Below are 72089 nucleotides of genomic sequence, written 5' to 3' on the forward strand. Positions count from 1 at the left end.
TTGAGATTTTTTTTAATCACAATCTCTTCTTTGTACACCTACAATTTTTGTTATTTATAAAAAGAAGTGATTTGATAAAATGAATCATGTCTTTTGTAATTCAAGAGGTCTTATCTTTCATGACATGATGCCATTGGATTTATGGCTTGTATGCCTTGAAATAATTGAAATATTATGCACTATTTTGTTCTTTCCTTATTCTTTCTTGTTTATAATGATAAAATGGGAAAAAGTTATGATCATGCATGACAAGATGCAATTTGATAGATTAATACCATGATGATTTGAAATGTTTATGATTTGCAATGATGCATACAATACTTGTGCTTTCTAATTATGATGTGATGTATTACATATGATGTAAATCATGATTTAAAATACTATGAGTTGTTGCTAAAATGATGTATTATAAATATTGATTTAATGTTTTGTATCATGAATACTCTAAATGATGAATGTTTGGTATCATGATCAAAATATTGATAAATAGTTAAAAATTTTAGTATCATGTATCATATCCTCATAATGTTGATCGATTTATTCAATATTGTGCATGATGAGTTATAGTGATGATTGAAACAATGATTGAAATGATATGAATGATGATTTGGAATCATGTATATAATGATGAGTTTATATGTTTTGAAAATATATATGATGATTTGGTATTATGCATGCAATAATGATGCACACAATGATGAAATATTCATGATAAAATTATTATTTTGATATTCATGACTTGAATCTTCCTTTCTTTTTGCCAATGACAAAGAGAGAGAAAGAGTTGCTAATGTGCTATCTTGAATTGATGTAAAGGGTAATCTCAAAGATAAATTAGCTACCTTGCACAAGTCAAGAAAATGCAAAAATTTGCTTACTTTCTTGCACATCTAAAGAAAAGATACAAATGTAACACTTGCCAAATTGTTTGCTTGCCTCATGTAAAACATGGTCCCTTGCTAGTTTGGTATTTTGCTAAGGAAGCAAAAATGACACTTCTCAAAAGAGAAGAAAGAGCTTACTTTCTTGAACATCTTTAATATGCTAGCTAGCATGATGTACAATTTGCTATCTTGAACATTACAAAGAAATACTATCATGCACATTGTAAAGAAAAGCAAATATGCCAACTTGCACATCTTTAAATTTGCTAGCTTGTATGTAGTAAAACTTGCATATCGTAAAAGTTGCTAGCTTATAGAGAAGCAAAGAATTGCTATCTCGAAAGAAGCAAAAAATGCAAAACTTAGAAAAGTTGCAATATAATTGCTCTTGCCATGCTTTGTATCAAAAATAGGTTGATATCCTTAAAAGCATTGCATTAAATTTTTTAGTATTGCAATGTATCACATGTATTGCAAATTAAAATTTTTGAGACTATTATCATATCATGTTTAACAATTGATGTCTTTTATGACATGATTTCTTTGCATTTTTGTCTTGTATGTATTATTTGATGATTGAAATATTGATTGATGCAAATTCATAATTTATGTAAAAGTCTAAATCATTGGTTCCTCTCCTTTTCGGCAATGACATAGGAGGAGAAAGATTGCTAGCTCAAGGCAAATGTTGGCTAGCTTGTACTCTTCCCTTCTTTTCGACAAAAACAAAGGGGAGAAAGCTTTTGCTAGTGAGAACATGCAAAGAAAAACAAAGTGCAATCTTGCACAAGAAGCAAGTGTTGAATTGCCATGATTGAACTTAAGAATCTTGCTATGCTTTTGTGCTTATATATTGTGATGAAAATCTAGTTTTATGTTGCAAAAACTTGCATATCTTTTAAAATAGCTAGAGCTACTTCTCCTTTTTGTTGATAACATAGGGGGAGAAGTATATTGATGACTTTATGCATTGAATTGAATATTTTATATATATTTGCATGATGGTTTAAATATTTTTCATAACATGTGATGAATGTTACTTGGATTTGGGATAATCCAAGTGTTCTATCAATAGCATATTGATAGGGGGAGTTTAGTTAAACTCCGGGGAGTTAAGGTTAACTCTGTTAGTCATCAATTAGTTGTCATCATCAAAAAGGGGGAGATTGTTGAATCTCGGATTTTGATTATGAAACTAATTGATTGTGTTTAGATGTTTAAAAGCATTTTGAGTGATGCAGGTCTACTCGATCAGGATTAGACAGTTGACGCAGGAGGAATTGACATTGCGCCGGAGGAGATCACATTAGGATATTGGATGGCAGAAGACTTCGGACGTCGGGCATCAGGCCAAGAGCGAAATTATGCCAAGGATATCGGGGTTGTGGAGGTCAACTGCCAATTGGGCAACAAGCCGCAAGAGAGGACGATGCGTTGAAGAATCGGACGAAGCGCTAACCAATAATGTGCCGGGCAACAGAATGTCAATTTGCGTTGTAATAATTGTCTAGATCAGAGTAGAGTTTTGGCTTATGTGTGTAGGATTAACTACGATAACGACGAAGACATAAAGCGAAACAAAGTGTCGGAGTCAAGCGCAAAGGATTTATTGCGAGTTCGAGAGTTCGACGGAAGTCCGAAGGTTCGTCGGGAATGCTGCCGGAACTAGCCGAGAATGAGTAGGGAGCTTGCCGAAGGGTTTTTTGGAAGCTCACCAGAAGGTTCGTTGGAAGTTCGCGGAGCTCATCGAGAAAGATCGGAGCTTGCCGAAGAAGCTCATTGGAACTTGCCAAGATCAAATCGTGAAGTCTAGGAGCTTGCCGGGAGTCCGTAGAATGATTTCCGAGAGTTTATCGAAAGACTGTCGGAAGTTCGTCGGAAGATCGCCGGAAGAAGTCTTGACTTATGGACTTTGTAATAGCTTAGAAAATGTCTTTAAATTCATAGTTAGCATGTTAATTAGGGTTAGGATTAGGTGTTAATCCTATAACCCAAGTAGGGGCCAATTGGGCCCGAGTTCGGACTGGTTTGGGCCAAGTTTGGAGCCTAACTAGTGAGCTGAATTGACCTAGGCGGTGGCACCGCCTAGCACCCGAGAGCTGGGCGGTGGCACCGCTTGACTGGGTGGTGGCACCGCCAGTCCACTGTCAGTGTTAGACACTGACAGGTGGCACCGCCACTAACAAGCGACGGCACCGCCGGCCTCGGAAATGTTGGGAAATCATTGTGGGGCGACATCATATGCGCAGCGGAAGAACAAGAAAAACAAAATCCCCGATTCCCAAAAAGATGTTCGTCGTCGTGCGAAGATTGGTGCGCAAAAATCCGCAAAACACAAAACTGCGTATAGAGATTGTGTTACCTAGGGAGATCGTATATCCCTGTTTCCTTGCAGATCCTTAGGAGAGGGTGAAGGAGGTCAAGCGTCCTCCTCTCTAGCGGTGATCCACACAGCAGGGTTGCGACGACGCTCCTCAAAACTCCAGGCCTACTCTGAGGTGGAGAGGGAGAGGAGAATAGGAAAGGCAAGCAAAGACTCTAGCCTATGAGGCTGTGAATCCCTCCTATTTATAGAGATCCCGTGTCAAACCCTAATGGGTCCTTCCCTAGTGGGTATTGGATCTGCATCCAATAAGACAAGGGCTCCGTCGGATATCTCATATCCGAACCTCTACTCATCGTAATGCCTACCATATGTGTGTGACCCTCTAGGCCCAATATCGAGCTGGCCGTGAGTCATACCTGTCAAAACTCCTTCTGACCGAGTGAATTATTATCTCTGTAATAATTCACTTGACTCATCGACTATGGACGTACTAGGCCACTACGCCGTAGTCCCCAGATGATACAGGGGAATCCAATCCATTGGACTTGTCTGTCCTCAGTTACCATATACCTATATTCCCTCATCCATCTAATATCCCAGAGACCGTATATTGAGCATGGTGTTGTCAGACCCATACGGTTTCTACTCGAGTCTCGCTCTAATCGGATTCTCCCGGAGAACTCTTTCTCTCTCAACCTGAATGACCCTGGCCAGGGATTTGTCTGAGCAAGAACACATGGGATATTCCTCTCATGACGCCGAGAGTGGATGATCCTCTGTCGACACTCAATAGCCCTCGTAAGGTCGACTACCACTCCCAATGACCAGCTGTACTAGATCTGGGGACAGCCAAACCTATAAGTCTGTTATCAAAGAGTGGAGCACTCATATAGGACATCCTTGGTGTCTCAAGTCTAAGGACCAGATACACCACTAGGACTACGGAATCGCTGTCTGACAATAAGGCATCATCAACTATCCAGCATTCCGTAAGCGGATCAATCAGTGAACTCATTCTCCAATGAGCACCTGTACTGTATCCCTAGTGTCCCTACACGAGCAGCTATGAGACCAGTTGCATCCATCATATGGACGGGTATACAACACACCAGTCTATCCGATTATCACGATGTCCCTCTCGAGTAACCTATGACCGGGATTATTTAGGATATGTGTTTAAAGGTGAATCGATCTCATTATCGTGATCTCATCACGATCTGATTCCCATTGCACAAATCCAAGGACATCACAATATATATATGCATTTATGCAATAGTTATAAAGTGATATACGCCAAAATATAATAAGCAAAAAGATTCTGTATCAAGTCACACGTGCCATCACTCACGTGATTGGCTTGCTGGGCACCTTTGACTAGCAATCTCCCACTTGACCTAAAGCCAATCAACTATGTGTCTGATCCCCATCAGACTCCTGTGACGCTCAAAGACAATCTGAGACAACGGCTTTGTCAGTGGATCTGCAATGTTATCTTCGGATGGAACTCTTTCCACTATTACATCTCCTCGGGTTACGATCTCTCTTATAAGCTGGAACCTCCTTAGAACACTTCTGATGAGACCCGGGTTCCCTTATTTGAGTAATCACCCCATAGTTGTCGCAATATAAGGAAGTCGACTTGTCGCTATCTGTATCGACTCCCAAATCTGTGATGAACTTCTTCATCCAGACTCCCTCCTTTGCTGCATCTAATGCAGCAATGTACTCCACCTCTGTGGTCAAGTCAGCAGTGGTATTTTGTTTGGAACTCTTCCAGCACACTGCTCCTCCATTCAAGGTGTACACATACCCTGAATTCGACTTGCTATCATCGATATCAGACTTAAAACTTGAGTCAGTGAAGCCTTTAACCTTAAGGCTATTACCTCCATATACTAGCAAAAGATCCTTAGTCCTTCTCAAGTACATAAGGATACACTTTACTGCTTTCCAGTGCTCCAAGCCTGGATCCGCTTGATACCTGCTCGTGACACTCAGAGCATGCGCTATATCAGGCCTAGTACATAGCATGGCATACATGATAGACCCTATTGCTGAGGCATAAGGTATTATATCCATGTTCGCCCTTTCTTGGAATTTTCAATGCCAAACATTTTGACAATGGTTTCTATGTACCTGGACTGGGACAAGCCAAGCATCCTCTTAGATCTATCTCTATAGATTCTAATCCCCAAGATATAGGATGCTTCCCCTAAGTCCTTCATGGAGAAATGTCTAGATAACTAAGCCTTTACTGTGGATAGCATTCCTACGTCATTCCCAATGATCAGGATGTCATCCTCATATAACACCAAAAAGGTGATAGCACTCCCACTTACCTTTTTGTATACACAAGGCTCATCTTCGTTCTTAACGAAGTCATAAGATCTGATTGCCTCATCAAATCTTATGTTCCAACTTTAGGAAGCTTACTTTAGTCCATAAATGGATCTAAGCAACCTACACACCTTATCTGGGCAGTTCTTGGACACGAATCCCTCAGGTTGCATCATATACACTTCCTCCTCGAGGTTCCCATTGAGGAATGCGGTTTTCACATCCATCTGCCAGATCTCATAATCATAGTGTGCTGCAATAGCCAATAGAATTCTGATGGATTTTAGCATTGCTACGGGTGAGAAGGTTTCGTCGTAGTCAACACCTTGCCTTTGACGATACCCCTTAGCCACTAGCCTTGCTTTATAGGTCTCTACCTTTCCATCTACTCTGATCTTTTTCTTAAAGATCCACTTGCAACCGATGAGTACAATACCTTCGGGCGCATCAACTAGGTTCCAAACCTTATTGGAGTATATAGAATCCATCTCAGAATTCATGGCTTCTTGCCACTTCTCGGAGTCTATACTCATAATAGCCTCCTCGTAGGTCTGAGGATCAATATCCTTTACATCCTCTCCTCTAATATGTTCCACATATCTCTCAGGAGGATGTGATATCAGACCTGCGTAAAGTTGAAACTTGTGTATTAGGTACCTGAACAGACTCGAACTGTAGAGTGGTGCTTGAGCTTGGTTCTCTAACCTCGCTCAACTCTATCATTCTCCCACTGTCTCCGCCAAGAATGTGTTCCTTCTCAAGAAACACTGCTCTCTTAGCTACAAAGACCTTTTGGTCCTCGAGATGATAGAAGTAATACCCACAAGTTTCCTTGGGGTATCCCACAAATATGCATCGCTCTGTCCTTGATTCTAACTTATCGGGGTTGTGTCTTTTAACGTGGGCTAGGCAGCCCCAAATCTTAACAACCTTAAGATCAGGCTTCTTCCCTTTCCATATCTCATATGGTGTAGACACTACCGACTTAGTTGGAACTCTGTTCAGAAGGTAAGCTGCTGTTTCTAGGGCATATCCCTAGAATAAGATGGGTAGGTCAGCGAAACTCATCATGGACCGTACCATATCTAATAGCGTACGATTCCTCCTTCCAAAGACACCATTGAGCTGAGGTGTATAAGGAGGTGTCCATTGGGATAATATCCCATGGTCCTTGAGGAACTGAGTAAACTCTGTACTTAAGTACTCACATCCTCGATCTGATCGAAGAGTTTTGATACTCTTTCCAGTCTGGTTCTCCACCTCATTCTTATACTTTCTGAATTTCTCAAAGGTCTCGGACTTGTACTTCATTAAGTACATATATCCATACCTTGAGAAATCATCAGTAAATGTAATGAAGTAGGAGTAACCTCCAATGGCATGAGTTGACATGGGTCCACATACATCACTATGTATGAGTTCCAATAACTCAGTGGCTCTCTCTCCAGTTCTACTAAATGGAGATTTGGTCAGTTTTCCACGAAGGCAAGACTCGCAAGTTGCATATGACACAGTCGAATGGATCTAGATATCCATCATTTAGCAACTTTTGAATCATTCCCTTATGGATATGACCTAGCCTACAATGCCACAGGTATGCATTGTTTACTTCATCTTGTTTCCTCTTAGACACATTTACATTCATGATATGTGGAATAGTGTCTAACATAAATAAACCATTATGCAATGTTCCTTTCGTCAATCTCCCCTTAGCTTTGCTAGAATTTACAATAAATTGTAGATGTGATAAGCAATATTGGTATCCAATACCAATGCACTATCACAAAAATCTAACAATTGGAGATTGATCATGAATGTATCTGAAGCTTCATCAAGCTTTTGTTTCGCCTTTTCTGCAAGGTACTCTTTGCAGTTTCTCTTCCAGTGCCCATCTTTACCACAGTGGAAGCACTGGCCTTTGTCCTTTGTTGGGTATTTCTTAGCAACCTTTGCTTTACCTGGTTTGCCCTTGCCCTTTCCCTTCTTAAGGGACCTTTCTGCTTTCCTTTTCTTTTTGGTCTCACTAGTGTAGAGAACTGGCTTCTCTTTCTTAATAGTACTCTCTGCCTCCCTCAACATATTGAGGAGCTCTGGGAGAGTCACCTCAAGCTTGTTCATATTAAAATTCATTATGAACTATGAAAAGGAATCTGGTAGGGACTGAAGCACAATGTTCACACACAAGTTATCCTCTAGGACCATTCCTAGACCTGTGAGTTTCTCTATCCACTCAATCATCTTTAGGACATGGTTCTGAACCGGTGTCCCCTCAGTCATCCTAGCGCGGAAAAGGCTCTTGGATATCTCATATCGTTGAGTCCTTCCCTGTTCCTCAAACAATTTGCGGACATGTAGGAGAATGGATCTGGCATCCATCTTTTCATGTTGTCTCTATAACTCTGGAGTCATAGAGCCCAACATATAGCACTGAGCAAGAGTGGAGTCATCAATGTACTTCATGTAGCGAGCGATCTCATCCTCGCTTGCCCCTTCTTCGGGCGTAGGCATCACTGTATCAAGGACGTACACGATTTTCTCCGCTGTGAGAACAATTCTCAAGTTACGGAGCCAATCCGTATAATTTGGACCAGTGAGGCGGTTGACATCAAGTATGCCACGTAAGGGATTTGAAAGCGACATTTTCTGAAAATAAAGATGTAGCAGAAATGAATAACATGCAGATTTTGCAAGAAATAAACTATCAAGATATGGACTTCTATCTTAATATGCTCCCACTATTTTACTATCGAGTCACGCGACACCCTTAGCACGTAAAACGGAAGTCTCCGGCAGACTTCTAGTGGGGATCAGGATCCAATCAGCGTCTTAGTGTAACCTCGAGGGACTCGACCAATCACACTAAGCCGTGGGTTGCCCTGCGGCGCCTCTGCCCGTGGGTTGCCAGCCCCGTCGGCAGCAAGCCTCCTACAAGCAGGCCGCCGGCCGGCTGCTGCAGACGCAGCCCCTGCGCTGCCCGCCTTCGACTGCGTTGCACGCACGCAGATCGAGGGCAGCAACTGTTGCTGCCCTTTCTCGCTTTTGCGTCAACGATTTTGACGTCAATATTCTTCCTAAACACAACACACGCAGTTCAAAACCAATCATTCGCACGAACAACCTGGCTCTGATACCACTGTTGGGAAATCATTGTGGGGCGACATCATATGCGCAGCGGAAGAACAAGAAAAACAAAATCCTCGATTCCCAAAAAGATGTTCGTCGTCGTACGAAGATTGGTGCGCAAAAATCCGCAAAACACAAAACTGCGTATAGAGATTGTGTTACCTAGGGAGATCGTATATCCCTATTTCCTTGCAGATCCTTAGGAGAGGGTGAAGGAGGTCAAGCGTCCTCCTCTCTAGCGGTGATCCACACAGTAGGGTTGCGACGACGCTCCTCAAAACTCCAGGCCTACTCTGAGGTGGAGAGGGAGAGGAGAATAGGAAAGGCAAGCAAAGACTCTAGCCTATGAGGCTGTGAATCCCTCCTATTTATAGAGATCCCGTGTCAAACCCTAATGGGTCCTTCCTTAGTGGGTATTGGATCTGCATCCAATAAGACAAGGGCTCCGTCGGATATCTCATATCCGAACCTCTACTCATCGCAATGCCTACCATATGTGTGTGACCCTCTAGGCCCAATATCGAGCTGGCCGTGAGTCATACCTGTCAAAACTCCTTCTGACTGAGTGAATTATTATCTCTGTAATAATTCACTTGACTCATCGACTACGGACGTACTAGGCCACTACGCCGTAGTCCCCAGACGATACAGGGGAATCCAATCCATTGGACCTGTCTGTCCTCAGTTACCATGTACCTATAATCCCTCATCCATCTAATATCCCAGAGACCGTATATCAAGCATGGTGTTGTCAGACCCATGCGGTTTCTACTCGAGTCTCGCTCTAATCGGATTCTCCCGGAGAACTCTTTCTCTCTCAACCCGAATGACCCTGGCCAGGGATTTGTCTGAGCAAGAACACATGGGATATTCCTCTCATGACGCCGAGAGTGGATGATCCTCTGTCGACACTCAATAGCCCTCGTAAGGTTGACTACCACTCCCAATGACCAGCTGTACTAGATCTGGGGACAGCCAAACCTATAAGTCTGGTATCAAAGAGTGGAGCACTCATACAGGACATCCTTGGTGTCTCAAGTCTAAGGACCAGATACACCACTAGGACTACGGAATCGCTGTTTGACAATAAGGCATCATCAACCATCCAGCATTCCGTAAGCGGATCAATCAGTGAACTCATTCTCCAATGAGCACCTGTACTGTATCCCTAGTGTCCCTACACGAGCAGCTATGAGACCAACTGCATCCATCATATGGACGGGTATACAGCACACCAGTCTATCCAGTTATCACGATGTCCCTCTCGAGTAACCTATGACCGGGATTATTTAGGATATGTGTTTAAAGGTGAATCGATCTCATTATCGTGATCTCATCACGATCCGATTCCCATTGCACAAATCCAAGGACATCACAATATATATATGCATTTATGCAATAGTTATAAAGTGATATACGCCAAAATATAATAAGCAAAAAGATTCTGTATCAAGTCACACGTGCCATCACTCACGTGATTGGCTTGCTGGGCACCTTTGACTAGCAGGAAACCCAAGAGAATTCAAAATTTGGAGCCCAAATTTGAATCCTCTCGAGGCCTATAAATACCCCTCATTTCTCAGCAGAGAACACAACCTTTTGAAAAGCAATAGTTTGAGTTAAGAGCCTTAGAATAGTCTTTGCAAGCTTTGTTTTTCATATTGCCTAAGTGTTCACCTCCTTCCATCTTGTTGAAAAGAATTGTAAGAGTGTGAACCACTTGTAAAGGTTGTAAGAGGGGTATTAGTCCTTCCCCTACAAGAAATTTGCTAGTGGAAGTTGGAAGCCTCTTCGAAGAATGCTTCGCAAGTGGATGTAGGTCATTTTGACAGAACCACTTTAAAAGCTACTGTGTTATCTGGTTTGCATCCTACTCTTGCCATTTACATACTGCAAACTTCTGTACTTAGTTACTACGTTTCCATACGTTTCTAAGTTATCAAGCTTCTAAAATCGGTTTCCATTGATATTGCTTTTCATCGTACGAAAGATTTCTCCAAAATCGAAGTTTTAATCCGCTGCACTAATTCACCCCCCCCTCTTAGTGCCACTCCGATCCTAACAAGACGAAGGCTATGTCACCTTCGGAGACAACAACAAGGGTAAAATCATTGGCAAAGGAACCATAGGTAACAAATCCAACTTCTTTATCAAAGATGTTTTGTTAGTTGATGGTTTAAAACATAACCTCTTGAGCATTAGTCAATTATGTGATAAAGGATATATTGTCAGATTCGAATCTAATGCTTGCATCATTGAAAAACCACACAAAAACACGTCTATGATTGCATTAAAACAAAATAACGTATACACTATTGACATCAATGATTTGTGTAATGAAATGTGTTTTTCGGTTTTGAATGAGGATGCTTGGCTATGGCATAAAAGATTAGGTAATGCTAGCATGAAACTAATCACTCAAATATCATCTAAAGAACTTGTAAGAGGAATTCCTCATATCAAGTTCATCAAAGATAATGTATGTGATGCTTGCCAATTAGATAAACAAATTAAGGGTAGTTTCAAATCTAAGAATTAAATAAGCACCTCTAGGCCCGTACAATTGATCCATATGGACTTGTTCGGACCAATCTCTATATCAAGCCTAGGAGGTAGCAAATACGCCTTCGTCATTGTGGATGACTATAGCAGATACACATGGACTTATTTCTTAAAACAGAAAAATGAATGTTTTAGATATTTTACCAAGTTTTGTAAACTTGTTCAGAATGAGAAGGGTTCTATGATTTCGTCAATTAGAAGTGATCACGGTGGTGAATTTCAAAACTATGATTTCCAAGAATTTTGTGAACTCAATGGATACAACCATAATTTCTCTACTCCTAGAAATCCTCAACAAAATGGAGTAGTAGAAAGAAAAAATCAAAATTTACAAGAAATGGCAAGAACCATATTGAATGAACATAGCCTACCCAAATATTTTTGGGCCGAAGCCGTAAATACTGCATGCTATATTTTGAATAGAGTTCTAGTAAGACCCTTACTCATCAAAACTCCCTATGAGTTATGGAACAACAAAAAACCTAATGTTTCATATTTTAAAGTCTTTAGGTGTAAGTGTTTTATCTTGAATGAAAAGGATAACTTAGGAAAATTTGATGCTAAATCCGATGAAGGAATCTTTCTTGGTTATTCTTCGGTTTCTAAAGTCTTTCATATCTTCAATAAAATAACTTTAATTATTGAAGAATCCATTTATGTTGTTTTCAATGAGATTTCCGAAATCAGGAAAAATGATTTTGATGATGATGTTAATTTTGATTCCTTGAATTTAAATGAAACCCCGTCTCCAACTAGCAACTTGGATGCATCCACTTCCGAAACATCCTTACCTAAGGATTGGAAGTATGTAGATGCTCATCCTAAGGAGCTAATCTTAGGAGACACATCAAAGGGGGTTCAAACACGTTCTTCTCTTAAAAATTTTTGTTCCAACGCCGCTTTTCTTTCCCAAATTGAACCTAAATGTATTGACGAAGCCATGAAAGATGATTCATGGATTATCGCAATGCAAGATGAATTAAATCAATTTGAGAGAAATGAGGTGTGGAAGCTTGTTCCTAGGCCAAATGACCATTTAGTTATTGGTACTAAATGAGTTTTTAGAAACAAGCAAGATGAATATGGTATCGTGGTTAGAAACAAGGCTAGATTAGTGGCCAAAGGTTTCAACCAAGAAGAAGGTATCGATTACGAAGAAACCTTCGCTCCTGTGGCTCGATTAGAAGCTATAAGGATGCTCCTTGCCTACGCTAGTAGTAATAATTTTAAGTTGTTTCAAATGTATGTTAAAAGCGCTTTTCTTAATGGCTTTATTTTCGAAGAAGTCTATGTTGAACAACCTCCTGGATTTGAAAATAATAGCCACCCTAATCATGTGTTTAGATTAACTAAAGCTCTCTATGGTTTAAAACAAGCTCTGAGGGCTTGGTATGAGAGACTTAGTTCTTTTCTTATCGAAAATAATTTTTCAAAAGGCAAGGTTGATTCGACATTGTTCATCAAGAATTTTGAAAATGATTTTCTTATTGTTCAGATTTATGTTGATGATATTATCTTTGGTTCTACGAATGAATCTCTTTGTGAATCTTTTGCTAAAACTATGAGTCTTGAATTCAAAATGAGTTTAATGGGAGAATTAACATTCTTCTTAGGCTTACAAATCAAACAACTAAGCAATGACATCTTTATTAGTCAAACTAAATATGCTATGAATTTATGAAAAAAGTTTAATATGAATAACTCAAAAGCTATTAACACTCCTATGAGCACCTCCACTAAGTTAGAAATCGATAAAAGTGGAGAAAGCTTCGATCAAAAAACTTATAGGGGCATGATAGGAAGTTTACTTTACCTCACTGCAACTAGACCAGATATCATGTTCAGTGTAGGACTTTATGCAAGATTTCAATCAAACCCTAAGATATCTCATCTCAAAGCAGTTAAAAGAATACTTAGATATCTTAATGGTACCACAAATCTAGGATTATGGTACCCAAAATCAAAGAATCTTGAGTTAATTGCTTGTGCTGATGCGGACTTTGCTGGCTGTAAACTAGATAGAAAAAGCAAATCAGGAACATGTCAATTTTTAGGACATGCCCTTGTTTCCTGGTCATCTAAGAAACAAAACTCGGTTGCACTATCAACAACCGAAGCTGAATATATTGTAGCAAGTTCATGCTGTGCACAAGTTGTATGGATGAAAAACACCTTAGAAGATTATAAAATTCATCTTAAAAATATTCCCATTAAATGTGATAACACTGTTAGGATCGGAGCGGCACTAAGAGGGGGGGGGGTGAATTAGTGCAGCGGATTAAAACGTCGGTTTTGATAAATCTTTCGTACGATAAAAATCAGAATTGGAAGTGCTTAACTTGAAAGCATATTCGCAAAGTTGTGCAGCAAAGGTAATGAGGAAATAAAGCAAGTAAGAAAGTTTACAGTAATGTAAATAGCAGTAATGAAATGCAAACCAGAGATTGCGCCGATTTTAAAGTGGTTCGGTCAAGTGACCTACATCCACTTGCGAGGCCCCTCTTCGATGAGTCTCCCACCTTCCACTAGCTAATCTCTTGAAAGGGAAGGGTGAATACCCCTCTTACAATTTTTTACAAGCGGTTCACTCTCTTACAGATTTTCAGCAAGAAAGAAGGAGGTGAACACTAGCAAATTGAAAACAAGACTAGCTAAGACTTTTCTAAGGCCTTTCTCTCAAACAATTGCTGCTCAAAAAGTTGTAATCTCAGTTGAGATTTGAGGGGTATTTATAGGTCTCAAGAGGATTCAATTTTGGGCTCCAAAATTTGAATTCTCTTTGGGTTCCCGATGCTGGCGGTGCCATCGCCTGTCAGTGTCAGACACTGACAGTGCTGGGCGGTGCCACTGCCCAGCCCTGGTGGTGCCACCGCCAGACCCTTCGGTTCACTTGTTGGGCTTCAAATTTAGCCCAAACCAAGTCTAATTTTCGGCCTAGTTGGCCCCTAACCAAGATATAGGATTATATCTTAATCCTAATCCTAATTACAAGTGAACTACATAACAAAACACATCCTAAGCAAGTTTTCAACCATGAACGTCGAGTCTTGTTCCGATGAGCTTTCCGACGAACTTCTTCCGACGGACTCCCAGCAAGCTCCCGAACTTGTGATGACTTTAACGAGTAGTCGAGCCTTCTCGGTGATCTCCGTGAACCTCCGACGATCTCTTCGACGAACTTCCAAAAATTCCGACAGGTTCCCGATTTCTTCTCGGTTGGTTCCGGCAACATCTCCGACGATTCTTCGGACTCTTAAACATCCATCGAACTTGACTCCGGTATTCTTGCTTTGTGTTTTCTAGTTATCATAGTTACTCCTGCACACTTAACTCAATAATATGGATTAGATCAATTAACCCATCAATTGATTTTATCATCAAAATCCGAGATTCAACAATCTCCCCCTTTTTGATGATGACAATCAATTGATGACGGAGTTAAACATAACTCCCCCTATCTATATGTCATATTATGAGAAGATGAAAATACTTGAATTTTATCCATTGAATTCAAGCATAAACTGATAAGTTCTAACCGTAGAACTTATCGTTATTCTCATTAAGCAATAGTAAATACAAAACTTCGATGAAAATCATTTTCAAGTCGAATGATAAGAGACAATTTTTACTACGACAGGAGATAAAGATTTTCAACATGAATTTCATGATATAAATGTAAGGCATGCTTTCAATATGATAATCAATCTTGTGATATTCTCAAAGATAAAACATGCTTTTGCAAGGCATATAAGACATTCATATCACACAAGCTTTTGCAATTCATATAAGTCATGCTATTAAAATGGTACAAGTCATCACTTTTCTCCCCCTTTGTCATCAACAAAAAGGGAATGAGACTTGAAGCACATAATTTGTGATTATAACTTCAGGAATTCTGCATTGATCATAAAAATTTTATCATTCAAAATTAAGTATGCTAAAATATTTATGCAGAGTTCATCTTAAAGGAAAATTCAGCATTCATCCATTTTATCAAATCTCTTCTTTCTATAAATAAAAAATTGTAGATGTACAAGGAAGAGATAGTGATAAAAATTCCAAGTAGTAACTCCAATAAGTCATGATCATAATTCGAATACAAATCCATTCAAATTCAATTTGTCAACTTGAAACTCATAATCAAGTCATCAAAATCAATTTCGAGATTCACAGAATATCATAAAATCATTAATCTTGATCAGATGGGAGCGGAGTTTGACTCAAGATAGGATGAGATAATTTAACATATCATTTAGAATTGAAAGAGAATGATCAGATTCATCGAGGAACGAAGAGAGGATGAAAAACTTTACGAAAAATCCATTCAAACAAGTTTATTCTTAGGGACAATTTAACATACCTAATTCCCTTCTAATGAATTCAAATTGGTCTTCATTCAAAGCTTTTGTAAATATATCTGCTAATTGATGCTTTGTGTCAATGAATTCTAGAACAACATCATTGTTAAGGACATGATCGCATATGAAATGATGCCTAACGTCGATGTGCTTAGTTCTAGAGTGCTGAATTGGATTTTTAGTAAGACATATGACACTAGTATTATCACATTTTATGGGAATGTTTTTAAAGTGAATTCCATAGTTTTCTAATGTATTTTTCATCTAAACAACTTGTGCACAGCATGCACTTGCAGCAATGTACTCGGCTTCCGCCGTAGATAGTGCAACTGAATTTTGTTTCTTGGAAGTCCAAGAAACAAGTGCATGTCCTAAAAATTGGCATGTTCCGGATGTACTTTTTCTATCTATCCTGCATCCGCCAAAATCGGCATCTGCATAAGCTATTAAATCAAAATTTTCAGATTTTGGATACCATAGTCCTAGATTCGGAGTTCCTTTAAGATACCTAAATATTCTTTTAACGCTTTTAAGATGAGATAATTTAGGATTTGATTGAAACCTAGCGCAAAGTCCTATACTAAACATAATATCCGGTCTAGTCGCGGTGAGGTAGAGTAGACTGCCTATCATTCCCCTATATGTTTTTTGATCGAAATTTTCACTATTTTCATCCATATCTAACTTAGTCGAAGTACTCATAAGGGTGTTTATTGCTTTTGAATTATCCATGTTAAATCGTTTTAACAATTCTAATGTATATTTAGATTGGTTAAGAAATATACCATCACTAAGTTGTTTGATTTGTAATCCTAAAAAGAAAGTTAATTCACCCATTAAACTCATTTCAAATTCATGACTCATACATTTGGCAAATGATTCACATAGTGATTCATCCGAAGAGCCAAAAATAATATCGTCAACATAAATTTATACAATAAGAAAATTATTTTCAAAATGTTTAATAAACAATGTAGTATCAACCTTGCCTTTAGTAAAATTATTTAAAATAAGAAAGGAACTAAGCCTTTCATACCAAACTCTAGGAGCTTGTTTCAAGCCATAGAGAGCCTTAGTCAATTTGAATACATGATTAGGAAGAAGAGAATTTTCAAATCCGGGAGGTTGTTCGACATATACTTCTTCGGAAATAAAACCATTCAAGAAGGCACTTTTGACATCCATTTGAAATAGTTTAAAATTATTACTACTAGCATAGGTAAGGAGCATCCTTATGGCTTCTAATCGAGCCACGGGAGCGAAGGTTTCTTCATAATCGATACATTCTTCTTGGTTGAAACCTTTGGCCACTAATCTAGCCTTGTTTCTAACCACGATACCATTTTCGTCTTGCTTGTTTCTAAAGACCCATTTAGTACCAATGACTAAATGGTCACTAGGTCTAGGAACAAGCTTCCATACCTTATTCCTCTCAAATTGATTCAATTCCTCTTGCATTGCGATAACCCAAAAATCATCTTTTATGGCCTCATCAATGCATTTAGGTTCGATTTGAGAAAGGAAGGCGACATTAGCACAAAAATTCTTGAAAGAGGAACGAGTTTGAACCCCTTTTGATGTATCTCCTATAATTAGCTCCTTTGGATGAGCATCTATATACTTCCATTCCTTAGGTAAGGAAATTTCTGAAGAAGGTGCATCCAAGTTGCTATTTTGAGGAGGGGGTTCATTTAAATTCAAATTATCAAAACCAAGATCATCATCAAAATCATTTTTCTTTAAATTAGAAATTTCATTAAAAACTACATGAATAGACTCTTCTATTACTAAGGTTCTTTTGTTAAAAACCCGAAAAGCCTTAGAAACGGAAGAGTAACCAAGAAAGATGCCTTCATCGGATTTAGCATCAAATTTTCCTAAGGCATCCCTTTCATTCAAAATAAAGCATTTACAACCGAAAACTTTAAAATAGGAAATATTTGGTTTTTTGTTATTCCATAATTCATAGGGAGTTTTTGATAAAGATGGTCTTATTAGGACTCTATTCATGATGTAGCAAGCCATATTTACGACTTTGGCCCAAAAATACTTAGGTAAACTATGTTCATTTAACATAGTTCTTGCCATTTCTTGTAGGTTTCTATTTTTTCTTTCAACTACTCCATTTTGTTAGGGATTCCTCGGAGTGGAGAAGTTGTGATTGTATCCATTAACTTCACAAAAATTTTGAACGTCACGGTTTTGAAATTCGCCACCGTGATCACTCCGAATTGATGAAATCATGAAACCTTTTTTGTTTTGAGTAAGTTTACAAAATTTAGAGAAACATTTGAAGCAATCACTTTTGTGAGCTAAGAAATAGGTCCAAGTGTATCTAGTATAGTCATCCACAATTACAAATGCATATTTGCTTCCCCCTAGACTTGTCGTGTCAATTGGTCCAAATAAGTCCAAATGAATCAATTGTAATGGTCTAGTGGTGCTAATTTGAGTTTTTGGTTTGAAACTAGTTTTTATTTATTTACCTAGTTGACATGCATCGCATACTTTGTCCTTAATAAACTTTATATTTGGAATTCCTTGTACTAATTCTCTAGATGAGATCTTAGATATTAGTTTCATGCTTGCATGGCCTAGTCTCCTATGCCAAAGCCAAGCATCATCATTTAAAGCGGAGAAGCACATTTCATTACTTAGTTCATCAAGGTTGATGGTGTAGATATTATTTTGTTTTAATGCAATCATAGTTATGTTATGGTTTGGTTTTTCAATAATACACACATTTGATTCAAATCTAACCATATAACCTTTATCGCATAATTGACTAACACTCAAGAGATTATGTTTCAATCCATCAACTAGTAAGACATCATCAATAGAAAATTTTAATTTGTTACCTATGGTTCCCTTGCCAATGATTTTGCCTTGGTTGTTGTCTCCGAAGGTGACGTACCCTTCTTCTTTGCTAGTGAGCATAGAGAAATGAGATGGATCTCCAGTCATATGTCTTGAGCATCTACTATCTAGATACCATCTCTTGCTCCTAGCTTGTGATGGTGTATGTTTCTACAAGAAGGGATTATTTTTAGGTACCCATTTTCTTTTAGTGCCTTAAAAACTTGTTCATCATATTGCATAGAATTGATCATGGTTCCTTTAGGAACCCAAATTAGTTTGTTCGGACTAATTTTCTTGAATGGACATTTATAAGTTTTATGTCTATATTTGCAATAAAAGTTGCAATTGCTTTGGTGTCGAACATGTAGGACGGGGCCTTTAATGAAGGTGGTTGGATTTTGGTGATGACTTCTCACAAATCCGATTTCACTTCTTTTAGGAACGTGACCCTTATTTGTAAGGATCATATTCAAAGATTTGCTACCAACCTCGAATTTCTTCAAGGTGTCCTTAAGTAGCAAGTTCTCCTTTTGGAGAGATTCTAGATCATGGCATTTTATACATGGAGCTAAACTATCATGATATTCAATTTTTAATTTATCGATATCATAAGTGAGACTATCATGCTCCTTTTTTAGCAATTTATATTTTCTACTAATTGTCTTACATTCATCAAATAACTCATGGAAAGCATTTAATAATTCATGATAAGGTAAATCTGCATCAATTAAATCCGTTACCTCTTCTCCGATGGCCATTAGGGCGTAATGAGCAACTTGCTCAGTGTTGGACTCCTCTTCTTCGGACACGCTTGAATCATCCCACATTGCTTTGAGCGCCTTTTTCTTTGATGTTCTCTTTTTGGCTTGAGGACAATTGTTCTTGTAGTGTCCTAGTTTTTTGTATTCATAGCAAATCACTTGGTCCTTCTTTTGTTCGAATTTATTTTTTATATTATTTTTAAATTTGTTTTTTCTTAAATATTTTTTAAATTTTTGAGTCAAAAGTGCAATGTCATTGTCACTGTCCTCATCACTTAATGTTCTTTTCAAGTGGTCTTCTTGTGATTTGAGTGCCATATCCTTCCTGTTCTTTGGAAGGGGGTTCTCGAGCTCGTCATGAGCTTGACATGTCATTTCATAGGTCATTAGAGACCCAATGAGTTCTTCAAGAGGGAATGTTTTAAGGTCTTTGGCATCTTGAATGGCCGTAACTTTTGGATCCCAACTTTTAGGGAGGGATCTTAAGATTTTAGTTACTAGTTCAAAGTTAGTAAAATCTTTACCAAGAGCTTTGAGTCCATTGATGACATCCGTAAACCGGGTGTACATGTCTCCAATGGACTCACTTGGTTTCATTCGGAAAAGTTCATAAGAGTGCACAAGGATGTTGATTTTGGACTCTTTCACTCGGCTAGTGCCTTCATGAGTGACCTCAAGAGTTCTCCAAATATCAAAAGCCGAATCACAAATTGAAACACGATTAAATTCATTTTTGTCTAGTGCACAAAACAAGGCATTCATAGCCTTTGCATTTAAAGCAAAAACCTTCTTCTCCGATTCATTCCATTCGCTCATCGGAAGAGAAGAGTTTTGAAATCCGTTTTCAATAATAGTCCAAAGCTCGAAATCCATAGAAATGAGGAAGATCCTCATACGAGTCTTCCAATAAGTATAATCCGACCCATTAAACAAGGGTGGACGTGTGATAGAATGACCCTCATGTATGCCGGAGTAAGCCATCTCTCTTGGGTATCAAACTAAATATGAGAGTGAGCCTAGCTCTGATACCAATTGTTAGGATCGGAGCGGCACTAAAAGGGGGGGGTGAATTAGTGCAGTGGATTAAAACGTCAGTTTTGATAAATCTTTCGTACGATAAAAATCGGAATTGGAAGTGCTTAACTTGAAAGTGTATTCGCAAAGTTGTGCAGCAAAGGTAATGAGGAAATAAAGCAAGTAAGAAAGTTTGCAGTAATGTAAATAGCAGTAATGAAATGCAAACCAGAGATTGCACCGATTTTAAAGTGGTTCGGTCAAGTGACCTACATCCACTTGCGAGGCCCCTCTTCGATGAGGCTCCCACCTTCCACTAGCAAATCTCTTGAAAGGGAAGGGTGAATACCCCCCTTACAACTTTTTACAAGTGGTTCACTCTCTTACAGATTTTCAGCAAGAAAGAAGGAGGTGAACACTAGCAAATTGAAAACAAAACTAGCTAAGACTTTTCTAAGGCCTTTCTCTCAAACAATTGCTGCTCAAAAAGTTGTAATCTCAGTCGAGATTTGAGGGGTATTTATAGGCCTAAGAGGATTCAAATTTGGGCTCCAAAATTTGAATTCTCTTTGGGTTCCTGATGCTGGAGGTGCCACCGCCTGTCAGTGTCAGACACTGACAGTGCTGGGCGGTGCAACCGCCCGGTCTAGCGGTGTCACCGCCAGACCCTTCGGTTCACTTGTTGGACTTCAAATTTAGCCCAAACCAAGTCTAATTTTGGGCCCAGTTGGCCCCTAACCAGGATATAGGATTATCTCTTAATCCTAATCCTAATTACAAGTGAACTACATAACAAAACACATCCTAAGCAAGTTTTCATCCGTGAACGTCGAGTCTTGTTCCGGCGAGCTTTCCGACGAACTTCTTCCGACGGAGTCCCAACAAGCTCCCGAACTTGTGATGACTTTAACGAGTAGCCGAGCCTTCTCGGTGATCTCCGTGAACCTCCGACGATCTCTTCGGCGAACTTCCGAAAATTCTGACAGGTTCCCGATTTCTTCTCGGTTGGTTCCGGCAACATCTCCGACGATTCTTCGGACTCTTAAACATCCATCAAACTTGACTCCGGTATTCTTGCTTTGTGTTTTCTGGTTATCGTAGTTACTCCTGCACACTTAACTCAATAATATGGATTAGATCAATTAACCCATCAATTGATTTTATCATCAAAATCCGAGATTCAACAAACACAAATGCAATATGCTTAACGAAGAATCCTATACAACACTCAAGAACAAAACATATTGATATTAGACATCACTTTATACGAGATCATAGTACTAATCATAATGTAATCATAGAGTTCATTGATATTAAACATTAACTAGCTGATATTTTTACAAAACCTCTAAATGAAGAACAATTTGATTTCATAAGAAGAGAATTAGGAATGTTGATGTGTCCGAATATATAAACTAGTTAAAATTATCTTTCAGACTTTATTGAATGATTAAATCACTTGATTGCCATTACATACCTAAATAACATGTTGGAAATTATGTGCATGTTTTGTCTTCATGATTGTATTTGAAAATCAATAGCATAGTCTTGTCCGAATGCATGAAAGTATTAATTTCATTTTCGGATTCGCTTAACAATTGGTATCCTAACAATCGGATTTTCTCATACACTTATAAAAAATATTTTTTTGAAATGGATTTGATGAAATGATTCCTGCTTATAAATTCCATCTTGAAATATGGATGATAGTGTTTTTACTTGCAAAGACTTGTTCCTTGTAAAAATGAAGCATGATTTAATCTCTCATCGATTTTAACTTCACTCAAAGTAAAATCACAAATAGCCTTCCTCCTTCATGCAAAAAGATTATAAAAAATAAAAAGGAAGAAGTATTCAAAGCAATCTATGTATCATGCTTTCCTTTATATGCTTGGAAAATAACATGTAAAGGCATGAACAACTATAACACTTATGCTCAAAATTCGCTTATTGTTCTCCTGCTATCACAATTACCATGCTTTTTGTTGATGACAAAGGGGGAGAAATATATGTGTATTAATGCCATGCTTGCATCACCGAGAAATATATGAGTATTAATGCCATGCTTGCATCACCAAGAGATATATGAATTGATGCTATGATCGCTATAATTTGCATTATGCCTTGTTTGTATCATGTAATGATATCAAAATCTTACTTCGCAATTTTACATGTTGATATCTTACAATATGATGAATTACTACTATTACCATCATTCAAACCTGTTATGTAAAATTTGAAAATGAATGTCAAGCCTTGACATCATCTTCAGAGAGAAACATCATGATGGGAATCATGATGGGAGTATTGATAAGTTTAAATGATTTTAACTTATCAATATGTCTCTTGAATTCAAAGGTTTTGAATTCAAGAATGACTTATCTCAAGTATGGCATATAGACAGGGGGAGTTAAGGTTAACTCCATTATCAATTGATTGTTATGATCAAAAAGAGGGAGATTGTTGAATCTCGGATTTTGATGATGAAGTCAATTGTCATTTGTTATCTAATCTATATGTTGAGATAAGTGTGCAGGATTAACTACGATGAAAATAAGATATGCAACAGGAGTTGCGCCGGAGTCAAGACAATGATCACGTTGGGAGTTCGAGAGTTCGACGAAAGTTCGGACAGTCGTCGGAGGTTCTGCGGGAACAAATCCGAGAAGTCCATGAGCTTGCCAAAGAAGCTCGTCGGAACTCGCCAAGTGGATCGTCGCAAGTCCAGGAGTTTTCCGGAAGTCCGCAGGAGCATCACCGAGGGTTCATCGGATGATCGACGGAAGTTCGCCTGAAGGAGTGATTGACGCACCGGAGCAAGTTGCAGTAAATATCTTAGGAAAAATCGTAGTTAGCACAATGATTAAGTTGGAAATGGGAGGTGATCCCATTAACTTAATCTTGGGGCAATTGGGCCCCTGAAAAACCCAAATTGGGCCGAATGGATCAACCCATTCGGACCCTGATTTCTGCCAGGCGGTTGAACCGCCCAAGCCAGGAGGTGGCACCGCTTGGGCTAAGTCTCCGAGCGAGACTGGGCGGTGCAACCGCCGCAGCCAGGAGGTGGCACAGCCTAGGCTCAGTCTCCGAGCGAGATTGGGCGGTGCAACCGCCCTTGACAGAGGTGGCACCGCTTGGGCTCGATCTCTGAGCTCTGGCTGAGCGGTGCAACCGCCTCAGTCAGGAGGTGGCACCGCCTGAGCTCGGTCTTCGAGCTTTAGTAGGAGGTGTAACCGACCCTGATAGGAGGTGGCACTGCCTAGAGGCTCAGTCTTCGAGCTATGCCAGGCGGTGCAACCGCTCCAGTCAGGCGGTGCAACCGCCAGATCCCGGAATTCCGGGAATTGACAGTTTTGAGCTCCAAATTCAAACTGGGTTGGGGCCTATAAATACCCCACCCATTCAGCACTGAAAGGGCACAGCATATACACTGAAATCCTGATCTTGTTCTGTGATTTTTAGAGCTCAAAATTGTTGTGAAGGCCAAAAGTTCTCCCTCTTTTCTTCCAAGTTCTTAGCTTTAAAGAGAGGAGAGAAAATTCTGTAAGGGTTGTCTCCTAAGCCCGTCAAAAAGAGTGAAACTGTAAAAGGGTGGTTGGCCTTCGCCTATTGAAGGAAGGCCTCTAGTTGACATCAGTGACCTCGTCGGTGGAGGAAGCCAAATTTGGAGTAGGTCAAGATTGACCGAACCACTCTAAATCTCAGTTTGCATTTACTTTGAGCATCTTATCCTTACTGCAAACCTCCTCAATAGCTTACTGCCTTCTGCGCATATACGATCGTGTTTCAAGCTCTGCATTTTTTGAATCAGCGTTTAGACGTAAATCATTTTTATCGTACGAATATCATATTTCAGTTTGCATTTTACGTTCTGATTTCTATCTTAAACTGCAAACTGCCTTTATATCTTTGCTTTAACTGCATCTTGCTTGGTTATAAGTTAAAGTGATTTATGAATCGGATTTTCTACCGAAATCGCTCTTATCGTACGAACGCGATTTTAATCGTCGAAAGTTTTCTGCTGCACTAATTTACCCCCCCTCTTAGTGCTCTTGATCCTAACAGGTTATTGTTTGAGAAGGCCTCCAACTTTTATCGTTTGCGGGTTTGAGTAGCCGGCTAGTGCATGTACTGTAACGTCAGTCGGTTGTGGCTCTTCTTTCATTTCTTCTTTATGTTTAAGGTTCTCTTCTGAATATTCAATGACCTCTTCTTCTATTGGTTCAATTATAAGAAGTCTCCCTTTTATCGTTTGCGGGTTTGAGTAGCCAGCTAGTGTGTGTACTGTAACGTCGGTCGGTTGTGGCTCTTCTTCCGCATCTTCTTCGTTATGTTTAAGGCTCTCTTTTGAATGCTCAATGACCTCTTCTTCTACTTGTTCAATCAAAAGAAGTCCCCCTTTTCTATAGCAATGCTTGTAACTCCACGGCTCATCGCAATGCCAACATAACCGCTTTACAGATTGCTCCCGAAGCTCTTCTCTTGTCAACCTCTTTGGTGCAGGGACTCGATCGACAGTAGGGGGGGCTGAGGACTTCAGTATTTCTAGTTGAGGAGCAACTCTAGCCCTTCAAGCTTCATGATTCAATCACTCCTCTTGATGTCGTGCGAAAGAGATGGCTGCCATAAGCGTGTACGGTTGTCACGCTTTAACTTCTCCCCGGATCTCCGACTTCAAGCCCTCAATGAAGGTCCTCAATAGCTGTTTTTGAGACCAATCATGAGTTTGATTAGATAACCTTTCAAACCTGGTTTGGTACTCCTGAATGGTGGAGGTTTGTCGGATCTTTGCTAATTGTCCGTCAATATTCTCGTAATCAGTTGGTCTGAAGTGGATCAACAATCCTTCTTTGAATTATCGCCATGAAAGGACTCCATAAGTGTGTTCAAACCAGTCAAACCACTGTATGGCATCCCCTTTAAGATGTATAGCTGCAATTTTTACCATAGATGCATCTGCGGTTTTGTGGTACCAAAAATATCGCTCCGCACGCGAAATCCAACCAATCGGGTCTCCTTCTTCCCATCTAGGGAAGTTCACCCTCATGCGTGGATAGTTGGGATCGATCATAGAACCTCTCCTCTTTTGGAAGTCATCTCTTTGGGCTTGGTGTGATTGAGCAGAGCTCTCTCCTTGATGTGATTTCTACGGGCTTAGTGGTCGGCCCAATATGAGTTCAGTAAAGAGTGTCCGAATCGTATCCTCCATTCGTGCCTCAAAGGCTTCGAATTTAGCATTGATTGCCTCCTCAGATGCCCTAGTATATGCCTCCAAATCTGTGATGTTATGATCTCTCTTTTGTTGTCGGGTTATAAGCGTGTATAGGTTGAGAGAGGTGATGGTCGAAAGGGTTGGTGGATTGGTAGATATAGGTTACGGTTTAGGCTTGTTTTGTGGCTGTTTTGGGTGCAGTTTAAGGGAATGGTTTAGTGGAGTTTTAGGACTGTGGATGAAAGTTTTGGATCTATGGTAGATGGCAGCAAAGGTTTGATAGAAATCAGTGGAAGTTGCTGCAAGTATGTGCTGTCTTGTAAGAACAGAATTGTCGTCGAAGAAATAGTAGTTTCTCGATGAAATTTCCATCAAAAACTTGAGAGATTTGAGGAGGGAATTGACAGCAAAATCATAATTTATATGACAGCAAGGATCTCTAATTTAATCAAGAAAATTTTGGCAGTATAACAGCAAGGAAATTGGTGCAACCTGCGATAGCAGAATTCTTATCGGAAAATTTCAGCGGATTGGGACAAAAATTTACAGAAATACAAAATCATTTTTAGAGATGAATTCCTCTATAGATCAATTTTAGATGGAAGCAAAGATGATTTATGAAGTGTATAAGAAATTTCATTCAAAAAAGATTGTAAATAGATGAGTTAAGGCAATAATATGCGACTGAAATTTTTTACAGCACAGATTTTCAAGTGTAGCATATTGGACATAAAAGATTAGTAGTTTATATTGAAATTTTTTTAATGAAACTAAAGGAAAATCCATTGTTAGGAAGTGTTAAATCTATCATAAAAATTTTATAGAGATTTGGATAGTAAAAATATTGTATCAAGATCAAACAAACAGTGCTATGCGGCTGAATTTTACAGTGCAGATTTTCAAGTATAGCAGATTAGATGTAAAAGATCAATGGTTTATATTGAGAATTTTTTGAAAAAACTAAAGGAAAATCTGCTGTTAGGAAGTGTCAAAGATGTCATAAAAATTTCATAGAAATTTGAATAGAAAAAGCACAGTAGCAACTCCTAATTCTAACCAACTCCTAATAGGACTTCTACTCAAGACTCCATTCCTTTACAACTCCTAATTCTTCTCTAAGAAACAACCTCCTAACCCTAGCTAGCCTCTTCACCTCTTTAATAGGGGTCAACTTAGGTAGGTTTTACATGAATGTCCCTCTCAATTAGGACTCTCATAGGTAGAGTCCTAACAGCATCTCCTCGGAGGACCATGCGAACATATCGGCATTTTTCGTTAGGAAGTCAATGAGGTGGAGCTGATCTATTTCGAGGAGTGTGGTTCCGACCTTGATGGTCAGATTGGGTTGGCTCCCTTTTTGGGGTACCTCGGTGAGTCGCTCGGGAGACTCTAGCGGCATCGGTGCTATGGGTCCTTCACGGGGGTTGGGGACTTGAGTCAGGCATGATTTCCCCGAGAGAGTAACCGACGTGAGATAGCATCACCTTGAATCTCCCGAGTCACTTCGGGCCTCCTCGATCCCCATCGAGGTCGAAAACTTAATGGCCTTGTGGTAGGTGGAAACCACCGCCTTTAACTTTTTAGACATCGATCGGTCGAGGATGACGTTATAGGCCAAGGGTAGATCAACTACCATGAAGGTGGTCATTTTTGTCTTTGCTCTCGGCTCTTCCCCAATGGTGATAGGGAGGACCGTGGTCCTGAGCGGGGAGATGGAATCTCCCATGAATCCTGTAAGTACTAACGCCATGGGGGTGAGGTCTCCCTCGGTCAAGCCGAGCCTCTTGAAGGTGTCAAAGTAAAGGACATCGGCAGAACTCTCGGTGTCAACCATCACCCTTTTGACTCGGGCGTTTGCAATCTGGATGGAGATCACCAGAGCATCATCATGATGGGAGCGCTTGACTTCTCTAGCCCCGAAGGTGATTTCAAGCTCGAGCTCAGGCCAGGGACATTTCTCGAATGCGCTACGGTCATAGGCCTTCCTCGCTGCAAAGCTATTGCAGCCGGCTGCTGGTCCCCCAGAGATGACGTCGATTTATCTTTCAACGGGTCCCTTGGGGCGTGGAGTCGCTTCCCAGGGTTCCTTGTTATAGCGTTCGAGGTGACCTCTCCGGATCAATCCCTCTATTTGATTTTGGAGGTCGCGACAGTCCTTTGTGTCATGGACGTAGTCCCAGTGGAACCTGTAATATTTGGACCGATCTTTGTGACTGGCCCTCATGGGATGAGGTTGTCGCAATAGACTCTTTTCCCTAATTTGGAGAAAGATCTTAGTGCGAGACATATTCATGGGAAGAGGCGAGGGCCTCGGGAGTAGTAGCTCTTGTCGGTTGGGCCCTCGGCGGGGTGGCGCCAAGGCTACTGAGGTTGTTCCCCGGGATTATTCCGCCCTTGGCCTCTTGTCGTCCATGCGCTTCCCCGCCACCAATGCTTCAGCGGTGACATACTAGTTGGCGTGCTAGAGCATTTCGGAGATGGTTATTGGCGGCTTCTTGATCAATGACGAGAAGAATCTCAAAGGCTTTAAACCCATCATAAATGCCTACATGATTAAAGAGGGGTGAGCGTCCGGGAATCCCTGGATCTCAGTGGCTAAATGTGCCACAAACTGGGAGAGCGACCCACCTTCGCACTGAAATAACATGAGCAAGGTGGCCATGGAAGGCCTAGGTCGCACGCTGGTGAGGAAGTTCTGCTCAAACTCCCTAGTGAGCTGGTCAAAGGACGAGACTGAGGATTGGCGCAGTCGGTTGAACCACGCTCGTACCGGACCCCTCAGGGTGGTCAGAAATGCCCGGCACATCAATGTATTGGAGGTGCCATAGAGGGCCATCTGAGCTCGAAATGCAAAGACATGCTCTGCGAGATCGGAGCCGCCATCATACGTCTCCAATACGGGCAACCTAAAGTTGAGGGGTACCGGCTTGTCCTGTACTTCCTGAGTGAAAGGGGACCTGCTTGAGCCGCCTTCATAGGACTCGCTCTACGATTTTTGGAACTCGCGTTGGAACTCGTCTAGGCATTGGTTGACCCGGGACAGCTAGGCCCTGAGTGAGTCGTCCACCAAGTCAAACGATATGGTGTCAGGCTTGAAGTGGGGTAGTGTGACTTAGCAGGGTGCAGGTATGCTATGCTCGGGCGGACCTCTCGGGTCCGTCGCTTGCTCTTGAGCTTCCCCCATCCCGACTTGCTCCCCACTCGACCTTTGTTGGGTCGGGTCAGTTGGGGGAGCCGCTAGCCACACGATATGAGGAATGAGCAGAGTGAGCGTCAGCATCATGCCCGCCATGGCTTGCATTTGCTTGGTCAGGCTGAGGAACGCCTCAGGTGTCACGACCGAGGGTCCCATGGTTAGTCCGAGGGGCGACAACCCCGAGTCATTGAAAAGGTGCCAATAGCGATCTGGCGTCGAGGCCGGGATCCCCCCATATCCGAGGGGGGGGAGGGGCTGATTTCTGGGCTCGACGGAGGGGAGACTGGTCGATGGTTCTCCCTTGGAGAGAGCTTCTACGACATGCTCTTGCGACATGGCCCTCCTTCTAGCGCCAAAATATTAGTGAATAAGTATACCGTGGCTGATGAGTCAGCACGGTTTGGTCTACGGGTCAATGTCGGGAGCCTTCGGTCGAGTGAGTTGGATGACGAGGTGGCCGTGGCCTCGGGAAGGGATGCTTGTTGGCATTGGTCAAGCTCTGGCCGATTGATAGCTCGTCCTTGCATGTTGGATGGCGACCCCTGGGTTGAGATGCTCGCGGCTCGCAAGTGGTCATTCGCCTGCAAAAATGGCCCTCCTCGGGTGATCCTTGACTTTGGCCCCTTCGATGAGCAAGTCAGTAGTGGGTGGATTGTTTTCTATTTTTCTTCCCTCCTCTCCCCTCTGGCCGGATGCTGGCCAAGGGCTTTATACTATTGTACGAGGGTTAATAGCACGTCGGTTCGACATGGCCGCTGACTCTCGAGGGATGGGACGACACTTATGACCGAGCTTTTGGGATGAGACATGTGGAACAGCTTCTTGGTATGGTTTTGACTTGACGTGTGGCTTCAGCCGTGACGTATTTTGGGCCCAAAATACACCGTATCAAATAATACTATATTAAGAGCTAAAATGGCTAAAGAGATACGGCATAATTATTATGGAGAACCCGCATGGCCCAATGATATTTTATATTTTTTTCAGTAGTAATTCTAGGTACTATTGCATGTAATGTAGGCTTGGTAATTCTAGAACCATCATTAGTAATGTAGGCTTTGAAAATATTACCCAAATGGTACTTCGTTGCCGTATTATAAATACTCCATACAATGCCCAATAAGTAATTAGGTGTTTTTTTTAATGGTTTCAATACCAATGAGATTATTGACAGCACTTTTTTTTAAGAATATTAATAAATTTTAAAAAAATTTAAGAAGTACTGTAGAGGCCAATAATGTTAGTCAAGAAAGCCAGGTAAGAATCATGATGTAGGCAAGAAAGAAAAATAAATTTAAACTAAAACATAAAAATGAATCATGTCATAACTTCTCGACGAAAGTGATATTGCCACAAAGAAAGAAGAAAAGAATGCCTATCATGGAGGAAGAACTTGGGAGATCCAATCTAATCACAAGCTAAGTAAAAGGATCAACATGCAAGGCAGTCTCGCCAATAAAATATATCCTACATAAAACATTATAGAAGTCCAACAAAAAATGAAAGTGTTAAAATGGTGCAATCTGATGTAAGACCTATGGAAAGATGCTATATTATACAAGGCTACTGTATCAGATGATGTGAGCACCAATGAAATTTTTTTTTTCACATTTAGATAAGAATTTAAATCGATAATATACATGAATAATTTATGCATCATAAATTAGAAAATAAAAGATCTAAGGTATTTAATCTTAAGAACTTAGGTTCTGATATCAATTGTAAACATAAAATCTGTAATATGCTATATGTAATATGAAAATAATATAATTCAGAAATAAAATTAAATAATAATAATATATCGGATCCACAATGCATATCTTTCGATATCATCCGGAAAGAACTTTATGAAATCTATATGGACACCATCTTCGAATCTAAAACCCACTATATATCAATATAAAAAGAGAACTAGATTCTCTTTTTTCACTCTTTATATTCTTTTTTCATATGATGACTTAGATTCGGAAGTTCAATAAAACAAAATAAGTATTACAAAGGTATAATCTTACAATTTACCCTAGTTGGATGTGATACTAGTTACAAGGCTACTATATCATATATGTAAGAACCAATTAAAAAAGAAATTCCCATGATATGGTTCAATGTATTGTTAGAGTAACAATAATTTCAGAAAAAAAATATGCCAAAGGGTCAAGCCAAAACATTATAATGATAACAAATAGGGCTGAAAATATTATAATGATAACAAATAGGTCTGGTGTCATGAGTAAGAACATAGCAACCATTGTACAAGCCTATAAGGGCCAACTTGAAACAAATTAATCTTAATATGATGATAATCAATCCATTTAAGTTTATTAGAGCAGAGAGACAGATTAATTCATGATAGCTTTTGTCAAGTACAAATGGTTAAGACTTTATGATTTTATTATTGTGGTAACAAAAGACTTATGTGTTGCTCAATAATATGTCAACTAAAATATATCATTGGAGTAGGACAAATCACATTTTAAAGGAAAGATCAGACTGTCTCAACAAACATGTTATTTTCAATCAAGGACAATATAACTATCTAAAGTTATGCATACTCTAGTTTGTAGTATAAATAATCTATAATTAGCTCGAATCAACATACTGAAATTAACTAATTACATAACATAATTTATAATTAGCCTTCCTCTCTCTCTCTCTCTCTCCATCTCTCTCTATATATAGAACAAGAGCCGAGCCGTGGAAGCATTCTATTTCCGACACATCTCTCTGACAATGGAGCACTCGCAGCCAATATTCTGTGTAACACCTCTTCTCCTTTTCTTTTCTTTTTCCTAGTAATCCTATCTTAAAGCTTTAATCCTTCAAACTCCAACTTTTCTCGGTTACGTGCAGGTGTTGATTATTTTAGTGCTGTGGACGGTGGTAACAGCGGCGTTCATAGGGATCGCTGAGGGCCATCGCCACCACCGGCAGGCAGGTGGTGCGACGGAGCTAGAAGCCTTCCACTATGCAGCGACGGGGGCAAGAGGATGCCGGGCCCACGTGGCCAGCCTGACGGACTTCGGCGGGGTGGGCGACGGGGTGACCTCCAACACGGTGGCCTTTGCGGCGGCCGTGGCCAACCTCAGTAAGGTGGCGTACGACGGCGGCGCGATGCTGGTGGTGCCGGCCGGCCGGTGGCTCACCGGGCCCTTCAACCTCGCCGACCACTTCACCCTCTTCCTCGACCACGACGCCGTCATCCTCGCCACTCAGGTCCGCCTCCCTCCTCCGCCCCCTTCCCCCACCTTCTCCTCTATCTATTTCGATGTAGAGTGCATGTTCATAATCGTTCATGGCTTGTTTGCCATTACCATCGCCTCTATCATCCTCGGTGGTGATTATGGCTAGTAGCCCTTCCCATCGAGTCCGTTCTTCTGACAGCTCTCGCCAGATGAACGGTGAGGATGAAGAATAGATTCGTCACAGGTGAGCCCCACCAGAACGTTACATAGCGAGTGTATACTATTCTAACGTTTCCTTCATCTCATCTCCAAGGAGAATTCACAAGTCTAATACGATGTGCATTGTCACCGCTTTGGACTGATGAGGGAAAAGAAGTGAACTAAGCCACTACAAATCTAAATTTGTCTTGATAATATTAATTTCTGAAATATTTACAATTTGTATGGTAGATTTTTGACTATTTAGTATCTCTACTTTGATCTCTCAAAATAAGAAAACAGTAATGTTTGTTTTGTTTTATTATTATTATTATTATTATTATTATTATTATTATTATTATTATTATTTCTCTTGTATGTCATATCTGAACATCAATAATCTTGGATTAGAATCCACATAAATGGCATTCTTTTCGTGTAAGAACTTTAAGGTAGGAAAGGATGCGAGGAAACCAGCATAAGAATGGAATGCAGTGTGGACCTTATCCTTACATGAATTTTAGGCTCCACCATCAGTCTAAAAGTTAGGCGGATGACTTTCTAACACAAAACTGCTATTTAGACTCTCAAAACGGGAGAACCACAAACTCTCTCTTTGATATTTTGTAGGAAAGAGTACTGTCATCCAATCTCTCAGTGTTTTCTTTTTGACTAAACCTTGTAGATCTGTGTAGCTAATTGGGTTTCCTGAAGACAGCAAAACTCTATTAATGCTACAAACTTGGGAGAACAAGTTAGATTTCAACTGCAGCTTATATAACATAAATTTCTATTCTGCAATCCCATTTTATGGCTTCTCACACTGCAACTTGGACAGCATTGCTTATGAATTGCATGGATACTCTTTTTTTTTTTTTGTTTATTGGTAGCTAATAGAGGCTTTAATGCTATGTTCTTTTGTTCAATCTGCATCAACTAAGATAATTCATATCATGGTGATATGCTTGTGCAGGATATCAACGAGTGGCCGATCATTGACCCTTTGCCCTCCTACGGTAGAGGAAGAGATGCGGCTGGGGGTAGATACAGTAATCTCATCATGGGATATAACCTAACCGATGTGGTCATAATAGGTAGTATATACGTTGCATATTTCCAGTACTTCTATCACATTACTTCTAAATTCATAAAGCTTGCATCGTGTTGTCATTCCATGATCCCCTAAAATTTAGATTAAAAAAATTATTTTTAGTCAAAAACTATAACATTTAATTCAGTTTATAGTTTATGATGTTTTGGCGTGCTTTGATTGACAAGAAGACACATATATATCATCATCTAACTTGTTTGCATCATAGATGGGGAACAGAATATAATTTGATTGCAACATACCACGTCCTGATGCTAACAAGTTTTATTGTTATTTTTAGGGAATAATGGAACTATCGATGGACAAGGTGAAACCTGGTGGAAAATGTTCCGTAACAAAGAACTCAATTACACTCGTGGATACCTCATTGAATTGATGTACTGCAAACAAGTGCTGATTTCCAACATTACATTGGTTAACTCTCCATCGTGGAATGTCCATCCAGTGTACAGCAGGTTTATATTAATAATCTACTTTCAGAACACTTGAAGGCTTCTTTTGCTTTCCATTCTTTTGTTACAATCTGATGTTAACGTGAATGAATGCACTGTGCAGCCACGTAATCGTCTCAGGCATCACAATTCTTGCACCGGTCAACTCTCCCAACACTGATGGGATCGATCCAGGTGGATATCGTACCTACATTTACTTGGGTTGTAGATTCTATGTTGCTATTTCGATTGATTCTTTTTGGTGGTTTCTCTCTTCTTCGCAGACTCATCCTCCAATGTCCGCATTGAGGACTGCTACATAGTCTCAGGCGATGACTGCATCGCCATTAAAAGCGGTTGGGATGAGTACGGGATTGCATTCAACATGTCAAGCAAACACATAGTGATCAGACGGCTCACCTGCATCTCCCCCACGAGCGCTGTCATCGCCCTGGGAAGCGAGATGTCGGGAGGAATCCAAGATGTCCGGGCCGAAGACATCACGGCCATCCACTCCGAATCCGGCGTCAGGATCAAGACGACCATCGGAAGGGGAGCTTACGTGAAGGACATATTCGTGAGAAGAATGAATCTGCACACAATGAAGTGGGTCTTCTGGATGACGGGCACCTACGGGCAGCACCCGGACGACAAATTTGATCCGAAAGCCATTCCGGTGGTGCAGAATATCAGTTACAGCAACGTGGTGGCCGAGAACGTGACCATGGCCGCGAAGCTGGAGGGGATTCCCGGCGCGCCCTTCACCGGAATATGCATCTACAATGTGACGGCGGAGGTGGTGAAGTCGAAGAAGCCGATTTGGAACTGCACCGACGTGGAGGGCGTATCGAGTCACGTGACGCCCACTCCCTGTGCGCAGATTCCGGAATATCCAGATCGTATAACGCATTGCCCCTTCCCTGAAGATGATCTACCTGTGAATGGTGTTGGGCTAGAGGAGTGTGCTTATCAGAGAGCCAAACCATGAGTTGAGATGCTTTCTACAACTCATGGTTTAATGGCATAACCTATGATGTCCTGAAGCTTGGCAGATTAAAATGTTTGCCTTGAACAAAGGCAGATGTAATTGATCATATAATATCCAAAGGCAGATGAAATATCCAATAATATTTCATTGCTATAAATATGGATTATTGAAAAATAAGACATGTTATTTATTTGAATACTTTTCTTCAACTTGGAAGTGTTATATTCTTTATTTGATACGAATAGTTAGAAATGAATTTTTCAAAGAGAGGATGACTTATGATTGTCACTAAAACGATTGATTTTATCCCTAACATTTGAATTCATAACTCAATGTATCTTCACTTTTAAATACCACGTAAGCACCCTATGTTGTAGAGGACAGGTCGATTTATTTGAGAACTTTTTCTATGATCATATCTGAATCATGTTATGCATGAACAGGCTTCGTTAGATCCTATAGAATAAAATAAGTGAGGTGGGATGATTCGATATTCTATTTATTCCACTTCCTTATTTACAGTATGGAAACATATTCATTTCCTCTTCATCGATCCAAATCTATAACACTATCAGAGTGAAATAAGAGATCTAAGGAAGAACATAGGTTGGACTTTATTAGTAACAAGTAAATATTTTGTACGTAAAAAAATAAAGATATTAAGGGGATAAACACCAATCAAAAAAATGAGGCAATCCAAAATACACTTGATTATGATCAAATTTATAAGCCGACTTGGATATCGAGCATTTACCTATAAGAACTAAATTAGTTGCAATAAATAGTTGCAACCCTAGAAAATAGAATTTAGTAAATCATTCTTTGCATAGAGTCATTATATATGATACGTGAAGATATGTATGAAAAGTAGATTTTATATGAATCAATTTTTGCCATTCATTTCGTTCTTGCTCGAGCCGAATGATAAAAAATTATCATATTTGGTTCCTTCAGGGGGTGGATCCATAAGAATTCACCTATCCCAATAACAAAAAAACTAGACTAGAATGATACTATATTAAGAGGAAGTTCGCAGGGTGGCCATGAAAGGCCTAGGTCGCACGTTGGTGAGGAAGTTCTGCTCGAACTCCCTGGTGAGCTGGTCGAAGGACAAGACCGAAGATTGGCATAGTCGGTTGAACCACGCTCTTACCGATCCCCTCAGGGTGGTCGGAAATGCCCGGCACATCAATGCATCGGAGGTGCCATAGAGGGCCATCTAAGCCCGAAATGCGGAGACATGCTCCGCGGGATCGAAGCCGCCGTCATATGTCTCCAATACCGACAGCCTGAAGTTGAGGGGTACCGACTTGTCCAGTACTTCCTGTGTGAAATGGGACCTACCTGAGCTGCCTTCGCTAGACTCGCTCGGTGATTTTTGGAACTCATGCTAGAACTCGTATAGGCGTTGGTTGACCCGGGACAACTGGGCCCTGAGCGAGTCGTCCACCAAGTCAAACGATACGGAGTCAGGTTTGAAGTGGGGTACCGTGACTTAGCAGAGTGCGGGTATGCTTTGCTCGGGCGAATCTCTCAGGTCCGTCGCTTGCTCTCGGGCTTCCCCCATCCCGACTTGCTACCCACTAGGCCTTTATCGGGTCGAGTCAATTGGGGGAGCCGCTAGCCACACGATCTGAGGAATGAGCAGAGCGAGCGTCTGCATCATGCCCACCATGGCTTGCACTTGTTTGGTCAGGCTGAGGAATGCCTCAGGTGTCACGGCCGAGGGTCCCATGGTTAGTCCAAAAATATGTGTATATTGGATCTTTTGAGACAATTATTAGTCTTAGAATGTAATTCTGATCGGTCAATACAAATACATTTAAATATAATATTTTTTTTTTTAGATTAGTTAATCTATCTTGGAAGGTAAAAATGGGTAGAGTAAACCTATTTTTATTTTATTTGAAATTAATGTCCTCTTCCTCTGCATGTAGGAAATGAATTAAATAAATCATTTAAATCATGAGAAGTGCTTCCATAGAAGTTAAACTTTCATTCATCTACATCTCTTGTTTCTTATTCCCATTCCTCCTTCCTATTGCAAGGTTTCTAATCTTTTATATTGCAAGTGTTACGATCCTTTCTATTGTAAGTGTTCCGATTCTTCCTATTACAAGCTTTCTAATCTTTCCTATTACAAGTGTCCTAACCTTTTCTTACTGCAATTTTATCTCTACATTTGCTTTGAATATTAGGAACTTTAAATTGTTCTAGCCTTGTATTTGATATATCTCCTGTTTAGATGTAACGATTTGAATCTGTGAAACTTGTGAGATTCTGACCTTTCTACCTTGTTATGGTTATAATTTTATGCACTGACCTCTGATTTGGACAAAACTTATTTGATCTGAATATAGACTCATAATTCTTTCTTTTGATAGCTTAATTTAAGAATTCGGAGTAAGTTTGTCTATCCAAACTTCTATTTCAAATAAGCCTATGAATTCTGCAAAATAGGGATCGTAATTTCTGACCTTTTGATAATGAACTGCTTATAAGTCCTGTTGGAAACTTTGATTTATTCCAAACTTATTTTATTTTAAATTAGACATGTAGATCTTTCATTTGATACTTAGATTGAAAGATTTAGAGCCCAAATGCCCGCCTAGTTTTCTGTTGAAACTGACCCTGTGAATTCTATAAAATTGAGATTTGTTCTTTGATCTTGGGTAACTAAATCTATTGTAACTCTTTATTGAAAACTTCGATTCATACAAAAATTATTTTATTTGAAATAAGATTGAAATATCTTCCACAATAGCTTTCTTGAGTATATTGGAGCACGATTGATAGTTTGAATCATTTGTTCAATGTGCCTCTTGAATTCTGCTAGAAATCGAGCTTTGGTCGATTTCACATATTCTGGTTTTATTCCTTTGTAAATTGATTTCATTTAGCTTTCTTGTCCAATTGAGCTTTATATTACTGCTTTGAATTCTTGTATGCTCTTGTCCTTAAAATTATTTGTATTCTTGAAAACTATTGTGTAACGTTTATACTATATCGTATTAACTCATATAGGCACATGTATATCCCATTGTTCCGCATTTGCTTTCGATATGTGCCTCCATTTTCATTCCTTTGGACGTTAAATTCTATATAACCTTCTTATTTGAATTGAGTTATATGTGATTGCTAGGAATTCTTGAATGCTCTTGCTTTCATTTCCTTTCAAATATGAATACTTTTGTGAAAGATTATACTTGCATCGTATTGACTCGTAAAGACGCATGTACATTTTGTTGTTTTGCATGTGCTTCCGATATGTGCTATTTATTATTCATACTGTCCTTTTGTACTTTGGTGTTTGTGGGATACTATAAACCTTTGCCAGAAATGGTAAAAGGAGTTATGCATAGAGCCTGCGATGCTCTACCGGCCCCCTCTGACTTCACCTAGATGTGGGTGGATGGAGCTCCAAAATGTGGGAGACTTCTGTTTGGTGATCATTTAGAAATGAATGAATCACATTCTGTTTGTGGTCCCACTATACTTTCTGTATGTTTGATATGATATTCAAAGCTTTGGTTATGTATTTATGTATGTGCTTTGGATAAGAAAGATTTGAATGCAACGTCAAATACGACGTTTCAGCTTCTATTTTGTATTTGTTCATTGATATGCTATGAAATGGTTTATATGCTGTTGATATGTTCTGAAATATTTCCTACACTATTGATATGTTCCGAAATGCTCCCTATGCCTCTAAAATGTTCCTACGCCATTGATATACTTTGAAATATTCCATATGCCATTGATATGTTCCAAAATGTTCCATTTGTCATTGATATGCTCTGAAACATTTCATACGCCGTTGATAAGCTCCGAAATGTTTCATTCATTATTGATATGCTCCGATGATTCAATATTGTATTTATTCCACTTCCTTATTTACAGTATGGAAACATATTCATTTCCTCTTCATCTATCCAAATCTATAACACTATTAGAGTGAAATAAGAGATCTAAGGAAGAACATAGGTTGGACTTTATTAGTAACAAGTAAATATTTTGTACGTAAAAAAATTAAGATATTAGGGGGATAAACACCAATAAAAAAATGAGGCAATCCAAAAAACACTTGATTGTGATCAAATTTATAAGCCGACTTGGATATCGAGCATTTACCTATAAGAACTAAATTAGTTGCAATAAATAGTTGCAACCCTAGAAATTAGAATTTAGTAAATCTTTTCTTACATAGAGTCATTATATATGATATGTGAAGATATGTATGAAAAGTAGATTTTATACGGATCTATTTTTGCCATTCATTTCATTCTTGCTCGAGCCGAATGATGAAAAATTATCATATTTGGTTCCTTCAGGGGGTGGATCCATAAGAATTCACCTATCCCAATAACAAAAAAACTTGACTAGAATGATACTATATTAAGAGGAAGTTCGCAGGGTGGCCATGGAAGGCCTAGGTCGCACGTTGGTGAGGAAGTTCTGCTCAAACTCCCTAGTGAGCTGGTCAAAGGACAAGACCGAAGATTGGCACAGTCGGTTGAACCACGCTCGTGCCGGTCCCCTCAGGGTGGTCAGAAATGCCTGGCACATCAATGCATCGGAGGTGCCATAGAGGGCCATCTGAGCCCGAAATGCGGAGACATGCTCTGTGGGATCGGAGCCGCCGTCATATGTCTCCAATACCGACAGCCTGAAGTTGAGGGGTACTGACTTGTCCTGTACTTCCTGTGTGAAATGGGACCTGCCTGAGCTGCCTTCGCTAAACTCGCTCGGTGATTTTTGGAACTCGTGCTAGAACTCGTCTAGGCGTTGGTTGACCCAGGACAACTGGGCCCTGAGCGAGTCGTCCACCAAGTCAAACGATACGGTGTCAAGCTTGAAGTGGGGTAGTGTGACTTAGCAGGGTGCGGGTATGCTCTGCTCGGGCGAACAGCTCGGGTCCATCGCTTGCTCTCGGGCTTCCCCTATCCCGACTTGCTACCCACTCGGCCTCTATCGGGTCGAGTCAGTTGGGGGAGCCGCTAACCACACGATCCGAGGAATGAGCGGAGTGAGCATCTGCATCATGCCCACCATGGCTTGCACTTGTTTGGTCAGGCTGAGGAATGCCTCAGGTGTCACGACCGAGGGTCCCATGGTTAGTCCAATAATGTGTGTATATTGGATCTTTTGAGACAATTATTAGTCTTAGAATGTAATTCTAATTGGTCAATAAAAATACATTTTAATATAATTTTTTTTATTTTTTTGAGATTGGTTAATCTATCTTGGAAGGTAAAAATGGGTAGAGTAAACCTATTTTTATTTTATTTGAAATTAATGTCCTCTTCCTCTACATGTAGGAAATGAATAAAATAAATCATTTAAATCACCAGAAGTGCTTCCATAGAAGTTAAACTTTCATTCATCTACATCTCTTGTTTCTTATTCCCATTCCTCCTTCCTATTGCATGATTTCTAATCTTTTATATTGCAAGTGTTCCAATCCTTTCTATTGCAAGTGTTCCAATCCTTCCTATTATAAGCTTTCTAATCTTTCCTATTACAAGTGTCCTAACCTTTCCTTACTGCAATTTTATCTCTACATTGTTTTGAATATGAGAAACTTTAAATTATTCTAGCCTTGTATTTGATATATCTCCTGTTTAGATGTAACGATTTGAATATGTGAAACTTTCGAGATTTTGACCTTTCTACCTTGTTATGGTTATAACTTTATGCACTGACCTCTGATTTGGATAAAACTTATTTCATCTGAATATAGACTTATATCCTTTCTTTTGATAGCTTATTTTAATAATTCAGAGTATGTTTGCCTATCCAAACTTCTATTTTAAATAAGCCTACGAATTCTGCAAAACAGGGATCGTAATTTCTGACCTTTTGACAATGAACAGCCTATAAGTCCCTGTTGAAAACCTTGATTTATTCCAAGCTTATTTTATTTTAAATTAGACACGTAGATCTTTCATTTGATACTTAGATTGAAAGATTTAGAGTCCAAATGCCCGCCCAGTTTTCTGTTGAAACTGACCCTATGAATTCTATAAAATTGAGATTTGTTCTTTGATCTTGGGTAACTAAATCTATTGTAACTCTTTGTTGAAAACTTCGATTCATATGAAAATTATTTTATTTGAAATAAGATTGAAATATCTTTCACAATAGCTTTCTTGAGTATATTGGAGCACGATTGATAGTTTGAATCATTTGTTCAATGTGCCTCTTGAATTCTGCTAGAAATCGAGTTTTGGTCGATTTCACATATTCTGGTTTCATTCCTTTGGAAATTGATTTCATTTAGCTTTCTTGTCCAATTGATCCTAACCCTAATTACATGTGAACTACATACCTAAAAACATAATCCTAAGCAAGTTTTTAACCGGCCAACATCGAGTTTTGTTTTGGCGAGCTTTCCTACGATCTTCCAGTGGACTTCCGATACGCCCTCGGGTTTTTTCCGGTGGACTCCCAGCAGGCTCCCGATCTTGTGACGAATTCAACAAGTAGCCAAGCCTTCTCGGTGATCTCTACGAATCTCTGACGATCTCTTCGGAAGACTTCCAAAAGTTCTAACAAGTCTTCGATCTTTCTTGGTTGGTTCCGACAGCATCTCTGACGAATCTTCAGACTCTCAAACGTCCATCGAACTTGACTCTGGTATCCTTGCTTTATATTTTTTAGGCTATCGTAGTTAATCCTACACACTTAACTTTAATAATTTGGATTAGATCAATTAACCCATCAATTGATTTCATAATCAAAATTTGAGATTCAACAATCTCCCCCTTTTTTATGATGACAATCAATTAATGATAGAGTTAAACATAGCTCCCCCTATCTATATGTCATATTGTGAGAAGATAAAACCACTTGAATTCCATCCCTTTGAATTCAAGCATAAATCAATAAGTTCTAACCGTTGAACTTATCGTTGTCTTATTAAGCATGAGCAAATACGAAACTTCGTATTTCTCATAATTTTCAGCTATTGAAAATCATTTTCAAGTTAAATGATAAGAGACAATTTTCACTTCGACGAGAGATAAAAAATTTTCAACATGATAAAGATTTTCAACATGAATTTCATGATATAAATGTGAGGAATGATTTCATATGATCAACCAATCTTGCGATATATTCAAAGATTTTGCAAGGTATATAAGACAAGCTTTTGCAATTCATATAAGTCATGCTATCGATACGCATAAGTCGTACAAGTCATCACTTCTCCCCCTTTGTCATCAACAAAAAATAAGGAGATGAGACTTGAAACACAGTTTGTGATCATATCATACAAAATTCGAATTCATCATACAAAGTTAATCTCGCAAGAAATATTTATCCAGATTACAAAACAAATCAGCAATTATCTAGAATTTAACAATACATCTCAAACAAAGGTTTAGTTTTTGTTCAAAAGAAGACAACAAACTTCTAACTTGACATTAAGAGTAATCAAAACAGAATAAGAAACTACATCGATTAATCTTAGGAGGTAATCCATAGTGCTGATATATGACATCCATTTTTTGATTCATTTGTCGTAGTTCCTTCAAAATTTCAATTTGCTGGATTTGAATTTGTTCTTGCTGCGATTTGATCTGATACAATTCTGCCATAATGAGTTCTTCAGAGGATGAAACAGGAGCCGAAGGTGTTGCGCCAAAGGGACTAGGAGGAGGAGATTCATTTCCCCTAAGAATTGGTGTTTCGGGGTGTTCTACTGGTGGGAGAATTGGATCAATCCTTCTAGGTTGCCTAACCCATATACCCTTGCTAAATATGCACCTAAGTCTATGAGAGATGCATTTGCTAGTTGATTCCATATGTCAAAAATAAATGATATTTTTGGATTTTCAATTGTTTGGATCAAGAAAAATAAAATTTAACACTTTCATGCATTCAGACATGGTTTTGCTATAGATTTTCAAACACAATCATGAAGATAAAACATGCTCATGATCATGGAAATTTTTGTATCCAAAACATATAATTTCCAACATATTATTAAGGCATGTAATAGTGTAAAGTTCTCATTATAGCAATTTAGTGAGTGAATTAAGGACGCCCGAAAAATGATTTTAATAAGTTCATGCATTCGGACACATTTTTGCCATATGTTTTTTAAATACACTCATGAAAATAATACATGCTTATCATCATGTATAAATTAAAATTTCATGCATAAAATTATCAATCATAGTATCAAAATATTTAATATTACATCATTATGCATTTCTTCAAGCATGATTTTATTTAATCAAAATCGAGAAATAACAATGGAAATCAACATGATACACATTATTTTTTCTTAACCACATATAGCATGATATTAAACTTCTTAATATTTTCATTAAGACATTAAGCATGGTTTTAATCAAAATCAGAAATAATCAAAATACACATTTTTTCTTCTTAAGAAAAACATACATAGGATCATTAGATTTAAATCTAACATTTTATTTCATTAACATGAAACATGTAATTTTTATTATTATTTTCAAATTACGGGAATGATCATATTCTTGCATTTTCAAATATTTTTTAATATGCGATTTTCAAGAAAAATAATTATTCTAAAAAAAGAAAATGCATCATGAAAAACATCAAGTAATTTCAAAACAAATTAAGGGGGTTTCGATTACCTCATCGTTCAATGCCGTTAAGGTGTAGTTTGCCACCTCGCCTTTCTTGATTTTCTCCTCGTCTTCGGAGGAGCTCGATTCATCCCACTTTGTGTTTTTCTTCTTGCGTTCAAAGTAAGTAGTTCCGTTCTTTTTGCTTTTTAATTTTTGTTTCATTTGTAGTTTAAGTTCACCATCACTTGAGCTTATGCTCGAGTGGTCTTTAAATGTTCTATGTCCAAAATCCTTCCTGTTCTTTGGAAGGTTGTTTTGTTCATTTTGTTCATCACGTGCATTGTGCACCATTTCATATGTCATCAATGAACCGATAAGTTTTTCAAGTGAAAAAATATTTAAATCTTTTGTTTCTTGTATTACCGTTATTTTAGGATCCCACCTTTTGGAAAGCGATCATAAGATCTTGCTTACGAGATCAAAAGTCGAAAAAGATTTACCAAGAACTCTTGATTATTGACGACATCCGTGAAACGGGTGTACATGTCGCCTATAGTCTCGCTTGGTTGCATTCGAAAAAGCTCAAAATCATGCAATAAAATGTTAACTTTCGTGTCTTTGACTCTACTAATTCCCTCGTGCGTGATTTCAAGTGTTTGCCACATATCAAAAGCCGTTTCACACATAGAAATCTGATTGAACTCATTTTTGTCCAAAGCGCAAAATAAGGCATTCATAGCCTTTGCGTTTAAAGAAAAATACTTCTCCAAATTCGACTATTTGTTCATCAATTTAGAGGGAAGTTCAAAATTGTTTTCAATAATATTCCATAAATCCAAATTCATAGAAATCAAGAAAACTCTCATTCGAGTTTTCCAGTAAGTGTAGTCCAATCCGTTAAACAACGATGGACGAACAACCGATAAGCCCTCTTGAAAGCAATGAAGAGCCATTTCTCTCGGGTGTAAATCTGAAATGAGAAATACCGGGCTCTGATACCAATTGTTAGGATCAAGAGCACTAAGAGGGGGGGGGGGGGGGGTGAATTAGTGTAGCGTAAAACTTTCGACGATTAAAACTACGTTCATACGATAAGAGCGATTTTGGTTGAAAAGTCGATTCGTAAATCACTTTAACTTGTGATCAAGCAAGATGCAGTTAAAGCAAGTCTATGAAGGTAGTTTGCAGTTATGATAGCAATTAGAATGTAAGCGTAAACTGAAATATGATGTTCGTATGATAAAACTGATTTATGTCTAAACACCAATTCGGAAAATACTGACCTTTGAAACACGATTGTTTATGCGCAGAAGGCAGTAAGCTATTGCGGAGGTTTGCAGTAAAGATAATATGCTCAAAGTAAATGCAAACTGAGATTTAGAGTGGTTCGGTCAATCTTGACCTACATCCACTTTTGGCTTCCTCCATCGACAAGATCACAGACATCCACTAGAGGCCTTCTTTCAATAGGCGAAGGCCAACCACCCTTTTACAATTTTACTCCTTTTGACGGGCTTATGAGACAACCCTTACAAACTTTTCCCTCTTCTCTAGAAAGATCAAAACATGGAAGAAAAGAGGGAGGAGAAATTCTAGTCTTTACAACACTTTTGAGCTCTAAAATCACATAGTAAGATCAAGCTTTTGGTGCCTTTGGGTTACCCTTTCATTGCTGAAAGGGTGGGGTATTTATAGGCCCCAACCCAATTTGAATTTCGAGCTCAAAACTGTCAATTCCCGGAACTCCGGGGTCTGACGGTTGCACCGCCTGGCAGAGCTCGAAGACTTAGCCTCTGGGCGGTATCACCTCTTGTCAGGGGTGGTTGCACCTCTTGACAGAGCTCGGAGACTAAGCTTAGGCGGTGCCACCGCCTGACTGGGGCAGTTGCACCGCCCAGCCAGAACTCGGAGACCGAGATCAATTGGTTGCATCTCTCTTAGAGGTGGTTGCACCGCCCAGCCAGAGCTCAGAGACTAAGCCCTAGGCGATGCCACCGCAGACCTAGGCGGTGCCACCTCTGGCCAAGTAATCTGGGTCCGAATGGGCTGATCAATTTGGCCCAATTTGGGTCTATCAAGGGCCCAATTGCTCCAAGATTAAGTTAATGGGATCACCTCCGATTTTTAATTTAATCATCGTGCTAACTACGAATTTCTTAAGACATTTACTACAACTTCTTCGGTGCATCAATCGCTTCTTCCGACGAGCTTCCGGCGAGCTTCCGTCGATCATCCGATGAACCCTCGGTGATGCTCCTTTGGCAAGCTCTTGGACTTCTCGGATTTGTTCCCGCAAAACCTCCGACGACCGTCCGAACTTCCGTCGAATTCTCGAACTCCCAACGTGATCATAGTCTTGACTCTGGCGCAACTCCTACTGCATGTCTTACTTTCATCGTAGTTAATCCTGCACATGTAAAACAAAACTTTGATCGAGACAATTAATCCTAAGCAATTAACCAAGTTGTCCGGCATGTCATTGGTCCCTCGACGCTTCGTCCGATTCTTCCGCACATCGTCCTCTCCTGCGGCCTATTGCCCAATCGACCAGTTGACTCCGCAACTCCGATATCCTTGGCACAATACCCACTCTTCTTGGCCCAATACCCGAGTCCACGACCCGAAGTCTTCTGTCGATACGTCGATCGATCCACCGGCCCGACGTCCAATCTTCTGACATGTTCCTTCAGTACAACATGATTTTTCCTACTTTAATTGTCTCATTCTGATCGGAGCATCCTACATCACTCAAAACGCAGATTAAAACATAAACACATATCAAGTGGTTTCATCATCAAAATACAAGATTCAACAATCTCCCCCTTTTTGATGATGACAACTACTTGATGACGGAGTTATCCTTAACTCCCGGAGTTTAAACAAACTCCCCCTATCAATATGCCATATTGATAGAACCTTGAATTCAAACTGAATTCAAGTCATTGTAATGTTCATCATGAATACTTGCAACACTCATCATTAACTTATGCAGAGACTTACGCATAACATCATACTTCTCTCCCTTTGTCATCAACAAAAAGGAGAATTCCAACTATTCTTGTGTTTAGAATATAAGTTTAACTCATTGCATGAAAAACATAATATTAAGTTTTATCATCATGCAGTTTTGAAGCTAGAAAATTTAGCAAGTGTTACATCATGCTTAGAACATTCAAGCTATTAAGTTGGCATATTTGCTTTTCTTTGCGATAGGTAAGATAGCACTTTTGCTTCTAGAAATATGCAAGTTAGCAATCTTTGCTTCTCTTTTGAGATAAGCAATTTCTTGCTTCCTTTGCAAAGTTTAAGCTAGCAATTTTGCTTCCAGTGCAAAGTGCAAGTTAGCATGTTTTGCATCTTAATATAGGCCATATAGCACATTTTTGTATTTTCTTGAGATTTCAATCTAGCAATTCTTGGTGATGTTCAAGATAGCAATTTCTTCTCTTTTGAGATATGTGTGTGAATCAAATCTTTGCACGTAAAACTATTTCTCTAAAGATATAAGAAGGAATCATTAAATCTATTTCTCGAAAGATATTTTTCACAAGATAAGTCTATGAGAGATGCATTTGCTAGTTGATTCCATATGTCAAAAATCAATGATATTTTTGGATTTTCAATTGTTAGGATCAAGAAAAATAAAATTTGATACTTTCATGCATTCGGACGTGGTTTTGCTATAGATTTTCAAATACAATCATGAAGATAAAACATGCTCATGATCATGGAAATTTTTGTATCCAAAACACATAATTTCCAACATATTATTAAGGCATGTAATAGTGTAAGTTTCTCATTATAGTAATTTAGTGAGTGAATTAAGGACGTCCGAAAAATGATTTTAATAAGTTCATGCATTCGGACACATTTTTGCCTTATGTTTTTCAAATACACTCATGAAAATAACACATGCTTATCATCATGTATAACTTAAAATTTCATGCGTAAAATTATCAATCATAGTATCAAAATATTTAATATTACATCATTATGCATTTCTTCAAGCATGATTTTATTTAATCAAAATCGAGATATAAAAATGGAAATCAACATGATACACATTATTACTTCTTAACCACATATAGCATGATATTAAACTTCTTAATATTTTCATTAAGACATTAAGCATGGTTTTAATCAAAATCAGAAATAATCGAAATACACATTTTTTTTTCTTAAGAAAAACATACATATGATCATTAGATTTAAATCTAACATTTTATTTCATTAACATGAAACAGGTAATTTTCATTATTATTTTCAAATTACGAGCATGATCATATTCTTGCATTTTCAAATATTTTTTTTAATATGTAATTTTCAAGAAAAATAATTATTCTAAAAAAAGAAAATGCATCATGAAAAACATCAAGTAATTTCAAAACAAATTAAGGGGGTTTCGATTACCTCATCGTTGAATGCTGTTAAGGAGTAGTTTGCCACCTCGCCTTTCTTGATTTTCTCCTCGTCTTCGGAGGACCTCGATTCATCCCACTTTGTGCTCTTTTTCTTGCGTTCAAAGTAAGTAGTTCCATTCTTTTTGCTTTTTAATTTTTGTTTCATTTGTAGTTTAAGTTCACCGTCACTTGAGCTTATGCTCGAGTGGTCTTCAAATGTTCTATGTCCAAAATCCTTCCTATTCTTTGGAAGGTTGTTTTGTTCATTATGTTCATCATGTGCATTGTGCACCATTTCATTTGTCATCAATGAACCGATAAATTCTTCAAGTGGAAAAATATTTAAATCTTTTGTTTCTTGTATTGCCGTTATTTTAGGATCCCACCTTTTTGAAAGAGATCTTAAGATCTTGCTTACGAGATCAAAAGTCGAAAAAGATTTACCAAGAACTCTTAGATTATTGATGACATCCGTGAAACGGGTGTACATGTCGCCTATAGTCTCGCTTGGTTGCATTCGAAAAAGCTCAAAATTATGCAATAAAATGTTAACTTTCGAGTCTTTGACTCTACTAGTTCCCTCGTGCATGATTTCAAGTGTTCGCCAAATATCAAAAGCCGTTTCGCACATAGAAATCTGATTGAACTCATTTTTGTCCAAAGCGCAAAATAAGGCATTCATAGCCTTTGCGTTTAAAAAAAAATACTTCTTCTCCAAATCCGACCATTCGTTCATCAGTTTAGAGGGAAGTTGAAAACTGTTTTCAATAATATTCCATAAATCCAAATTCATAGAAATCAAGAAAACTCTCATTCGAGTTTTCCAGTAAGTGTAGTCCAATCCGTTAAACAATGATGGACGAACAACCGATAAGCCCTCTTGAAATCCATGAAGAGCCATTTCTCGCAGGTGTAAATCCGAAATGAGAAATACCGGGCTCTGATACCAATTGTTAGGATCAAGAACACTAAGAGGGGGGGGGGGTGAATTAGTGCAGCGGAAAACTTTCGACGATTAAAACTGCGTTCGTACGATAAGAGCGATTTCAGTAGAAAAGCTGATTTGTAAATCACTTTAACTTGTGATCAAGCAAGATTCAGTTAAAGCAAGTCTATGAAGGCAATTTGCAGTATGATGGAAATTAGAATGTAAGCGTAAACTGAAATATGATGTTCGTACGATAAAACCGATTTACGTCTAAACACCAATTCAGAAAATACTGAACATTGAAACACGATCATAAATGCACAGAAGGCAGTAAGCTATTGAGGAGGTTTGCAGTAAAGATAATATGCTCAAAGTAAATGCAAACTGAGATTTAGAGTGGTTCGGTCAATCTTGACCTACATCCACTTTTGGCTTCCTCCACCGACGAGATCACCGATGTCCACTAGAGGCCTTCCTTCAATAGGCGAAGGCCAACCACACTTTTACAGTTTCACTCCTTTTGACGGGCTTAGGAGACAACCCTTACAAACTTTTCACTCCTCTCTTGAAAGATCAAAACTTGAAAGAAAAGATGGAGGAGAACTTCTAGACTTTACAACACTTTTGAGCTCTAAAATCACAGAGTAAGATCAAGCTTTCGGTGCCTTTGGGTTACCCTTTCATTGCTGAAAGGGTGGGGTATTTATAGGCCCCAACCCAATTTGAATTTTGAGCTCAAAACTATCAATTCCCGGAATTCTGGGGTCTAGCGGTTGCACCGCCTGGCAGAGCTCGAAGACTGAGCCTCTAGGCGGTATCACCTCTTGTCAGGGGTGGTTGCACCTCCTACCAGAGCTCGGAGACTGAGCTCAAGCGGTGCCACCGCCTGACTGGGGCAGTTGCACTGCCCAGCCAGAGCTCGGAGACCGAGATCAATTGGTTGCATCACTGTCAAAGGTGGTTGCATAACCCAGCCAAAGCTCAGAGACTGAGCCCTGGGCGATGCCACCACCGACCCAAGCGGTGCCACCTTTGGCCCAGTAATTTGGGTCTGAATGGGCTGATCCATTCGGCCCAATTTGGGTCTGTCAAGGGCCCAATTGCCCCAATATTAAGTTAATGGGATCACCTCCCATTTCTAACTTAATCATCGTGCTAACTACGAATTTCTTAAGATATTTACTGCAACTTGCTTCGGTGCGTCAATCGCTTCTTCTGACGAGCTTCCGTCGATCATCCGATGAACCCTCGGTGATGCTCCTGCGGACTTCCGGCAAACTCCTGGACTTACGACGATACACTTGGCAAGTTCCGAAGAGCTTCTTTGGCAAGCTCCTGGACTTCTCGGATTTGTTCCCGTAGAACCTCCGATGACCGTCCGAACTTCCGTCGAATTCTCGAACTCCCAACGTGATCATAGTCTTGACTTCGGCGCAACTCCTGCTACATGTCTTACTTTCATCGTAGTTAATCCTGCACATGTAAAACAAAACTTCGATCGAGATAATTAATCCTAAGCAATTAACCAAGTTGTCTGGCATGTCATTGGTCCATCGACGCTTCGTCCGATTCTTCGGCGCATTGTCCTCTCCTGCGGCCTATTGCCCAATCGGCCAGTTGACTCCACAACTCCGATATCCTTGGCACAATACCCGCTCTTCTTGGCCCGATGCCCGAGTCCACGACCCGAAGCCTTCTGTCGATACGTCGACCGATCCACCGGCCCGACGTCCAATCTTCTGACATGTTCCTCCAGCACAACATGATTTTTTCTGCTTTAATTGTCTCATCTTGATCGGAGCATCCTGCATCTCTCAAAATGCAGATTAAAACATAAACACACATCAAGTGGTTTCATCATCAAAATATGAGATTCAACATTAATATATAAATCAATTGATTCCGTCAAGTTAGTGAGATGATATCTGGAGCAATTATGTATTTAGGGCCCTTTATGCAAATGGATGCATCTCTAACTCTATATATATTACTTCTTAATACAATTTCTATCAAATTTAGTAAAATTTTATGTATCGATTCTTCAATACTTATTATCGTAGAATATCCATGCAACACTTTCTCAGAGTTTGCACATGGGATACATGTTCCTTCTAATTCTCAATCTCATGTTCCTTCTAATTCTCAAGTAAAGCCCTTTGCATTACAATAGCTATGGTATTGGCTTGACCTTTCATAAGGGATGATAGAACGAAAAGACTATTATAAAAATATTTATGTCTACTCTTGATTCAACATACCTCAACTGTAGTGTTCTAGTGGATCCTACTACTTCCTCTTAAATCATACTATACTAATACTATTATTTAATCATATCATTGAATCATTTATTTCTCTTGAAATCATTTGTTACATCACGTACAAAACTTAATTATATACCACTTCTACGAATGGCTCATAATATGACTAACAATTGCCACTAATCATTATATCATCACATTATAGTTTATGCCTTAATGGTATAAACTATATTGTCATGATATAAGAAGTACTGTAGGGGCAAATAATGTTAGTCAAGAAAGCCAGATGAGAATCATGACATATGTAAGAAAGAAAAATAAATTTGAACTAAAACATAAAAATGAACCATGTCTTAACTTCTCAACGAAAGTGATATTGCCACAAAGAAAGAAGAAAAAAATGCCTATTAAGGAGCACGAACTTGGTAGATCAAATCTAATCACAAGCTAAGTAAAAGGATCAACATGCAAGGTAGTCTCGCCAATAAAATATATCCTACATAAAACATTATAGAAGTCCAACAAAAAATGAAAGTGTTAAAAGGGTGCAATCTGATGTAAGACCTGTGGAAAGATGCTATATTATACAAGGCTACTGTATCAGATGATGTGAGCACCAATGAAATTTTGTTTTTCACATTTAGATAAGAATTTAAATCGATAATATACATGAATAATTTATGCATCATAAATCAGAAAAGAAAAGATCTAAGGTATTTAATCTCAAGAACTTAGGTCTGATATCAATTGTAAACATAAAATCTGTAATATGCTATATGTAATATGAAAAAAATTTAATTTAAAATTAAAATCAAATAATAATATATCGGATTTACAATGCATATCTTTCGGTGTCATCTTAGAAAAAACTTTATGAAATCTATAGGGACACCATCTTCGGATCTAAAATCCACTATATGTCAATCTAAAAAGAGAACTAGATTATCTTTTTTTCACTCTTTATATTTTTTTTCATATGACGACTTAGATTCGAAAGTTCAATAAAACAAAAAAAGTATTAAAAAGGTGTCATCCCGCAATTTACCCTAGTTGGATGTGATACTAGTTACAAGGCTACTATATCAGATAATGTGAGAGATAATTAAAAAAGAAATTCTCATGATATGGTTCAACGTATTGTTAGAGTAACAATTATTTCAGAAAAAAATATGCCAAAGGGTCAAGCCAAAACATTATAATGATAACAAATAGGGCTGAAAATATTATAATGATAACAAATAGGTCTGGTGTCATGATTAAGAAAGTAGCAACTATTGTACAAGCCTATAAGGGCCAACTTGAAACAAATTAATCTTAATATGATGATAATCAATCCATCTAAGTTTATTATAGCAGAGAGACAAATTAATTCATGATAGCTTTTGTCAAGTACAAATGGTTAAGACTTTACGATTTTATTATTGTGGTAACAAAAGACTTATGTGTTGCTCAATAATATGTCAACTAAAATATATCATTGGAGTAGGACAAATCACATTTTAAAGGAGAGATCAGACTGTCTCAACAAACATGTTATTTTCAACCAAGGACAATATAACTATCTAAAGTTATGCATACTCTAGTTTGCAGTATAAATAATCTATAATTAGCTCGAATCAACATACTGAAATTAACTAATTACATAACATAATTTATAATTAGCCTTCCTCTCTCTCTCTCTCTCTCTCTCTCTCTCTCTCTCTCTCTCTCTATATATATATATATATAGAACAAGAGCCGAGCCATGGAAGCATTCTGTTTCCGACACATCTCTCTGACAATGGAGCACTCGCAGCCAATATTCCGTGTAACACCTCTTCTCCTTTTCTTTTCTTTTATCTAGTAATCCTATCTTAAAGCTTTAATCCTTCAAACTCCAACTTTTCTCGGTTATGTGCAGGTGTTGATGATTTTAGTGCTGTGGACGGTAACAGCGGCGTTCATAGGGATCGCTGAGGGCCATCGCCACCACCGGCAGGCAGGTGGTGCGACGGAGCTAGAAGCCTTCCACTACGCAGCGGCGGGGGCAAGAGGATGCCGGGCCCACGTGGCCAGCCTGACGGACTTCGGCGGGGTGGGCGACGGGGTGACCTCCAACACGGCGGCCTTTGCGGCGGCCGTGGCCAACCTCAGTAAGGTGGCGTACGACGGCAGCGCGATGCTGGTGGTGCCGGGCGGCCGGTGGCTCACCGGGCCCTTCAACCTCACCGACCACTTCACCCTCTTCCTCGACCACGACGCCGTCATCCTCACCACTCAGGTCCGCCTCCCTCCTCCGCCCCCTTCCCCCACCTTCTCCTCCATCTATTTCGATGTAGAGTGCATGTTCATAATCGTTCACGGCTTGTTTGCCATTATCATCGCCTCTATCATCCTCGATGGTGATTATGGCTAGTAGCCCTTCCCATCGAGTCCGTTCATCTGACAGCTCTCGCCAGATGAACGGTGACGATGAAGAATAGATTCGTCACTGGTGAGCCCCACCAGAACGTTACATAGCGAGTGTATACTATTCTAACGTTTCCTTCATCTCATCTCCAAGGAGAATTCACAAGTCTAATCCGATGTGCATAGTCACCGTTTGGACTGATGAGGGAACAGAAGTGAACTAAGCCACTACAAATCTAAATTTGTCTTGATAATATTAATTTCTGAAATATTTGCAATTTGTATGGTAGATTTTTGACTATTTAGTATCTCTACTTTGATGTCTCAAAATAAGAAAACAGTAATATTTGTTTTGTTTTATTATTATTATTATTATCATTATTATTATTATTATTATTATTATTATTATTATTATTATTATTATTATTTCTCTTGTATGTCATATCCTTGTATGTGAACATCAATAATCTTGGATTAGAATCCACATAAAAAATTTCCTTTCAAATTTCAAGATTTTGAAGATAACGCTCCAAAATTAATAAGTTTTAATTGAGAATGACATTCTTTCCGAGTGTAAGAACTTTAAGGTAGGAAAGGATGCGAGGAAACCAACATAAGAATGAAATGCAGTGTGGACCTTACCCTTACATTAATTTTAGGCTCCACCATCAGTCTAAAAGTTAGGTGGATGACTTTCTAACACAAAACTGCTCTCAAAACACAAACTCTCTCTTTGATATTTTGTAGGAAAGAGTACTGTCATCCAATCTCTCAGTGTTTTCTTTTTGACTAAACCTTGTAGATCTGTGTAGCTAATTGGGTTTCCTGAAGACATCAAAACTCTATTAATGCTACAAACTTGGGAGAACAAGTTAGATTTCAACTGCAACTTTTATAACATAAATTTCTATTCTGCAATCCCATTTTATGGCTTCTCACACTGCAACTTGGATAACATTGCTTATGAATTGCATGGATACTCTTTTTTTTTTTTTGTTTATTGGTAGCTAATAGAAGCTTTAATACTATGTTCTTTTGTTCAATCTGCATCAACTAAGACAATTAGTGATATGCTTACACAAGATATCAATGAGTGGTCGATCATTGACCCTTTGCCCTCCTACGGTCGAGGAAGAGATGCGGCTGGTGTTGAGATTTGATTTATAGTTATCTATCTAGATTGTTATCATGATCTAGTGGTTACATGATGATTTCAATAACCACTTGGTTTCATTAACCACCTCATGATCTAATAGTTATAGGGTGGTTGTCATTAGGTCATATAAATAGGACCATAGTTCATGTAGCAAGAGATAGAGATTGAGATATTGAGATAGCAAGCAGAGAAAGATAGAGAGTCTGTTTGCCTTTGGTATCTTGTAAGTGTCTTATCAATTCTCCTGTTTTTAATACTACATCAGTTTTCTTGAGTCGAAAGGATTCTTTTTACTCGTATCGTAGTATTCTGTTTCTCCTTGCTCCTCCATCCCCAACATTAGTGGTATTAGAGCCTAGTTTCAATCTGAACTGGGCATTATGGCTTTCAATGGAAATTCCATGTCTCAACCCCTTATCCCCATCTTCTCGGGCAAAAGCTATGAATTTTGGAGTATCAAGATGAAAACTCTATTCAAGTCTCAAGATCTTTGGGACCTAATAGAGAATGGATATGCAGATCCAGATGATGAAATCAGGCTGAGGGAGAATAGAAAGAAGGACTCAAAGGCATTGTTCTTCATTCAACAAGCTATACATGAGACGATCTTCTCAAGAATTGCAGCAGCGACAACCTCAAAGCAAGCTTGGTTGATACTTCAAAATGAATTTCAAGGCTCATCAAGGGTGATTACGGTAAAACTTCAAACCTTCCATCGTGAGTTTGAAATTTTGTTCATGTAAAGCAATGAATCGGTGCAAGATTTTCTTTCTCGAGTGACTGAAATTGTTAGTCAAATGAAATCTTATGGTGAACATCTTCCTGATCATATAATTGTTGCAAAAGTTTTGAGAAGTTTAACTCCGAAATTTGATCATGTTGTTGCTGCAATTGAGGAATCAAAAGATTTATCTACTTATTCATTTGATGAACTAATGGGTTCCTTGCAAGCACATGAAGTAAGGTTGAACATGTCACTTGAAAAAAGTGAAGAAAAAGCATTTCAGGCTAAGGGGGAGTCTTCTATTTCAAAAGAAGACAAAAAATCAATAGGAAGAGAACGTGGCAGAGGAGGATTTCGTGGTAGAGGAAATGGAAGAGGAAGAGGACACTTTGATGAACAAGGGCAATCAAATTATGATCAAAATTACAAAAGTGGAATTCAATGTCACTATTGTAAAAAGTTTGGTCACATGAAGGCAGATTGCTGGAAAAGAGAAAAGCAAGCAAGCTATGTGGAGAAAAATGAAGAAAATAGTAAGTTGTTTATGACTCATTCAAAAATTCATAACATCTCAAATGATATTTGGTTTTTGGATAGTGGATGTTCTAATCATATGACAAGCATAAAATCAATATTTAGAGATATTGATGAGACTCACAAGTTGAATGTTAGACTTGGAGATAACAAGCAAATCCAAGTGGAAGGGAAAGGAACAATTGAGGTGAAGACAAATCAAGGGAAGGTAAAATACCTTGATAATGTTTTCTTTGTTCCTACTTTATCACATAATTTGTTGAGTGTTGGACAATTAGTAAATGATGGATATTCAGTAATATTTGATGATGGTTCATGCACTATTAGAAATAAGAAATCTAGTTTGATTATAGTAAATGTTTGCATGACACAAAACAAGATGTTTCCACTTGATGTGTCAAATATTGAAAGACATGCGCTTATCACAACTCAAAAGAATGAGTCTAGTTTATGGCATTTAAGATATGGACACCTTAACATTAAAGGTTTAAGGTTGTTAAGTCAAAAAGGAATGGTTTTTGGATTGCCTAATATTAATACACTTGATGTATGTTAAGGATGTATTTATGGCAAACAAAGTAGAAAATCATTTCCTATTGGAAAAGCATGGAGAGCATCTAATTGTCTTGAATTAGTTCATGCTGACTTATGTGGACCTATGAATACAAAATCATTTGGTGGAAGTCAATATTTTTTATTGTTTACGGATGATTATAGTCGCATGAGTTGGGTATATTTTTTGAAATTGAAATCTGAAACATTTGATAATTTTCGAAAATTCAAGGCACTTGTAGAAAGACAAAGTGGTAGATATATAAAGACACTTCGGACAGATAGAGGTGGTGAATTTTTATCTAATGAGTTTAGTTCTTTTTGTGAAGAAAATGGTATCCATAGAGAATTGACAGCACCATATACACCGGAGCAAAATGGTGTAGCAGAGCATAAGAATCGGACTGTCGTTGAAATGGCAAGAAGTTTGCTTAAAGGAAAACATCTTCCAAATCAGTTTTGGGCAGAAGCAGTTGCAACAACAATTTATTTGTTGAATATTTCACCAACAAAGGCTGTTATGAATCGAACACCTTTTGAGGCTTGGTATGGTATGAAACCAAGTATTAGACATCTAAGAATTTTTTGTTGTATTGCTTATGCTTTAGTGAATTCACAAAATCATCACAAGCTTGATGAAAAATCAGAGAAATACATTTTAATTGGTTATTCTTTACAATAGAAAGCATATCGATTATATAACCCTGTTAGTGGCAAAGTTATTATTAACAGAAATGTTATGTTTGATGAAAGGGCAAGTTGGAATTGAGAGACCAATAAAGGTGAAACACAAATGCAGATTCCAGCAGAACTAGACACTCCGCAGAATCAAGTGACAGATCCTGCTCCAACAAATTCATCGTCAACCTCACCCAATAACAGTTCAAACTCGGATTCCTCAGATGAAACCCCTCCAAGAAATTTCAGATCACTGACAGAAATTTATAACTCAACATTTGCTTTATTTATTTCAGATCCTACAACTTTTGAGGAAGCAGTTAAAAAAGAGGAATGGAGAAAAGCAATGAAGAAGGAAATCAAGTCAATTAAGAAGAATGAAACTTGGGAGCTAATGGATCTATCGAAAGAAAAGAAAGCGATTGGGTTAAAATGGGTGTTCAAAACAAAATTTAAATGCAAATTATTTGGTTTCACTAATAGTGATTGTGCAGGAGCTTTAGATGATCGGAAGAGTACTTCAGGCAAGTGGAGCCATAACAAGGAAGTATTGTGGAACGGATGAACAAGTTGCGGATATTCGGATACCCTCACTAAATCATTTCCAGTTCGAAAGCATTGGTGTATGCAACTATGAATCAAGGGGGAGTGTTGAGATTTGATTCATAGTTATCTATCTAGATTGTTATCATCATCTAGTGGTGATCTAGTAGTTATAAGGTGGTTTCATTAACCACCTCATGATCTAGTAGTTATAGGGTGGTTGTCATTAGGTCCTATAAATAGGACCATAGTTCATGTAGCAAGAGATAGAGATTGAGATATTGAGATAGCAAGCAGAGAAAGATAGAGCGTCTGTGTGCATTTGGTATCTTGTAAGTGTCTTATCAATTCTCCTGTTTTTAATACTACATCAGTTTTTTTGAGTCGAAAGGATTCTTTTTACTCGTATCGTAGTATTCTGTTTCTCCTTGCTCCTCCATCCCCAACAGCTGGGGGTAGATACAGTAATCTCATCATGGGATATAACCGAACCGATGTGGTCATAACAGGTAGTATATACGTTGCATATTTCCAGTACTTCTATCACATTACTTCTAAATTCATAAAGCCTGCATCGTGTTGTCATTCCATGATCCCCTAAAATTTAGATTAAAAAAATTATTTTTAGTCAAAAACTATAACATTTAATTCAGTTTATGATGTTTTGGCGTGCTTTGATTGACAAGAAGACACATATATATCATCATCTAACTTGTTTGCATCATAGATGGGGAACAGAATATAATTTGATTGCAACATACCACGTCCTGATGCTAACAAGTTTTATTGTTATTTTTAGGGAATAATGGAACTATCGATGGACAAGGTGAAACCTGGTGGAAAATGTTCCGTAACAAAGAACTCAATTACACTCGTGGATACCTCATTGAATTGATGTACTGCAAACAAGTGCTGATTTCCAACATTACATTGGTTAACTCTCCATCGTGGAATGTCCATCCAGTGTACAGCAGGTTTATATTAATAATCTACTTTCAGAACACTTGTAGGCTTCTTTTGCTTTCCATTCTATTGTTACAATCTGATGTTAACGTGAATGAATGCACTGTGCAGCCACGTAATCGTCTCAGGCATCACAATTCTTGCACCGGTCAACTCTCCCAACACTGATGGGATCGATCCAGGTGGATATCGTACCTACATTTACTTGGGTTGTAGATTCTATGTTGCTGTTTCGATTGATTCTTTTTGGTGGTTTCTCTCTTCTTCGCAGACTCATCCTCCAATGTCCGCATTGAGGACTGCTACATAGTCTCAGGCGATGACTGCATCGCCATTAAAAGCGGTTGGGATGAGTACGAGATTGCATTCAACATGTCAAGCAAACACATAGTGATCAGACGGCTCACCTGCATCTCCCCCACGAGCGCTGTCATCGCCCTGGGAAGCGAGATGTCGGGAGGAATCCAAGATGTCCGGGCCGAAGACATCACGGCCATCCACTCCGAATCCGGCGTCAGGATCAAGACGACCATCGGAAGGGGAGCTTACGTGAAGGACATATTCGTGAGAAGAATGAATCTGCACACAATGAAGTGGGTCTTCTGGATGACGGGCACCTACGGGCAGCACCCGGACGACAAATTTGATCCGAAAGCCATTCCGGTGGTGCAGAATATCAGTTACAGCAACGTGGTGGCCGAGAACGTGACCATGGCCGCGAAGCTGGAGGGGATTCCCGGCGCGCCCTTCACCGGAATATGCATCTACAATGTGACGGCGGAGGTGGTGAAGTCGAAGAAGCCGATTTGGAACTGCACCGACGTGGAGGGCGTATCGAGTCACGTGACGCCCACTCCTTGTGCGCAGATTCCGGAATATCCAGATCGTATAACGCATTGCCCCTTCCCTGAAGATGATCTACCTGTGAATGGTGTTGGGCTAGAGGAGTGTGCTTATCAGAGAGCCAAACCATGAGTTGAGATGCTTTCTACAACTCATGGTTTAATGGCATAACCTATGATGTCCTGAAGCTTGGCAGATTAAAATGTTTGCCTTGAACAAAGGCAGATGTAATTGATCATATAATATCCAAAGGCAGATGAAATATCCAATAATATTTCATTGCTATAAATATGGATTATTGAAAAAATAAGACATGTTATTTATTTGAATACTTTTCTTCAACTTGGAAGTGTTATATTCTTTATTTGATACGAATAGTTAGAAATGAATTTTTCAAAGAGAGGATGACTTATGATTGTCACTAAAACGATTGATTTTATCCCTAACATTTGAATTCATAACCCAATGTATCTTCACTTTTAAATACCACGTAAGCACCCTATGTTGTAGAGGACAGGTCGATTTATTTGAGGAGAACTTTTTCTATGATCATATCTGAATCATGTTATACATGAACAGGCTTCGTTAGATCCTAGAGAATAAAATAAGTGAGGTGGGATGATTCGATATTCTATTTATTCCACTTCCTTATTTACAATATGGAAACATATTCATTTCCTCTTCATCGATCCAAATCTATAACACTATCAGAGTGAAATAAGAGATCTAAGGAAGAACATAGGTTGGACTTTATTAGTAACAAGTAAATATTTTGTACGTAAAAAAATAAAGATATTAAGGGGATAAACACCAATCAAAAAATATGAGGCAATCCAAAATACACTTGATTATGATCAAATTTATAAGCCGACTTGGATATCGAGCATTTACCTATAAGAACTAAATTAGTTGCAATAAATAGTTGCAACCCTAGAAAATAGAATTTAGTAAATCATTTCTTGCATAGAGTCATTATATATGATACGTGAAGATATGTATGAAAAGTAGATATTATACGAATCTATTTTTGCCATTCATTTCGTTCTTGCTCGAGCCGAATGATAAAAAATTATCATATTTGGTTCCTTCAGGGGGTGGATCCATAAGAATTCACCTATCCCAATAACAAAAAAACTTGACTAGAATGATACTATATTACGAGGAAGTTCGCAGGGTGGCCATGGAAGGCCTAGGTGAAGTTCTGCTCGAACTCCCTGGTGAGCTACAAGACCGAAGATTGGCACAGTCGGTTGAACCACGCTCGTACCGATCCCCTCAGGGTGGTCGAAAATGCCCGGCACATCAATGCATCGGAGGTGCCATAGAGGGCCATCTGAGCCCGAAATGCGGAGACATGCTCCGCGGGATCGGAGCAACCGTCATATGTCTCCAATACCGACAGCCTGAAGTTGAGGGGTACCGACTTGTCCTGTACTTCCTGTGTGAAATGGGACCGGCCTGAGCTGCCTTCGCTAGACTCGCTCGGTGATTTTTGGAACTCGTGCTAGAACTCGTCTAGGCGTTGGTTGACCCGGGACAACTGGGCCCTGAGCGAGTTGTCCACCAAGTCAAACAATACAGAGTCAGGTTTGTAGTTGGGTACCGTGACTTAGCAGAGTGCGGGTATGCTCTGCTCGGGCGAACTTCTCAGGTCCGTCGCTTGCTCTCGGGCTTCCCCCATCCCGACTTGCTACCCACTCGGCCTTTATCGGGTCGAGTCAATTGGGGGAGTCGCTAGCTACACGATCTGAGGAATGAGCAGAGCGAGCGTATGCATCATGCCCACCATGGCTTGCACTTGTTTGGTCAGGCTGAGGAATGCCTCAGGTGTCACGGCCGAGGGTCCCATGGTTAGTCCAAAAATATGTGTATATTGGATCTTTTGAGACAATTATTAGTCTTAGAATGTAATTCTGATCGGTCAATACAAATACATTTAAATTTAATATATATATTTTTTAGATTAGTTAATCTATCTTGGAAGGTAAAAATGGGTAGAGTAAACCTATTTTTGAAATTAATGTCCTCTTCCTCTGCATGTAGGAAATGAATTAAATAAATCATTTAAATAATGAGAAGTGCTCCCATAGAAGTTAAACTTTCATTCATCTACATCTCTTGTTTCTTATTCCCATTCCTCCTTCCTATTGCAAGGTTTCTAATCTTTTATATTGCAAGTGTTACGATCCTTTCTATTGCAAGTGTTCCGATTCTTCCTATTACAAGCTTTCTAATCATTCCTATTACAAGTGTCCTAACCTTTTCTTACTGCAATTTTATCTCTACATTTGCTTTGAATATTAGGAACTTTAAATTGTTCTAGCCTTGTATTTGATATATCTCTTGTTTAGATGTAACGATTTGAATAAGTGAAACTTCCGAGATTCTGACCTTTCTACCTTGTTATGGTTATAATTTTATGCACTGACCTCTGATTTGGACAAAACTTATTTGATCTGAATATAGACTCATAATTCTTTCTTTTGATAGCTTAATTTAAGAATTTGGAGTAAGTTTGTCTATCCAAACTTCTATTTCAAATAAGCCTATGAATTCTGCAAAACAGGGATCGTAATTTCTAACCTTTTGATAATGAACTGCCTATAAATCCTGTTGAAAACTTTGATTTATTCCAAACTTATTTTATTTTAAATTAGACACGTAGATCTTTCATTTGATACTTAGATTGAAAGATTTAGAGTCCAAATGCCCGCCCAGTTTTCTGTTGAAACTGACCTTGTGAATTCTATAAAATTGAGATTTGTTCTTTGATCTTGGGTAGCTAAATCTATTGTAACTCTTTATTGAAAACTTCGATTCATACAAAAATTATTTTATTTGAAATAAGATTGAAATATCTTTCACAATAGCTTTCTTGAGTATATTGGAGCATGATTGATAGTTTGAATCATTTGTTTAATGTGCCTCTTGAATTCTGCTAGAAATCGAGCTTTGGTCAATTTCACATATTCTGGTTTTATTCCTTTGGAAATTGATTTCATTTAGCTTTCTTGTCCAATTGAGCTTTATATTACTGCTTTGAATTCTTGTATGCTCTTGTCCTTAAAATTATTTGCATTCTTGAAAACTATTGTGTAACGTTTATTCTATATCGTATTAACTCATATAGGCACATGTATATCCCATTGTTCCACATTTGCTTTCGATATGTGCCTCCATTTTCATTCCTTTGGACACTAAATTCTATCTAGCCTTCTTATTTGAATTGAGTTATATGTGATTGCTAGGAATTCTTGAATGCTCTTGCTTTCATTTCCTTTCAAATATGAATACTTTTGTGAAAGATTATACTTGCATCGTATTGACTCGTAAAGGCGCATGTACATTTTGTTGTTTTGCATGTGCTTCCGATATGTGCTATTTATTGTTCATACTGTCCTTTTGTACTTTGGTGTTTGTGGGATACTGTAAACCTTTACCAAAAATGGTAAAGGGAGTTATGCATAGAGCCTGCGATGCTCTACCGGAACCCCTCTGACTTCACCTAGATGTGGGTGGATGGAGCTCCAAAATGTGGGAGACTTCTGTTTGGTGATCATTTAGAAATGAATGAATCACATTCTGTCTGTGGTCCCACTACACTTTCTGTATGTATGATATGATATTCAGAGCTTTGGTTATGTATTTATGTATGTGCTTTGGATAAGAAAGATATGAATGCAACGTCAAATACGACGTTTTAGCTTCTATTTTGTATTCGTTCATTGATATGCTCTGAAATGGTTTATATGCCGTTGATATGTTCTGAAATATTTCCTACACTATTGATATGTTCCGAAATGCTCCCTATGCCTCTGAAATGTTCCTACGCCATTGATATGCTTTGAAATATTCTATATGCCATTGATATGTTCCGAAATGTTCCATTTGTCATTGATATGCTCTGAAACATTTCATACGCCGTTGATAAGCTCCGAAATGTTTCATTCATTATTGATATGCTCCGATGATTCAATATTGTATTTATTCCACTTCCTTATTTACAGTATGGAAACATATTCATTTCCTCTTCATCTATCCAAATCTATAACACTATCAGAATGAAATAAGAGATCTAAGGAAGAACATAGGTTGGACTTTATTAGTAACAAGTAAATATTTTGTACGTAAAAAAATTAAGATATTAGGGGGATAAACACCAATAAAAAAATGAGGCAATCCAAAAAACACTTGATTGTGATCAAATTTATAAGCCGACTTGGATATCGAGCATTTACCTATAAGAACTAAATTAGTTGCAATAAATAGTTGCAACCCTAGAAATTAGAATTTAGTAAATCTTTTCTTACATAGAGTCATTATATATGATATGTGAAGATATGTATGAAAAGTAGATTTTATACGGATCTATTTTTGCCATTCATTTCATTCTTGCTCGAGCCGAATGATGAAAATTTATCATATTTGGTTCCTTCAGGGGGTGGATCCATAAGAATTCACCTATCCCAATAACAAAAAAACTTGACTAGAATGATACTATATTAAGAGGAAGTTCGCAGGGTGGCCATGGAAGGCCTAGGTCGCACGTTGGTGAGGAAGTTCTGCTCAAACTCCCTAGTGAGCTGGTCAAAGGACAAGACCGAAGATTGGCACAGTCAGTTGAACCACGCTCGTACCGGTCCCCTCAGGGTGGTCAGAAATGCCCGGCACATCAATGCATCGGAGGTGCCATAGAGGGCCATCTGAGCCCGAAATGCGGAGACATGCTCTATGGGATCGGAGCCGCCGTCATATGTCTCCAATACCGACAGCCTGAAGTTGAGGGGTACCAACTTGTCCTGTACTTCCTGTGTGAAATGGGGCCTGCCTGAGCTGCCTGAGCTGCCTTCGCTAGACTCGCTCGGTGATTTTTGGAACTCGTGCTAGAACTCGTCTAGGCGTTGGTTGACACGGGACAACTGGGTCCTGAGTGAGTCGTCCACCAAGTCAAACGATACGGTGTCAAGCTTGAAGTGGGGTAGTGTGACTTAGCAGGGTGCGGGTATGCTCTGCTCGGGCGAACCGCTCGGGTCCGTCGCTTGCTCTCGGGCTTCCCCCATCTCGACTTGCTACCCACTCGGCCTCTATCGGCTCGAGTCAGTTGGGGGAGCCGCTAACCACACGATCCGAGGAATGAGCGGAGCGAGCGTCTGTATCATGCCCACCATGGCTTGCACTTGTTTGGTCAGGCTGAGGAATGCCTCAGGTGTCACGACCGAGGGTCCCATGGTTAGTCCAATAATATGTGTATATTGGATCTTTTGAGACAATTATTAGTCTTAGAATGTAATTCTGATTGGTCAATAAAAATACATTTTAATATAATTTTTTTATTTTTTTGAGATTGGTTAATCTATCTTGGAAGGTAAAAATGGGTAGAGTAAACCTATTTTTATTTTATTTGAAATTAATGTCCTCTTCCTCTACATGTAGGAAATGAATAAAATAAATCATTTAAATCACCAGAAGTGCTTCCATAGAAGTTAAACTTTCATTCATCTACATCTCTTGTTTCTTATTCCCATTCCTCCTTCCTATTGCACGGTTTCTAATCTTTTATATTGCAAGTGTTCCAATCCTTTCTATTGCAAGTGTTCCAATCCTTCCTATTATAAGCTTTCTAATCTTTCCTATTACAAGTGTCCTAACCTTTCCTTACTGCAATTTTATCTCTATATTGTTTTGAATATGAGAAACTTTAAATTATTCTAGCCTTGTATTTGATATATCTCCTGTTTAGATGTAACGATTTGAATCTGTGAAACTTTCGAGATTTTGACCTTTCTACCTTGTTATGGTTATAACTTTATGCACTGACCTCTGATTTGGACAAAATTTATTTCATCTAAATATAGACTTATATCCTTTCTTTTGATAGCTTATTTTAAGAATTCATAGTAAGTTTGCCTATCCAAACTTCTATTTTAAATAAGCCTACGAATTCTGCAAAACAGGGATCGTAATTTCTGACCTTTTGATAATGAACAGCCTATAAGTCCCTGTTAGAAACTTTGATTTATTCCAAGCTTATTTTATTTTAAATTAGACACATAGATCTTTCATTTGATACTTAGATTGAAAGATTTAGAGTCCAAATGCCCGCCCAGTTTTCTATTAAAGCTGACCCTATAAATTCTATAAAATTGAGATTTGTTCTTTGATCTTGGGTAACTAAATCTATTGTAACTCTTTGTTGAAATCTTCGATTCATACGAAAATTATTTTATTTGAAATAAGATTGAAATATCTTTCACAATAGCTTTCTTGAGTATATTGGAGCACGATTGATTGTTTGAATCATTTGTTCAATGTGCCTCTTGAATTCTGATAGAAATCGAGTTTTGGTCGATTTCACATATTCTGGTTTCATTCCTTTGGAAATTGATTTCATTTAGCTTTCTTGTCCAATTGATCCTAACCCTAATTACATGTGAACTACATACCTAAAAACATAATCCTAAGCAAGTTTTTAACCGGCCAACGTCGAGTTTTGTTTTGGCGAGCTTTCCTATGATCTTCCGGTGGACTTCCGATACGCCCTCGGGTTTCTTCCGGCGGACTCCCAGTAGGCTCCCGATCTTGTGACGAATTCAACGAGTAGCCAAGCCTTCTCGGTGATCTCTACGAATCTCTGACGATCTCTTCGGCAGACTTCCGAAAGTTCTGACAAGTCTTCGATCTTTCTTGGTTAGTTCCGACAGCATCTCTGACGAATCTTCAGACTCTCAAACGTCCATCGAACTTGACTCTGGTATCCTTGCTTTATGCTTTTTATGCTATCGTAGTTAATCCTACACACTTAACTTCAATAATTTGGATTAGATCAATTAACCCATCAATTGATTTCATAATCAAAATTCGAGATTCAACAATCTCCCCCTTTTTTATGATGACAATCAATTAATGATAGAGTTAAACATAGCTCCCCCTATCTATATGTCATATTGTGAGAAGATAAAACCACTTGAATTCCATCCCTTTGAATTCAAGCATAAATCAATAAGTTCTAACCATTGAACTTATCGTTGTCTTATTAAGCATGAGCAAATACGAAACTTCGTATTTCTCATAATTTTCAGCTATTGAAAATCATTTTCAAGTTAAATGATAAGAGACAATTTTCACTTCGACGAGAGATCAAAAATTTTCAACATGATAAAGATTTTCAACATGAATTTCATGATATAAATGTGAGGAATGATTTCATATGATCAACCAATCTTGCGATATATTTAAAGATTTTGCAAGGTATATAAGACAAGCTTTTGCAATTCATATAAGTCATACTATCGATACGCATAAGTCGTACAAGTCATCACTTCTCCCCCTTTGTCATCAACAAAAAATAAGGAGATGAGACTTGAAACACAGTTTGTGATCATATCATACAAAATTCGAATTCATCATACAAAGTTAATCTCGCAAGAAATATTTATCCAGATTCCAAAACAAATCAGCAATTATCTAGAATTTAACAATACATCTCAAACAAAGGTTTAGTTTTTGTTCAAAAGAAGACGACAAACTTCTAACTTGACATTAAGAGTAATCAAAACAGAATAAGAAACTACATCGATTAATCTTAGGAGGTAATCCATAGTGCTGATATATGACATCCATTTTTTGATTCATTTGTCGTAGTTCCTTCAAAATTTCAATTTGCTGGATTTGAATTTGTTCTTGCTGCGATTTGATCTGATACAATTCTGCCATAATGAGTTCTTCGGAGGATGAAACAGGAGCCGAAGGTGTTGCGCCAAAGGGACTAGGAGGAGGAGATTCATTTCCCCTAAGAATTGGTGTTTCGGGGTGTTCTACTGGTGGGAGAATTGGATCAATCCTTCTAGGTTGCCTAACCCATATACCCTTGCTAAATATGCACCTAAGTCTTTTTAGCAGATTTCTATTGATGATGTTATACCGATCACTTTGAATTATTTCTTCATCGGGTGGGATACAAATATCATGGGCAAGTAGGAATCGAGTGATTAACCCTCCATATGGCAACATAGTGTCTTTAGCTATAATATCCTTCATGTGTTGCCGGATTGAGTATCCAAAACAGTTATGTTGACCGGTTATAATCTAATACATGGTGCTTATTTTTATTTGACTCATTTCATCAAGATGAAATTGCTTAGGGAATAGTATGCTTGTTATGATATGATGAAGGATTTTAAAGTTAAAGGGCAGTAAGTGCTCGCAACTCTTGGGTATTATGCCGAGGTCTGGATTTGTAAAAATAGTTTCGACGGCTTCGGAGTAAGTTGCTCCGATTATATTGACATCCCATTTACCTCTAAAATAATAGCCCCTATCTTTTTTAGTGATTCCAATTAGTTCACAAATAGTATGATAAAAAATTCTAATTTGTGTTCCTAGTAGGTAAGTACTTAGGCTGTCATTATCTACATATAAGTTTGCATAAAATAGCCTAACTAACTTAGGATAAATTGGTTCATTTATTTGTAGTAGAGGTAGGACATCTAGATGTGCAAACCACCTAATAGGTTCTAGGTTTCCTAGTTCATTGAGATCAACGTGTTTACCCTTATGGATACCTCTTGTTTCGAAGTTTGGAAACCTGAGAGCTACTTCTTTGGATCTAAAAAGGTCTTGGTAATATAAATCTCCTTCAACCCTTTTCCCTTTTGATCTCTTAGGAGCCATTATCTAGACAAGATAGATGAAACTGTAAAGAGTAGGTAAAATAATGAGAAGAGAGGAAAGATTTCAGATTTTACCTTATTGAGAATCTCTTGGAAGATGGAGAGCTTGGACCAACAAGAATCCCTCTCCAAGGCTTTTAAATGTTGGAATGAAGGTTTAGAGAGGTTGTGGGAGAGCTTGAGGCAGTTTCTCATGGGTTGGGGGTGGTGTCACCGCCGGCCCTAACCCCTCGGCTTATAAAGGGGTTCTCGGGCGGTGCCACGTCCAAAAAGAGCAGTGCCACCGCCTAGTGCCTGAGCGCTCAGGCGGTGCTACCGTTGATTCTGGCGGTGCCACCACTGGCTTGCCGCGGAAGAGAAGAAAAAATTCTTTCTTCCCCCCTTTTGTTTTTCAGAGGTGTTCGACTCAAGATAGGTTGAGATGTTGGGTTGTACTTTAATATATCATTTGGAATCAAAAGAGAAGGATGAAATCAACTCCACAAAAGAACAGAACAAGGATGAGACATTTTTCAAAAAATACATTCAAACAAGCTTATTTTCAGGGACAATTTAACATGCCTAGTTCCCTTCTAATGAATTCAAATTGGTCTTTATTTAAGACTTTTATAAAAATATCTGCTAATTGATGCTTTGTGTCAATAAATTCTAGAACGACATTATTGTTAAGGACATGATCGCATATGAAATGATGCCTAATATCGATATGCTTAGTTCTAGAGTGCTGAATTTGATTTTTGGTAAGACATATGACACTTGTATTATCACATTTTATGGGAATGTTTTTCAAGTGAATTCCATAGTCTTCTAATGTATTTTTCATCTAAACAACTTGTGCATAGCATGCATTTGCAGCAATGTATTCAACTTCCGTCGTAGATAGTACAACTGAATTTTGTTTCTTGGAAGTCCAAGAAACAAGTGCATGTCCTAAGAATTGGCATGTTTCAGATGTACTTTTTCTATCTATCCTGCATCTGCCAAAATCGGCATCTGCATAAGCTATTAAATCGAATTTATCAGATTTTGGATACCACAATCCTAAATTTGGAGTTCCTTTAAGATATCTAAATATTCTTTTAACACTCTTAAGATGAGATAATTTAGGATTGGATTGAAATCTAGCGCAAAGTCCTACACTAAACATGATATCCGGTCTAGTCGCGGTGAGATAGAGTAGACTACCTATCATTCCCCTATATATTTTTTTATCGAAATTTTCACTATTTTCATCCATATCTAATTTAGTCGAAGTACTTATAGGGGTGTTTATCGCTTTTGAATTATTCATGTTAAATCGTTTTAACAATTCTAATGTATATTTAGATTGGTTAAGAAATATACTATCACTGAGTTGTTTGATTTGTTATCCTAGAAAGAAGGTTAATTCACCCATTAAACTCATTTCAAATTCATGACTCATACATTTGGCAAATGATTCACATAGTGATTAATCCGAAGAACCAAAAATAATATCGTCAACATAAATTTATACAATAAGAAAATTATTTTCAAAGTGTTTGATAAATAATGTAGTATCAACCTTGCCTTTGGTAAAATTATTTAAAATAAGAAAGGAACTAAGCCTTTCATACCAAGCTCTAGGAGCTTGTTTCAAGCCATAGAGAGCCTTAGTCAATTTGAATACATGATTAGGAAGAAGAGAGTTTTCAAATCCGGGAGGTTGTTCAACATATACTTCTTCGGAAATAAAACCATTCAAGAAGGCACTTTTGACATCCATTTGAAATACTTTAAAATTATTACTACTAGCATAGGCAAGGAGCATCCTAATGGCTTCTAATCTTGCCACAGGAGCGAAGGTTTCTTCGTAGTCGATACCTTCTTCTTGGTTGAAACCTTTGGCCACTAATCAAGCCTTGTTTCTAACCACGATACCGCATTCATCTTGCTTGTTTCTAAAGACCCATTTAGTACCAATGACTAAATGGTCACTAGGTCTAGGAACAAGTTTCCATACCTCATTCCTCTCAAATTGATTCAATTCCTCTTGCATTGCTATAATCCAAAAATCATCTTTTAAGGCCTCGTCAATGCAATTAGGTTCAATTTGAGAAAGGAAGGCAGCGTTAGTACAAAAATTCTTGAAAGAAGAATGAGTTTGAAGCCCTTTTAATGTATCTCTTATAATTAGCTCCTTTGGATGAGCATCTATATACTTCCATTCCTTGGGTAAGGAAATTTCGGAAGAAGATACCTCCAAGTTACCATTTTTAGGGGGGGTTCATTAAATCCAAATTATCAAAACCAAAATCATCATCAAAATTATTTTTCTTTAAATCAAAAATTTCATTAAAAACTACATGAATAGTCTCTTCTATAACTAAGGTTCTCTTGTTGAAAACACGAAAAGCCTTAGAAACTATGGTTCTCATAAGATCTTCTTGACTCTTATTCAAATGGTCCAACAATATGTGTATATTGGATCTTTTGAGACAATTATTGGTCTTAGAATGTAATTCTAATTGGTCAATAAAAATACATGTCAATATAATTTTTTTTATTTTTTTAGATTAGTTAATCTATCTTGGAAGGTAAAAATGGGTAGAGTAAACCTATTTTTATTTTATTTGAAATTAACGTCCTCTTCATTTGCACGTAGGAAATGAATAAAATAAATCAATTAAATCATGAGAAGTGCTTCCATAGAAGTTAAAACTTCCATTTATCTACATCTCTTGTTTTTTATTCCCATTCCCATAAGAATAAATACTATGATTTGCATTTCGAATAGGCATAGATATATCATCTTTAAGATAACTTCTATCTTGAGAGTTATTCACAATCTCCCCTAATGTATAATCTAATATATAAATCAATTGATTCTGTCAGGTTAGTTATATGTTGTGTTGTGTCAACTATATCCACATAAGGTGGTGAGATGATATCTGGAGCAGTTATATATTTAGGGCCCTTTATGCAAATGGATGCATCTCTAACTCTATATATATTACTTCTCAATACAATTTCTTTCAAATTTAGTAAAATTTTATGTATCAATTTTTCAATACTTATTATCGTAGAATATTCATGCAATACTTTTTGAGAGTTTGCACATGGGATACATGTTCCTTCTAATTCTCAAGTAAAGCCCTTTGCATTGCAATAGCTATGGTATTGGCTTGACCTTTCGTAAGCGAGGATAGAATGAAAGACTATTATAAAAATATTTATGTCTACTCTTGATTCAACATACCTCTATGTAGTGTTCTAGTGGATCCTGCTACTTCCTCTCAAATCATACTATACTAATACTATTATTTAATCATATCATTGAATCATTTATTTCTCATGAAATCAGTTGTTATATCATGTACAAAACTTAATTATATACCACTTCTACAAATGGCTCATAATATGACTAGCAATTGCCACTAATCATTATATCATCACATTATAGTTCATGCCTTAATGGTATAAACTATAATGTCATGATATAAGAAGTGGGGCAAATAATGTTAGTCAAGAAAGCCAGGTAAGAAAGAAAAATAAATTTAAACTAAAACATAAAAATGAACCATGTCATAACTTCTCAACGAAAGTGATATTGCCACAAAGAAAGAAGAAAAAATGCCTATCATGGAGCAAGAACTTGGGTGATCCAATCTAATCACAAGCTAAGTAAAAGGATCAACATGCAAGGCAGTCTCGCCATTAAAATATATCCTACATAAAACATTATAGAAGTCCAACAAAAAATGAAAGTGTTAAAAGGGTGCAATCTGATGTAAGACCTGCAAGTTATGGAAAGACGCTATATTATACAAGGCTACTGTATCAGATGATGTGAGCACCAATGAAATTTTTTTTTCACATTTAGACAAGAATTTAAATTGATAATATACATGAATAATTTATGCATCATAAATTAGAAAATAAAATATCTAAGGTATTTAATCTCAAGAACTTGGGTTCTGATATCAATTGTAAACATAAAATCTGTAATATGCTATATATAATATGAAAAAAAATTAATTCAGAATTAAAATTAAATAATTATATATCGGAACTACAATGCATATCTTTCGATGTCACCTGGAAAGAACTTTATGAAATCTATAATGACACCATCTTCGAATCTAAAACCGACTATATGTCAATCTAAAAAGAGAACTAGATTCTCTTTTTTCACTCTTTATATATATTTTTTCATACGACGACTTAGATTCAGAAGTTCAATAAAAAAAAATAAGTATTAAAAAGGTATAATCTTGCAATTTACCCTCGTTGGATGTGATATTAGTTACAAGGCTACTATATCAGATAATGTAATAATCAATTAAAAAAGAATTTCCCATGATATGGTTCAACGTATTGTTAGAATAACAATAA

At 38.2% G+C, this 72089-nt stretch overlaps 3 protein-coding genes across 3 annotated transcripts in view; all 3 read left to right on the top strand.

The window, feature by feature from the left end:
• The first annotated feature begins 31605 nt into the window (after nt 1-31605).
• LOC135630746 (probable polygalacturonase) lies at nt 31606-53081 on the top strand. The gene is made up of 7 exons (XM_065137910.1): nt 31606-31845; nt 32986-33106; nt 33404-33578; nt 33679-33749; nt 33839-34518; nt 39314-39409; nt 52587-53081. The coding sequence occupies exons 1-7, from the start codon at nt 31744-31746 to the stop codon at nt 53079-53081; spliced, it is 1740 nt and encodes a 579-aa protein (XP_064993982.1). The 5' UTR covers nt 31606-31743.
• A 1063-nt stretch (nt 53082-54144) lies between these two features.
• Nucleotides 54145-59199, top strand: LOC135630747 (probable polygalacturonase). Its single transcript, XM_065137911.1, has 5 exons — nt 54145-54220; nt 57711-57770; nt 58061-58235; nt 58336-58406; nt 58496-59199. The coding sequence occupies exons 1-5, from the start codon at nt 54145-54147 to the stop codon at nt 59197-59199; spliced, it is 1086 nt and encodes a 361-aa protein (XP_064993983.1).
• Nucleotides 59200-60247: 1048 nt separating this feature from the next.
• LOC135630748 (probable polygalacturonase) overlaps nt 60248-72089 on the top strand; it is a 14943-nt gene continuing 3101 nt past the window's right edge. The window contains exons 1-2 of the mRNA XM_065137912.1: nt 60248-60498; nt 60878-60917. Of these exons, the coding sequence (XP_064993984.1) occupies nt 60248-60498; nt 60878-60917 (291 nt within the window). The remainder of the gene's footprint in view (nt 60499-60877; nt 60918-72089) is intronic.

The sequence above is a fragment of the Musa acuminata genome, chromosome BXJ3-2, assembly GCF_036884655.1.
Source record: "Musa acuminata AAA Group cultivar baxijiao chromosome BXJ3-2, Cavendish_Baxijiao_AAA, whole genome shotgun sequence".
In the NCBI taxonomy this organism is placed as follows: domain Eukaryota; kingdom Viridiplantae; phylum Streptophyta; class Magnoliopsida; order Zingiberales; family Musaceae; genus Musa; species Musa acuminata.

What these genes read in the sequence shown, in the direction of transcription:
- LOC135630746 (XM_065137910.1), top strand. Translation starts at nt 31,744, where the DNA reads ATGCTGGTGGTGCCGGCCGGCCGGTGGCTCACCGGGCCCTTCAACCTC. An exon ending in AACCGATGTGGTCATAATAG is followed by an intron (nt 33,107 to 33,403) that starts GTAGTATATACG and finishes TGTTATTTTTAG; the next exon opens with GGAATAATGGAACTATCGAT. An exon ending in GTCCATCCAGTGTACAGCAG is followed by an intron (nt 33,579 to 33,678) that starts GTTTATATTAAT and finishes TGCACTGTGCAG; the next exon opens with CCACGTAATCGTCTCAGGCA.
- LOC135630747 (XM_065137911.1), top strand. Translation starts at nt 54,145, where the DNA reads ATGCTTACACAAGATATCAATGAGTGGTCGATCATTGACCCTTTGCCC. An exon ending in TCGAGGAAGAGATGCGGCTG is followed by an intron (nt 54,221 to 57,710) that starts GTGTTGAGATTT and finishes CATCCCCAACAG; the next exon opens with CTGGGGGTAGATACAGTAAT. An exon ending in AACCGATGTGGTCATAACAG is followed by an intron (nt 57,771 to 58,060) that starts GTAGTATATACG and finishes TGTTATTTTTAG; the next exon opens with GGAATAATGGAACTATCGAT.